This window comes from Mesoplodon bidens (genome assembly GCF_964165515.1).
Source record: "Mesoplodon bidens genome assembly, chromosome: 4".
Classification (NCBI taxonomy): Eukaryota; Metazoa; Chordata; class Mammalia; order Artiodactyla; family Ziphiidae; genus Mesoplodon; species Mesoplodon bidens.
The window spans coordinates 107,851,652-107,923,740 of NC_138160.1; the positions used below are offsets into that span (position 1 = coordinate 107,851,652).

The window sequence follows — 72,089 nt, forward strand, 5'->3', positions numbered from 1 at the left end:
TCTAGAGAAAAATTAGAATCCTTTGTAATATGTTCCTGCATATTATCAGTGTGTTTTTTGTTTTTTTTCTTGTTTTTGCCAGAGAACTCATTTCAGTTGCATGGTTTCTTGTTCAAAGTAAAATTTCAAATTTTCCAAAGGAAGCATATTTGCTCAGCCACCTACATGATTATTTTTAGCAAAATCATATTTAGGGGAGAAAAAAAACATGATTATAAGTACTTTTGGCAATGTGTGTTCTACACATGGGTCTTCATAGAAAGTTCAAATCAATTCAAAAAAGTTCATAGAATACTCACTCTATATAAACATTTGTTTTTTAAATTAATTTTTATTGGATTATAGTTGATTTACAATGTTGTGTTAGTTGCTGCTGTACAGCAAAGTGAATCAGTTATACATAAACATATATCCACTCTTTTTTAGATTCTATTCCCATATAGGTCATTAAAGAATACTGAGTAGAGTTCCCTATGCTATACAGTAGGTCCTTATTAGTTATCTATTTTATATATAGTAGTGTGTATATGTCAATTCTAATCTCCCAATTTATCCCTCCCCCTCTTACCATAAGTTTGTTTTCTACATCTGTAACTCTATTTGTTTTGTAAATAGGTTTGTTTGTACCATTTTTTTAGAGTCCACATATAAGCGATATCATATGATGTTTGTCTTTCTTTGTCTGACTTACTTCACTTAGTATGATAATCTCGAGGTCCATCCATGTTGTTGCAAATGGCATTATTTCATTCTTTATTTACAGCTGAGTAATATTCCATTGTATATATGTGCCACATCTTCTTTATCCATACATCTGTCGATGGACATTTAGGTTGCTTCCATGTCCTGGCTATTGTAAATACTGCTGCAATGAACATTGTGGTACATGTACCTTTTCAAATTATGGTTTTCTCTGGATATATGCCCAGGAGTGGGATTGCTGGATAATATGGTAGCTCTATTAGTTTTTTAAAGAACCTCCATACTGTTCTCCACAGTGGCTGTACCAATTTACATTCCCACCAACAGTGTAAGAGAGTTCCCTTTTCTCCACACCCTCTCCAGCACTTACTATTTGTAGGTTTTTAAAAAAAATTTTTTATTGGAGTATAGTTGATTTACAATGTTGTGTTAGTTTCTGCTGTACAGCAAAGTGAATCAGTTGTATGTATCCATATACATATATCCACTCTTTTTTAGATTCTTTTCCCATATAGGCCATTACAGAGTATTGGTATATACAGTATATCTTTATTAGTGCTATACAGTATGTCTTTATTAGTTATCTATTTTATATATAGTAGTGTGTATACATCCATCCCGATCTCCCAATTTATCCCTCCCCCCTCTTACTGCTTGGTAACCATAAGTGTGTTTTCTACATCTGTAACTCTATTTTTGTTTTGTAGATAAGTTCATTTGTACCATTTTCTTTTTTAGATTCCACATATAAGCGATATCATATGATATTTTTCTTTCTTGCTTGTAGATTTTTTGATGATGGCCATTCTGACTGGCATGAGGTGATACCTCATTGTAGTTTTGATTTGCATTTCTCTAATAATTAGTGATGTTGAGCATCTTTTCATGTGCTTTTTAGCCACCTGTATGTATTCTTTGGAGAAATATCTATTTAGATCTTCTACCCATTTTTTGATAGGGTTGTTTTTTTTTTTGATATTGAGCTGCATGAGCTGTTTGTATATTTTGGAGATTAATCCTTTGTCAGTTGATTTGTTTGCAAATATTTTCTCCCATTCTGAGGGTTGTCTTTTTGTTTTGTTTATGGTTTCCTCTGCTGTGCAAAAGCTTTTAGGTTTAATTAAGTCCCATTTGTTTATTTTTGTTTTTATTTTCATTACTCTAGGAGGTGGATTGAAAAAGATCTTGCTGCAATTTATGTTAAAGAGTGTTCTGCCTATGTTTTCCTCTAAAAGTTTTATAGTATCCAGCCTTACATTTAGGTCTTTAACCTATTTTGAGTTTATTTTTGTGTATGGTGTTATAGAATGTTCTGATTTCATTCTTTTACATGTAGCTGTCCAGTTTCCCCAGCACCACTTATTGAAGAGACTGTCTTTTCTCCATTGTATATTCTTGCCTCTTTTGTCATAGATTAGGTGACCATAAGTGCGTGGGTTTATCTCTGGACTTCCTATCCTATTCCATTGATCTATATTTCTGTTTTTGTGCCAGTGCCATACATACTACAAAGCTACAGTCATCAAAATAGTATAGTTTGAAGTCAGGGAGCCTGATTCCTCCAGCTCTGTTTTCCTTTCTCAAGATTGCTTTGGCTGTTGGGGGTTTAACACCTACCATTCTGAAACTCTTCCAAAAAATTGCAGAGGGAGGAACACTTCCAAGCTCACTCTACGAGGCCAACATCACCCTGAAACCAAAACCAGACAAAGATATCACACAAAAAAAGAAAATTACAGACCAGTATCACTGATGAACATAGATGCAAAAATCCTCAACAAAATACTAGCAAACCAAATCCAACAACACATTAAGAGGATCATACACCATGATTTATCCCAGGGATACAGGATTCTTCAACATATGTAAATCAATCAATGTGATACACCACATTAACAAGCAGAAGGATAAAAACCATATGATCATCTCAATAGATGCAGAAAAAGTTTTTGACAAACTTTAACAACGATTTATGATAAAAACTCTCCAGAAAGTGGACATAGAGGGAACATACCTCAACATAATAAAGGCCATATATGACAAACCCACAGCAAACATTATTTTCAATGGTGAAAAACTGAAAGCATTTCCTCTAAGGTCAGGAACAAGATAAGGATGTCCAGTCTCTCCACTTTTATTCAACATAGTTTTGGAAGTCCTAGCCATGGCAATCAGAGAAGAAAAAGAAATAAAAGGAATCCAGAAGAAGTAAAATGTCACTGTGTGCAGATAACATGTCACTCTATGTAAACATTTGAATATATTGGGATTTTTTTTTTTTTGAGGTACGCGGGCCTCTCACTGTTGTGGCCTCTCCCGTTGCGGAGCACAGGCTCCGGACGCGCAGGCTCAGCAGCCATGGCTCATGGGCCCAGCCGCTCCACGGCATGTGGGATCTTCCCGGACTGGGGCATGAACCTGTGTCCCCTGCATCGGCAGGCGGATCTCAACCACTGTGCCACCAGGGAAGCCCAATATATTGGGATTTTAAAGACAAAGTTGTTGCCATCAAGGAGCTTATAAATGAACAGTGAATATAGACAAAATCAACAAAAATGCAATGCACGAAGGTTTATAATGGAAGAAAACTTTGAGCTGGTCCTTGAAAAATGAGGATTCCTCATTTGGTGGAAAGGGAAAAGGCATTTCAGGCAGAGGGACTGATCAGAGCAAAGGCACATGGTTTCAGGAGGGGGCATATCCTTGAGGCTGGTGCCTGGAGAATATGGAGGAAGATGCAGGAAGAGGAGAAGAGTCTAGAAAATAAGGATAAGTTGAGTTTTTAAGATTTTACCATGCAGGCAATGAGGAGTCAGAGTGTTTTTATAAATGCATATTTTAGAAAGATAAGTTAGTTTTTTGAAGCAAACTGCAGTGGACTCTGGTAATGATGATTACGTGTGTTCAGGTAAGGAGCAGGTACTGACATTTCCACACTATAACTCACATGTGCAAAGAGAGTAACTTCTTAATATCTCTGTAACTAGGATTAGCACAGCGTTTATTGTCCAAATTGGAACACTTTTGAGAGTAAAAGGTGGGTGCTTTTAATAATTATGCTGAGAATATGGCAGTAAATTGGGAGTGTCCTGGGCAAATCAAGAGGTTGAGTCACTCTGTTTAAAACTAAACTAAATTTTCTGTCGTTGAAAACAAACAAAGAAGCATATAAAAACTTTATTTGGAAATTGCAACTCAGACTCACCTAAATAAAAATCTTTTTGGTTTAAAACAGTCATTGTCAGGTGAATATTTAGGCAATTTAAAAGTCAAAGAATATATAGAGACTATTACCTCTAACACTTATCTAGAGAATACTGTGATTTAGGCACTGTTCTAAGCACTTCACACATATTAAGTTATTCAATCCACAAGTAAAAAAACTATGAGGTAAGGGGCTTCCCTGGTGGTGCAGTGGTTAAGAATCCGCCTGCCAATACAGGAGACATGGGTTCGATCCCTGGTCTGGGAAGATCCCACATGCCGCAGAGCAACTAAGCCCGTGTGCCACAACTACTGAGCCTGCGCTCTACAGCCCGCAAGCCACAACTACAGAGACCGCATGCCACAACTACTGAAGCCCAGGCACCTAGAGCCCGTGCTCCACAACAAGAGAAGCCACCACAATAAGAAGCTCACACACCACAACGAAGAGTAGCCCTGCGCGCCACAACTAGAGAAAGCCCGTGTGCAGCAACGAAGACCTACACAGCCAACAATAAAATAAATTTAAAAAAACCAAAAACCAATAACAACAAAACTATGAGGTAAGTATTAGTATAATTCTCATTCTATAGGTGAAAAAATCAAGACACAGTGAGTTTAAGTGACATGCCCAAGGCTAGCTGTTGACCTAGCAGGTGTAGAGTCAGGATTCAAATCCAGGGCATCTGGTACCAATATCTGTGTCCTAATCTACACTACATTGCCTTTCAGACTCTCAGTCATGGCTTGCTTTCCTCCTAAAGTTGAATTCCAGATAAACAATGAATAATTTCTTAGTACAAGTATGTCCCATGCAGTGTTTGGGACAACCATCCTCCTCCTTCCTACGTGCCAAAGGAACTTACATCTCCTCTTTGCAGGAGTTGGATGTGGGTATGAGCCCCCGATCTCTATGCATGAGCCGGTACCCTTGACACATCTGCTGATGTGTCCTTCCTGGTTGTATAACTCACTGACTGTTCTCTCAGCAGAGCCAATGGTCTCTCAAACAGATTCAGCTCTGCCTCTAGTCCCGGTTATGCTGCAGATGCTCAGAGCCTCAGCCTGGTCTCCTCTCCACCTGGAGGTAAACACATCAATATTCTTATGAATAGTACAAACTTTATGGACTGTTTTAAGACTATTTAAGAATAGATCTATTAACTACAAATTGAGCTGAAAAAAGCCTCAAGTGGGAAATAATTTTGTTTGCCTCTGGTTTTGAGCAATAAAAGCAAAATTCCACTATAGCACTGTAGCTCAGAAATAAACTCTATTATGTGTTAGAAACTTCCTGTACAGAAAAATTTGATGAGTTCTGCTAGCTAAAACCAAAAAACCTAAGTAGGTCTGTCATTAAGCTATAATCTTCCATTGACTCCCCTCAATGCCCTCCATCTAAGAACATATCTTCTTACCCCACCACCCCAAAAGCAGGCAAGAATCTGGGGTATAGCTGAAGAATTCTGGGTTCTAATTCCAGGCCTACACACAATTCTCAGACCCTTAGTTTTCTTATTTCTTATATTGGAATAACAATAATACCTGCCACACAAAGTTGTTTTGAAGTTTAAATGAGACATGATGAGTAAAACAATTTATAAATGCAATTCAGGGTTAACTTCAAAACCTATTTTATAATCCTGCTTATTTGGATGACTCCTGTTTCTCATGACCCATGTAAGTGGGTAGAACAGCGTTCTTCACAAAAAAGATGTGTCCACCTGGAACTTGTGAATAGGACCTTATTTAGAAATAAGGTCTAGATCCTCAGGGATCTTGAGATGAGATTATTGTGGATTTAGGGTGGGCCCTAAATGCAGTGACAGGCATGTTTATAAAAGAAAGGCAGAGGGAGATTTGAGACACAGAGACACAGGAGAGGAGGCCATGTGGACATAAAGGCAGAAATTGGAGTTAGGCTGGCACAAGCCAAAGAACATCTGGCTCCCCTGAAGCTAGAAGAGGCAAGGAAGGATGCTGTCCTAGAGCCTTTAGAGAGGCCCTGCTGACCCTTGAGTTTGGACTTCTGGTCTCTAGAACTGTGTGAGAATAAATTTCTGTTGCTTTTAGCCAACCAGTTGTGGTAATTTTTTTTGGCAGTCTTAGGAAACTAATACAGCCACATCCAATAGATCAGTAAATCATGACAGCTTAACCTTCAAAATATGTCCACACCATGTACCCGCTCTGCCCTCATCCCATTAGTTCCTCTAAGGCACCATCACCTCATTATGATCACTCTGCTTTAGTCTTTGCACCTGCCTACAGTCCTCACAGCAATCAGAATATGATTTAAAACTGAAGTCAAGTCTTGTCTCTCCTTTGCTCAATACCTTCCACCTGCTTCTCATTTCTCTCAGAATATAACCCAAAGGCCTTAAGATGGCCTACAAGGCTGGCTATGATTTGGCCCGTCTATCTCTCTGACCTCATTTCTTACCACCCTCTCAGTCCCGATTTCCTTCTTATTCTGCAAATTTGCCAGTCACCCTCCCTCAGAGCCTTTGCATGCTCTTCCTTCTGTTCAGAGAACCACAGGGCTGCTTCCTTATGATCTGTACTCAAATCGCACCTCCTCAGAGAAGCCTTGCACGTCTGTCCTATCCAAAGTGGCCTACCCCAATTACGGTCAATAATAATTACCTTATTGACTTTCCTCAAAGTGCCCATCACAAACAGTACTTAGTTCTTTTATTTTCCTGCTCATAGCCTGCCTCTACCTTGGTGTAAGGATCTTGTCTGTCTTGTTCATTGCTACATTTCCAGTACTGATGCTCAGAACATTGCAGCCACTAATAAATATTTGTTGAATGAATGAAGAAAGGAACAGTTCTTATAGCTATTAAGGGTGTAGACCAAAGAGGATAGAGATGGTAACTATTTTCAAAACCAACCCAAACAGCACTTTCTGGAGAGTAACCTAGATAGCCATCTACACACATTCTCAGTGGGTGGGATAAGAGTCACTGCCAAAGGGAACAACCCACTGCAGCTGCAAATCATTTTGTCTGAAGTTAGGGCATAGTTAAATAGTATTAACAGTTCAGTGAGGTATTGGTATTTTTAAATGCTTTCAGCTGTCAAGTCCGGGATATTATATTAATGCTAAATCTACAAATGAGTTCCTGAAGGAATTTGGGAACAACAAAAACAAGTTTTTCATGTGTTTACCGCTCAGTTTAAAAAGTGCTTTCCTATGTCTTATTTTAACTCTGTTACCTGCTTGATTAGAGATGGCAAACAATATTATTCCTATCTTACAGATGGAATATGGAGACTTAGGGAGAATAAGTGACCTATACAAGGTCCCATGACTGCTCAAGTGGCATTAGGGCACTCCTGGACCTAAACAGGACTTCTGATTGCAAATTCTTTATATTCCTCCATTGCACTCTATTCATTGATATATTTAATGTACATTATTGAGCACCGACTTTCAGGAACTGTTTTAAGTGCAGCACGTAAGGTTAAGAAAGTGGATAATCTTTGGTTTTCCATTTAAAAAAAAAAGAATGTGTAATACATGAACTTTGGGGGGGAAATCAGTATGGTAGCTGCCACCCTGCTATCTCTCTTTCTTGATGCAACCGCTATTATCTGGAAATCTTTGAAAATACATAGGATAAGTCTCCTGTTTCCGGAGCGAGGTCCTTCCTGGAGGCGGGGACTGGACTGGAAGACCCGGGCTGGTTCATCGTCATCCCCGCGGGCGGCCACGGGACAGAGTGAGCGAGCTACACCCGGTAACAAGGGTTCCGTTCTCGCGTACGGAGGTTGCGGCGTGAAAAGTTGGGCAGTCCTGCTGGAGAATGCTCCTAGAGCTGGGCAGCACCCAGCCCTGCGGGCAGGAGGATCTTTGGCCCCACGTACTCCTGCAGGTTTAATTTGAGGCCACGGGTCGGGGCTCAGGGCAAGCGAGACGGGGCGGTGCGCAGGGCGGGGCGCGGGGCGGGGCGGGGCGGTGCGGTGCGCAGCATACGTGGCAGCGCAGGGACGTGCACCTACGGTGGCCATCTTGGAGGCGGGGGCGTGCGCGGTGAGTGCTTCTCTGCGTCTTGCTCGTTTTCTCGCAGTCGTAGTCCTACAGCTCAGCTTCCCTAGTCCCCACTTTTCACTGCCACGCAGACACTCTCTCCGGCCCGCAGGTGAGCGTCAGTCTGGCAGTAACGCGGGTGCGTGCGGGCGGCTGGGCTCCCAAACCGGCGCCCAGGGGCGCCGTAGTGCGAGGTGGGCGGGCCGGCAGGCGCCCCGAGAACGAGGGTAGTTTGGGAGTTCCGTCGTCGTGCAGTCCGGGCACGGGCCGTGGGTGCATGCAGGGTTCAGGGTGCGCTTCGAGAGGCAAGCCGTTCCCGCCGCGGTTTACACGGTGGGTGCGGCCCGGGGGTCTTATCCAGCACTTTGCTCCAGTTCCGGGACCGACGCCGGCGCCCCGGGCTGTTTGGCTCCACCTTCCGCCGCGCTGGCCGGAGGGGAGATAACGAGGCAGGAGCCCATTGACCTTAGCTCGGCCCAGCCCGGTCTGGAGACGTGGCAGAGCTTGGGGGGAGGCTGCTACCGCCTGGGAGACTCCTAGGTCAACAAATGGGGGCGGGCAGTGGGATGTAGCTTCCTTTCCCGTGGGTTCCCGCATCGGTGCCTAGCGCCGCTCCAGAGGGCTTTTGCACTCTGCTGTCTCTTTGTTCGTTCCTGGGAACTGCTTCGGGCAAGTTTACCGGATAGCCTGTTCTCTAGATTGGCAGAATTTGTCCAATCCAAGAGAGTTTTTGTCATTCCAAGTAGTTATTTTAAGAGACAACATGTACATTTCTGCGAACGTGACACATTTTGGCATTCCAGTCTTTTCCCTGTAGAGCTGCTATTTTGTCAGTGAACATTTATGGAAGTTATTTTGGGATAAGAAGTGGGAATGCAGAGACAAAACTCAGACCTTCCTGTAGCAGTGCTCACTAAAGGGTAGTAGAGGTTATCTTTTGAACCGGTAATCAACAATAATAACCGCTTTTAACGAGCTTTTACGTTTATCAAACCTTTCCTTGTATCTTTATAAGTAGCCACCTACTTTTTAACTGAAGAACCAAGACACAAGCAAATTGGAAGATCAGGGTCGGTCCAGAGACTGAGGACTCAATTTTCCAAGCCATTTCCATCACTTTTTCTTTAATGTTGATACATTAATATCCTTTTTGTGTCGAGAATGAGCACTAGAACCTTTACCAACTCTGACACTTTGCTGTTACTTTAATCACAGGAGCTTTTCTTTAGTAGAAGGTATTATGTTTATGCATCCGAAACTTACCCAATATTGTCATTAAGCCAATTCTCAAATAGTATGGCTTTTAAAGACAGAAAGAAATTGACCAATTATTCCATTTTACGGGTTGTATTCATTGTATAGGTTCTTTTGCAAATGCATTCATTAATATTTATCTTTAAATATGATTTCTACTAATTACTATGAGAATTGGTAGCATCTGTAGGAGGAAGATGAATAACCAGTGGAAAAATGAGATGAAGAAAAGAGGTAGCTTTGTCAGGGAGTGATAAAGTCCCCAGAAGGCCATTCTGTCCCTGATTATCTTCGTCTGTAGGTATTGAATGAAAGGATTTTGCTTCCCTGGATACCTGTTTTCTACTTACTGCCATAGATCTTTCCTCTACATTCACAACAGAACTTTTTGAAAGTGTTGTACATATTTGCTTCACCTCACACCTCAGTCCGGTTGAAATTGGCTTCTATCCCCACTCCTTTTTTTTTTTTTTTTTACATCTTTATTGGAGTATAATTGCTTAACTATGGTGTGTTAGTTTCTGCTTTATAACAAAGTAAATCAGTTATACATTGTTCCCATATCCCCTCCCTCTTGCATCTCCCTCCCACCCTCCCTATCCCACCCCTCCAGGCGGTCACAAAGCATCGAGCTGATCTCCCTGTGCTATGCAGCTGCTTCCCACTAGCTATCTACCTTACGTTTGGTAGTGTATGTCCATGCCTCTCTTGCGCTTTGTCACAGCTTACCCTTCCCCCTCCCATATCCTCAAGTCCATTCTCTAGTAGGTCTGTGTCTTTATTCCTGTCTTACCCCTAGGTTCTTTTTTTTTTTTTTTTACAGCAAGAAAAATGGGGGTTATATCCAGATGAAAACATTAATTCATTCATCCAAGGTTCTTATTATCACAGTTTCTCACCTTCCCAAACTCAAGACCTCTAAGCAAAGTTTCTAGAATTATACCAAATAATCAAATGCTCCTTCTAGATTCTGTAAGCATTTTTTTTAAAGAAAGAATTTGTATTTCACTTCTATGAAGTGGAAGGAACTCTATGTATTTTTTTTCTTTATTTTTTTTTTATTAGTTTCTGCTTTATAAGAAAGTGAATCAGTCATACATATACATCTGTTCCCCCATCCCTTCCCTCTTGCGTCTCCCTCCCTCCCACCCTCCCTATCCCACCCCTCCAGGCGGTCACAAAGCTCCGAGCTGATCTCCCTGTGCTATGGGGCTGCTTCCCACTATCTATCTACCTTACGTTTGGTACTGTATATATGTCCATGCCTCTCTTTCTCTATGTCACAGCTTACCCTTCTCCCTCCCCATATCCTCAAGTCCATTCTCAAGTAGGTCTGTGTCTTTATTCCTGTTTTACCCCTAGGTTCTTCATGACATTTTTTTCTTCTTAAATTCCATACATACATGTTAGCATACGGTATTTGTCTTTCTCTTTCTGACTTACTTCACTCTGTATGACAGACTCTAGGTGTATCCACCTCATTACAAATAGCTCAATTTCGTTTCTTTTTATGGCTGAGTAATATTCCATTGTATATATGTGCCACATCTTCTTTATCCATTCATCCGATGATGGACACTTCGGTTGTTTCCGTCTCTGGGCTATTGTAAATAGGGCTTCAATGAACATTTTGGTACATGACTTTTTTTTTAATGTATTTATTTATTTATTTTTGGGTGTGTTGGATCTTCGTTTCTGTGCGAGGGCTTTCTCTAGTTGCGGGGAGCGGGGGCTACTCTTCATCGCAGTGCGCGGGCCTCTCACTGTCGCGGCCTCTCGTTGCGGAGCACAGGCTCCAGATGCGCAGGCTCAGTAGTTGTGGCTCACAGGCCTAGTCGCTCCGCGGCATGTAGGATCTTCCCAGACCAGGGCTCGAACCCATGTCTCCTGCACTGGCAGGCAGACTCTCAACCACTGCGCCACCAGGGAAGCCCACATGACTCTTTTTGAATTATGGTTTTCTCAGGGTATATGCCCAGTAGTGGGATTGCTGGGTCATATGGTAGTTCTATTTGTAGTTTTTTAAGGAACCTCCATACTGTTCTCCATAGTGGCTGTACCAATTCACATTCCCACCAGCAGTGCAAGAGTGTTCCCTTTTTTCCACACCCTCTCCAGCATTTATTGTTTCTAGATTTTTTGATGATGGCCATTCTGACTGGTGTGAGATGATATCTCATTGTAGTTTTGATTTGCATTTCTCTAATGATTAGTGATGTTGAGCATTCTTTCATGTGTTTGTTGGCAATATGTATATCTTCTTTGGAGAAGTGTCTATTTAGGTCTTCTGCCCATTTTTGGATTGGGTTGTTTGTTTTTTTGTTATTGAGCTGCATGAGCTGCTTATATATTTTGGAGATTAATCCTTTGTCAGTTGCTTCATTTGCAAATATTTTCTCCCATTCTGAGGGTTGTCTTTTGTTCTTGTTTATGGTTTCCTTTGCTGTGCAAAAGCTTTGAAGTTTCATTAGGTCCCATTTGTTTATTTTTGTCTTTATTTCCATTTCTCTAGGAGGTGGGTCAACAAGGATCTTGCTGTGATTTATGTCATAGAGTGTTCTGCCTATGTTTTCCTCTAAGAGTTTGATAGTTTCTGGCCTTACATTTAGGTCTTTAATCCATTTTGAGCTTATTTTTGTGTATGGTGTTAGGGAATGATCTGAGCTCATAATTTTACATGTCCCTGTCCAGTTTTCCCAGCACCACTTATTGAAGAGGCTGTCCTTTCTCCACTGTACATTCCTGCCTCCTTTATCAAAGATAAGGTGACCATATGTGCGTGGGTTTATCTCTGGGCTTTCTATCCTGTTCCATTGATCTATCTTTCTGTTTTTGTGCCAGTACCATATTGTCTTGATTACTGTAGCTTTATAGTATAGTCTGAAGTCAGGGAGCCTGATTCCTCCAGCTCCATTTTTCGTTCTCAAGATTGCTTTGGCTATTTGGGGTCTTTTGTGTTTCCATACAAATTGTGAAATTTTTTGTTCTAGTTCTGTGAAAAATGCCAGTGGTAGTTTGATAGGGATTGCATTGAATCTGTAGATTGCTTTGGGTAGTATAGTCATTTTCACAATGTTGATTCTTCCAATCCAAGAACATGGTATATCTCTCCACCTATTTGTATCATCTCTAATTTCTTTCATCAGTGTCTTATTATCCCCACTCCTTCTGTGGAAACGGCTCTCACTAAGTTTTATCTCCAGTTTGGCAAATCTATTGACTTTTTCATATATCATCCTATTTGTCTTTTCTGTAGCATTTGATACTGTTGCCCATTCCTACCTTGAAACCCTCTTCTCTGGCTTTTGGACACCACAGCCTCCTGGTTTTCTTCCTGTCTTTCTGGTCTTTCATTCTTCTCTTCAGGCTTTTTTTTTTTTCCTCCTGGGCTCTTCTTCAAGGGTTCGTTGGGCCATCTTCTTTTTTCTCTTGGTCTTCTCAGGTAATCTCTTTCCAGCACATGACTTTAGAGACTATCAGTAAGCTGATGAAGCCCACATTTATGTGGTTGCTGAGCTGCATACCAAGTCACCGGTACTTGGACGTTTCGAGGAGCTTGAACTTAGCATGTCCAGTATTAAATACTGCATAATCCCTCCTTTCCCAAGATGTCAGACATACACCTTGACCTCCTCCAGTGTTCCCTGTCTTACTGAATGGCACCACCATCTCTCCAGTTGTGCAAGTCATGCCTCTCCCCCTCCTGGACCCCATATCCAGTCTATCACTGAGTGTTAACCACCTAAACATTTCTTGAGCCTGTCCACTCTCTCCATCTCCACTATCATCACCTTAATCTGGGGCCAGATAACTCTTTCTTGTGGGGGCCATCCTGTGCATTGTAGGATTTTTAGCAGTATCCCCAGCCTTTACCTACTAGATGCCAGTAATACCCCCTAGTTCTGACAACCAAATATGTCTCCAGACATTGCCAAATGACCCTTGCAGGGGAGAGGGGCAGAATCACCCTCCTCCACTCCCCATTTGAGAATCACTAACCTAGGATGTTATTTGAACTACTTCTATAGACTTCTTAATGGTCTCTGCATCTACTCTGACTGCCCTATGGCACAAACTGCATACTGTGGTCAGAGGAATTTTTCCAAAACACAAATATGAATTGCTAAAAGCTGGAACCAGCCTAAATGTCCTTCAACAAATAAATGGATAAGCAAACAGTGGTACAACTATAAAATGGAATACTCTTCAGCAATAAAGAACCAACCATTGATATATCCAACAATTTGGATGGATCTTAAGAGCATTCTGTTGAGTGAAAAAAACCAATCTCAAAAAGTTGTGTGCTATATGATTCTATTTACGTAACATTCATGAAATGAGAAAATGGTAGAGAACAGTTGGTTGCCAGAGCTTATGGTTGATGAGAGGGTGTGACCAAGGAGCAGCATGTGGGAGTTTCTTTGAGGGGGTGATGGAACAGTTCTGTGTCCTGATTGTGGTGGTAGCTACACGAGTCAGTGCATATGATGAAACTTCATAGAACTACACACACACACACACACACACACGTGAATGTAAAAACAGGTGAAATCCAAATAAGGTCTGTAGTTAAGTTACTCGCATTGTACCAATGTTAATTTCCTGGGTTTTATCACCGTAGTCTAGTTACGTAGGATGCCATCGTTGGCAGAAACTGGGTTTAAGGTACTCATGAAGTTGGCTCTATTTTGGCATCTTCTTGTGAATCTGAAATTTCTTCAAAAAAGTGAGAAGACCCAATATGTCATTCCCAGTTTGAATGCCCCACAGTGACTTTCTGTTCTCAAAAGAGCCATCTCTTTAATTTGGCTTATACGTGTCAGCATGGTCTGAGCTCCTCTCCATGTCTCCAGTCCTCATTATTCCTTTCTGCTGCATGCGTTTTCTTGAATGTGTCAATGTCCCTCAACCTTCCAGGGCCTTTATACCTTCTCTATATTCACTTTTTCTGGCATGTGCCCTCTTTAGCTCCTTTCCCTTGCCTAATTAAATTCTGATCGTCCCTCAGATCTCAGCTTATATGTGACTTCCTTGGGGAACCCTTTTCTGTTCACAAGTCAAAACCGTATTCCCAGCGAGCAGAATTGTTCTTGCTCTCAGAGCACATCATTCAGGCTGTGGTTCATTGTTATGTTGCTGTTATTGTTTGACTGTCTCCTGAACTGGACTTTAAGTATCCCATTTGTTTTGCTTACACTATATTTCTAGAGGCACCAGTACAGTGCTTGGCAAGTGGTTGACCGTCACTGAATGTTTGTTAAATGAGTAAAAACTTCAAAAACTTATTTGGTAGGTTTAGAAGTTTTGATTTTATACTTGAGGCAGGCTTGAAAATTTATAATTTTTAAGGAAGTTTTCCCACATTTTGTAACCCATTTTTGACTGTTAGGTCGAAATGCTATCTAGTGGCATTTTTGCTACAGCTAACTTTTCTAAAACCTGAGACATATTATTTAGCCATTATGGGGCACATTTTAGAATGTAAACTAAGAAAACCTGGGAATCGAGCACAGTAAAAAATTTTTTTTTACTGTTAACAGGAGTAGCCCTCGTACACTGCTTAATGAGAGAGGAAGTGTTTCAAGAATACTTTAAATAATTTATTTTTATTTTAAAAGTAATAGTGACTGGAATCTAGATATAAATCTACCATGCATTCATGTGGCAGAAATTAAATTAGTAATTTACTATTTGAAATATATTGGGTAATTAATTACTTAGTTAATGTAAAATTATTTCTCAGTAATGGAGTAGGTGTATGAAAATGTCTCAGATTGTTTGCACATTAAATATTCTCACAGACTATTTTCTTAGGAATTTTGACAAACCCTCCACCTGGAGATAAGTGGCATTATAAACAGTAAAGACAGACATCTGTCTGTTGATTATTTTAAAAAACTATTCTCTAACTATACAAGGTTTAAAAATATACTTTTTATTACTGTGTAATATTTATTACATTTTAATATTTTTACAGTTTTACCGTAATTGAAGAAAAATGATGGAAGAGAGTGGAATAGAGACAACACCACCTGGGACTCCTCCACCAAGTTCAGCGGAACTGGCTGTCGCTGCCACAGCGGCACAGCCGTCTTCCCCCCCAGCCCCTTTAGGTATGTGCAGTTGTCTAGCGTCAGTATGTTTTGAGGATAGTCAAGATACTGTTATCTTTTCTCAGAGTCATTTAAAAAAAGCATAGAGGCATACCTCAGAGATACTGAGAGTTCAGTTCTAGACCACTACAGTAAAGTGAATATTGCAATAAAGTGAGTCACATGAATTTTTTTGTTTCCCAGTGCATATAAAAATTATGGTTACACTATACTGTAGTCTGTTAAGTTTGCAGTGTATTACGTCTAAAAAAAGAATGTACGTACCTTAAGTAAAAACTTTGCTAAAGTATTGCTTAAAAATGCTGATCATCATCTGAGCTTTTAGCGAGTTGTCATCTTTTTGCATTAGTAACATCAAAGATCACGGATCACCATAACAAATATAATAATAATGAAAAAGTTTGAAATGTTGTGAGAGTTACCAAAATGTCACACAGAGACACGAAGAACAAATGCTGTTGGGAAAAATGGTGCTGATAGACTTGCTTGACACAAGGGTTGCCACAACCCTTCAATTTGTAAAGCGGAGCAAAATAAAATGAGGTGTTCCTGTATATTAAAAATTCTGTAATCTTTGCCAGGATGAAGGGAGATAGCCTTTTTTAATTTAAGCCTGAAGACAGAAAACATCTATGTTTTGCTTTATCTTAACTTTCGTTCTTTATGTTCATACTGACTAGAAATCATCTTTGTTATGACAGAGATATCCTAAAAAGTATGTGTTAGCTTTGTCTAATGTTCTGTGACTGTGGTGATTAACGTTCTGACCTTCTGACTTTGAGCCTTAAATTGTGAGGTTTTATGCTCATATCAGCAGGGATGAAAAACGGCTTTATTTTATTAAAAGCACATCAAAACAAAAACACAAAGGTCTGCAATACCATAACTTAATTTTACATAGCTGCTGCTTTTACTGACGGGAGTTGAAAGTCATTTGCACTCAGTCATAGTCGTATAGTTCAAATCACACATTTAAAAATAACTCCTGGGATAGGGTCTGTTAAATTTTAAAATTTTCCAAGAAGACAGTAATGAGACACTTTGAAAACTAAGTGAAAAACATTTGACTGATGCATTTTTTTCGTGCCCTCTTTTTTCTAGCTGCAGCCAGCGCTTTCTCTTCTCCAAGCGTGTCCTCTGTGCAGCCCCTGCCGCCACACACGTACTCCACCCCTCAGCAGTCCCTGCCTCCTGTGAGGCCTTCGCCACCCTTGCCCTTTGTGCCTCCTTCACCGGTTCCTTCTGGTCCTGCACTCATTACGTCTTTACCACCTCATGTTTCTCCACCAACTGCTGCTGCCTTCAGTAACCCTCCTTCATCCCACTTCCCACCTTCCACTTCTGCCCCAAACACTCTCTTATCTGCCCCTGCTTCGGGTCCTCCCACATCAGGATTCTCTGTCGGCTCAGCCTATGACATTACACGAGGACATGCAGGAAGAGCTCCCCAGACACCCCTGATGCCGTCTTTTTCTGCACCTCCGGTGACAGGTAATTCTGTCTCTCGCTGATACTTTGAAACAAGTGGTTATGGTGAATGTTTTATTTATTTTTAAAGCAGCTTTATTGAGGTATAATTCACATACAATTCAACCCTTTCATGTGTGCAGTTTAATAGTTATTACTGTATCAAGTTGTGCAGCCATCACCAAAATCAATTTTAGAACCTTTTAATCACCCCAAAAGAAACCCCATACCTATTAGCTGTCACTCCCTACTTCCTCCCAATCCTCATGGCCCTCAGAACCACTAATCTACTTTCTGTTTCTATGAATTTGCTTATTTTGAACAGTTCATATAAATGGACTCATAATATGTGTCTTCTGTGACTTAGTGTAATATTTTCAAGATTCATCCATGTTGTAGAATGCGTCAGAACTTCCTTTTTAAGACTGAATAATATTCCATTGTATGGATATACCACATTTTGTTTATTCATTTCATCAGTTGATAAACTGTTGGGTTGTTTGCACTTTTTGCCTATTGTGAATACTGATTTTATGAACCTTTGTGTGCAAGGTTTTATGTGAACATGTTTTCATTTCTCTTGGGTTTATACCTAGGTGCAGAATTGCTGACTTTTTTTTTTCCTGGAGGGTTTTTTTTTTTTTTAATTGAAGTATAGCTGCTTTATAATATTGTGTTAGTTTCAGGTGTACAGCGTAGTTATTCAGTTATACATATATCTATATCTATTCTTTTTCAGATTCTTTTCCATTATAGGTTATTACAAGATATTGAGTAGAGTTCATGTGCTATACAGTAGGTCCTTGTTGTTTATCTGTTTTATATATAGTAGTGTGTATCTGTTAATCCCAAACTCCTAATTTATCCCCTCCTTCTCCTTTGATAACCATAAGGTTTTTTTGTATGTCTGTGAGTCTATTTCTGTTTTGTAAATAAGTACATTTGCACCATTTTTTAGATTCCACATATAAGTGATATCATATGATACTTGTCTTTGATTTATTTCACTTAGTATGATCATCTCTAGGTACATCCGTGTTGCTGCAAATGGCATTATTTCATTCTTTTTTATGGCTGAGTAACGTTCCATTGTATATGTGTGTATATATATATATATCCATTCATTTGTTGATGGACATTTAGGTTGCTTCCATGTCTTGGCTGTTGTAAATAGTGCTGTGCTGTGAACACTGGGGTGCATGTCAGAATTGCTGACTTTTGAACAACTACCAGACTATTTTCCAAAGCAGCTGCACCATTTTACTTTCTCACCAGCAGTGTATGAGGGGTCCGGTTACTGTGCATGAATGTTTCATTCCCTTTTCCTTGATCTCCAGAGCTTCCTATTTTCATTTAAATTATTAAAATAAAGCTGATGTTACTTAATATATGATTTTTATATGATATAAAACTTAGTACATGATTAGTATGTGGAATGTCAGCCAGAATTAGAAAATTTTGTCCTAACATTTTGTGCAGTTATAGAGAAACATCAAGGTGAAGTCTGAGAGTTTTTTTTAAAGCTTTACTTAAAAAATTATCAGGACTGAATGGTCCAAGGAGTAGTTTTATTTAGCCAGGTAAAAGTTCAAAAACAAATAAGTGTATGTGCCATAAGATGGTGGAATTGGACTATTTTATTTTCTAGGTCAGTTACACCTACTTTTTCGACTTCCCTGGAATGGTTATTGGATATCAATATCAAAACTTCATCCTGTCATATTCTGCCTATTGTTTCTCATTTTAGGAAAAGAAACAATTTTGTTGTGATTTTATAATCCAACTTGGCTTGTCTACCTTAACAAATAAAATTTTTTCAAGAGTACAAGTATGACACCCATGTGTATGTATATGTGAATTTTTTTTTGAGTTAAAATAGGGTATATGGATATGTTTACTAATTTTTACATGTTTTTTGTATGATGGGCTTGAGTGCTCGTATCAGTTATTTTTATGCTTTAAAGAGATTCAAACTATAGCTGTCTGCATCCAAGTGCTCATAGGGCAAACATGAAGTACTTTTGGATGTATATTTTCTGTCCATTTTCAGGGCACTTGGTTGGTGTAAGCTTATGAAGAGGGAAAGAAATTTCTTCTTTGGAATTTTGTATATTTTATAAAGGTTTAGGTGATTCTTTGAGCTCATATCTCAGTGTTGAAATGCCTGAGTATATAGTTACATTATTAAAGCTGTTTTGAACTACTCATCTCATATGTTGTATCTTCTTTTTATAGGAAATAGTTTATGGAATAAATTACATATATTAACATTTTTGCCATTAACTAGGTATTTTGCCAACTCCCATTACTCAGCAAGCTGGTTTGACATCTCTGGCACAGGGAACTGGAACCACATCAGCCATAACTTTTCCAGAGGAGCAAGAAGATCCTAGAATTGTTAGAGGGCAGGATGAAGCATCTGCTGGTGGACTCTGGGGTTTTATTAAGGTAAGGGGTGTTTACTTTAAAAATCACGTTTAATTTTTTTAGTTATAAAACTAACAGATACTCACTAGAAAGAATTATGAAAATAGAAAGAGGTGTAAGGAAAAATTAAAATACCTTTTATTCTTATTACACTTTTTCTATAGTTCCTCTGTCTTTTGGATGCACATATCTGTGTAAATGTATCTCTTTTTTAGTGAAAAGCAAACTGGAGTAGTGACACATGGACACAATTTTGTGTCTTCTGTTTGTCTTTACCTAGCGTGTATCATGAACATCTTCCCAGCTATAATTCTTCAGGCTACTTTGCCCAACCTGTCATTGTATTTATTTCCCATGTTTTATTTCACTTACCTGTTACTGGCATTTTCTAATTGTAATTCTTATTAATTAAATTATTATGAGCACTCTTGTATGCCAATCTTTATGTGCATCTCTGTTTTATCAGAGTTAATTCTTGGTAAATGTCAGTGTGGACATTTTAAAAATTACTGATACATATTGCTCTCCAAGAAGGTTATATACCAAGATCACTGTCATAACATCATTCATTTGCCAGCAGTGATTTTATTAATTGAAATATAGTATTTTCTAATTTGATAGGCAAAAAAATAATACCTTGTTTAAATTTGCATTTCTTTGTTACTCAATTTGAACTTTTTTTAATGTGATTTTTGGCCATTTGTATTTTTATTTTGTTAAGTCTGTATTCATGTTCTTTGCTCAGTTTTGAATTGGGATGATTTTCTTTTTTAATGAATTGATAAAAACTCTTAATGTAAGAAGAATATTATATGCTATCATATGCTGCAGTAGCCTCCATTTTTATCTTACATTTCAATTTTATTATGCTTTATTGACACAAAGCCTTCTAAATTTTGGGGAGTCATTTCTATCAATTTTTTTTTTCAATTTTTTTAAATGTTAAAAATGACATTTACCTACTGTATTATATGATAATTGTTTTTTTATGATTTCTTCTGATTTTCTTGTGGTTTCATTTTTTTTACTTCCCAAGTTGATATAGCTGATACTTACTTTACTATATTATATGAGGTAGAAGTCAAATTTAATTTTTTTCCAACCACTTAATCAACTGTTCCAAAATCATATCCCAGTGATTTGATATGTTACCTTTACCTTAGTTACTAAATTGTGTGTTAACCTCAGTTTCTGCGCTCTGTATTTTATTTCACTGCTTTGCCTGTCCTTGCAACAGTACCACACTATTTTAATTATTATAACTTTATTACACTAATATTTATTGAAAGCCTACTCTGTGCTGAGGTGCGGATGAAGAGTATTCATAGATGAGTCAGATAGAAAAGTCAGTTCTGAGTCTCTGCATTCATAAAGGCAGATCAGCATTTGGTTGTGTAAGTTTGCTGTTTTCTCTTCAAAATTTTTCTTTGCTGGTCTTTTCTATTTATTTTTCTTAATGAATTTTAGAATCGCTTTGTCAAGTTCCCCTCAATATTCTGAGGGTTTGGCTGCAATTTAATTACATATTAAATGCATTTTTAAATTGGTAGCTGGTTAAACTGATTTACAGCGTTTGAGTTTTATGTATCAGAAAGATGGCATTTTTCTAAGCCTGCTTCTTTATATCACTTTGTGCTGTTTAAAGGTCTTCTTTATGTAGAGACTCACTTCTTTTCCTCCTTAAGAGCATGTGTCAGCATGTCAGTTACCAGTTGTAATACTCAGTTCAATCCTACAGATCTTATAAATAACTCTTCTAATATTCAGCATAAGATGGGTGGACAGTCTTAAATATCAGTGTTATGAACTCATCTGTTTTTCTGAATCACCTTAGTTTAATGGTAGGTTGGGACAGGTGGAATCATGGCCTGTTAGCCAGATGCCATCTCTAAGTTTCTTCGACTGTGGGAAAAGCATAGATGGAAGGAAATACTCAAATCTGGTTCCTTCTGTCTAATAGTGTGGTTTTAGGAATTCAGAGGACTAGGTCTGGCTTTATTAAAAGGGAGAATTTGGGAACAAAACAAATAGGAAGTAGGAAAAAAGAAACTTTCATAGAACAGAGTATTATATATTAAGGTAATAAGTAACTGTTCTGGGAAATAAAGATAAAAATTTTTTAACTTTTTATTTTTATATTAGGGAACAAAATATGAGTCTTCAGAGTCATCCAATTACAGTCTTTATTTGGGACCTTGATGGACAAGTTTTGCCTAGTCTTTTTTATAGATAAATAGTAATGAAATGAAATAAAAATATAGGTATACATAGAAATGAAATAAACATATATACATACACACATACATATATATACAATAAACATACTTCCCAGGCCAGTGTTGCTCGAAGTGGGGTCAGTAGATTGCTGTCAATCTATGATGAGATGAGAAATTGAGAGGAAGCATTTTGAAATTTCATAGCAATTTGACATTGCCATAACCTTAGTTTTCTTATATTTTACAAGAGTATAGGTCTGCAATGCATTGGAAACTTAAAAACAATTTTTTTTTTCCTCACCATCCGGTAATCATGGTGTTCTTTGCTTAGAATGAGTATTTACATGTGAATTTGTTCTGTGCAGGGTGTGGCTGGGAACCCTATGGTGAAATCTGTGCTTGATAAAACAAAACATTCAGTAGAAAGCATGATTACAACGCTGGACCCTGGCATGGCTCCATATATCAGTATGTACTTAAAATAGAGCAGCATCTGCCATATAAAGTATGTGCTCGTGTCAGCCACTGAGTGTAATCCCACAGGTCTTGTAATTAGTGAAAATCCTCCTATATTCTTACATTGATTGTCAGTCTTGGTTTTGATACTTTTAATTCATCTTTTTCTTAGTCACCATTAAATAAATTTTGAAAACTTCCCAGATTGAACTTTGGAGGAGTAAAAATGATTTGAATTATTAGTATACTTACTGATTTTAATTATGAATATGGTTAGTGTTGCTTTATATGAATTTTACCATTCATTGTTGACATTTGAAGTGTTGCTTTGTTCATATTTGATTTTGACATTTCTCCAGTTATCTATTTTAATTAAATGTGTTTATGTGTAACTCAGGAATAAAATTTTTTTTGGGGGGGGGAGGTGCGTACGCGGGCCTCTCACTGTTTTAGCCTCTCCTGCTGCGGAGCACAGGCTCCGGACGTGCAGGCTCAGCGGCCATGGCTCACGGGCCCAGCCGCTCCGCGGCATGTGGGATCTTCCTGGACCGGGGCACGAACCCATGTCCCCTCCATCGGCAGGCGGACTCTCAACCACTGCGCCACCAGGGAAGCCCAGAAATAAAATTTTTATAGGCTGTTAATCTGTTTACTAATAATACATCATTACTAGATTTGTTGGGAAAGCTATTTTAATCACCTTTGAACCCTCATTACCAAGAATCCTCCAGACAGTTAACTGGAGGATTAATTTTTTATGTACATAGCCAGTAAGTGAAATAACATAATCTCTTAGCAGGATTTGTGACCAATTATTAGTAATTCTGTTAAAGATAACAATTTAGCGGCCATAGCTATGCACCAGGTACTTGAACAGATTTTCAGTAGCAATAAAAAGTCAGTAGCTTTCATAAGTCTTGAGTCTGTTGGTAATTGTCTAGTAAATGTCAAAGGGCAAGACCTAATAATGATAATAAGTACCATTTATTAAATGCTTGATCTGCCAGATACTAATTCCCATAAGAGCTCTGCAAGCTAGGTGTTATTTTCCTCAGGTTTTAGATGAGGAACTTGTGTTCAGAGAGCTTTATTATTATCCTAGGTTACACAACTTGATGGAGCTAACACTTAGCTACTTTGCTTCCCTTTAAGTGCAAAATTGAATCAAAGAATTAACTCAGCTGAATTGTTCTCTGTGTTTGTAATTGCCATATATACTGATTTCATATATTCATAATAATCAAGTTTGACATAATGAATGCAGTATATATGTTCTTCTCTTCACAAGCTCTTATTTTTAGTGAGAAAAAGAAAGGAATTAGTATTTTTGGAGCTGTTGTTGTTTTAATGGATACTGTGTTAGATGGTGAAATCAATTACCTTATTTAATCCTTAGAGCCAGCCCTGTGAGGTGGCAGGAATTTTTCTGTGAGGAAACAAGCTCAGTGACTTCCCCAAGGTAATGAAGCTAGTAAATGATAAAATCAGGATTCAAACCAAAGACTTGTCTCAGGCCAGTACTCTGCATGACATCCAGATAAAGGAAAATAAAACGGGGAGAGAAAGATACAAAATGAAATTTCTATTATTAGAAGATATAATAACATATAATCTTAATCACCTTTAAAAAGCAATAATAGTGTGAAAAAGCTATTGACAGGCAGCAAAAATGAGACCATTTGGATCTAACAAAACTCTAGTAAAACTTACCATGTTTTTATATAAATATTTTAGAAATCACCATAACAATTTCAAATGTATCAAGAAAGCACAAGAACTATTAGAAATGGACTTTAACACAGTTTCAACATTTTTTTGATTAGCTCTCCCTTTATAATCATTAAAAGTGGCCTGAGTCATCACAAAAAACTGAAAAGCTTTTTGAGCTGAAGCCTAATGGAACAGTACTTAGCTAGATAGGGTTAAGAGATATGTCCCACATGGAGGAAAAAAAAGAAGAAAAACATATAGTCTTCCTCCGCTTTCCTATGGTAACCCTTGCTTTTAGGTTTTAATAATTTAAGAAATTCCAGTAAAGATGGGATCTGTGGAACATTGTTTCAATCAGGAAAAAAGAAATCCATAATAAAAAGCCTAAATATTTGGAAAATATTTTCAGCTGTTCCAAAAGATACTTAGGAAAAGCATTGTTTCTAGGGCAGAATATTTCACAGTACAAACAGCTCTCTTGAGAAATCTCAGAGTAAGATGCCATTAGATGACAGGGTGAAATGTGTCTGCTTGCATCAGGCAGTGTAGTGAAAAGATGCAGACCTAGATTTGAGTCCTGACATCATCGCTAAGTAGCTGTGTTACCTTGGGTGAGACCTTATCAGCCTCAGTTTCCTCAGCCAGTAAAAAGGTAATCTGTAGCTTGCATTGTTTTGCCAGGTTAAGAGTAATTATGTAATAAAATGTTAGTGCATGGTAGTAATTATGATAATTTCATTATTTTAATTTGGAATTGAAATTTTCTTCTGGTCTTTGTAGAATCTGGAGGTGAACTGGACATTGTAGTGACGTCAAATAAAGAAGTAAAAGTTGCCGCTGTCCGAGATGCCTTCCAGGAGGTTTTTGGCTTAGCTGTGGTGATAGGGGAAGCTGGGCAGTCCAGCATTGCCCCACAACCAGTGGGCTATGCAGCTGGATTAAAAGTGAGTAATAGAGCATCTTTTTCAGGATATAGTAGCTGGCAGTTCATTTTTTTAAATTTCTGATGATAATCCTATGGTCTATATGGAGCTTTTGGGTTTTTACATACTGAAATATTGATTTGGTTTTTAATTAGACAATTCTGTAGTGTTAGGAAGATACAGTGGAGTTTTAATTTAAAGAAACCTAAAGTAGGTTTTGATTTTCGGGGGAGGGGAGGAACCACATGCCAAGAGCACAGAAAGAAAGCAGTTTTAGTCCTGAAAGAGATCTCCTTAACCCAGTATTAACGTTTAAATCCATTACTGAAATTATAATATCCCTTGAATCCTGTAAGCTTTTTATTACTATCACTATTAATAATACTTTACACTTTATGTATTTCTTCGTGGTTTATGGGATTCTCATATATTTGGAAGTTTCCAGAGTAGTAATGGGGTTCTAGTAAGCAGGTTGTAAACACACCTGGCAAAGTTCCCCTCTTCCCTTGTATTTTCCGTTACGGAAAAACCCAAACAAACTTTGGCTAACCCAGTACTTGGTGAGGGGACTTGGCACTCATCCAGAAAGTTTTTTTAACTTACTTTCTTTGAGTATTCCCTTTCCCTGTCCTTTTAACTACCTTGCCTTAGAGACCCGACTAGCTGGCATGTTATAGGCACAAAGCCTGTATTGTATATAACCAGAGTGTGCCAAGGTCTCATCAGCATATAGAGACCTATTAAATTACATTACCAGTAGTAATGCACTTACCAAAGGAAGACACTGCCATAGTTTTTGGTGGTGAGGGAAGAAGAATTTGTGATTAAGTCTATAGATACCTATATAATCCCTACGTAATAGTGGCAGATAATAGAATGGCTTATTTTGAAAACAAATTTCACACACTTGCATACTCACACCACCACTTGAATATCGTATACTTTGTCTTCTGGACTGTTACCATTAAAAAATTTGTCACATACTCAAGCCAATCCCATTACCATAGTAGACCTGGCCCCCTCTTACGTGCTAAGTGGTAAAGTTCCAAGAGTTCTGCCCTTCCTGTCATACACTTTTTACCATCAGTATACAAACACGCAAAAACAAATGAACAGTTCATCGGCGTGTAAACACTGCTCCCACCTTAAAAAACAAAAATAAACCAAAGAAAACCTTAACAAGTTTTTTTACCTTACTTTCCCCATCACCTCCAACCCTAGGTTTTCACTTCGTTTTGCAGCAAAACTTGCAAAGAGTTGCCAACACTTTTATCTCTAGTTCTTCTCTTCAGTCTCTTAAACCCACCCCAGCCAGGCTCTCACCCTCACCCCTCCACCGAGAATGCTTTCAAGGTCGCCAGTGTTGTGCATCTTGTTTGACCTACCACTGGCTTTGAGACTCCTCTGTAATGTCTTTTACGCTTGCCTTTGGGGATGCCACACTTGGTTTCTTCCCTGCCTCACTAATTCCTCTGTGCTTCCTTTGCTGGCTCCTCCTTTTCCCCCAACCTCCTGATGGTCTCCTTCCCTTCATCTAACCTTCACTCTCTCGGTGATCTCAACCAGTCCCACGGCTTTGAGTACCAGCTGTGTGCTGACAGTTCTAGTTTGTATCTCCAGCAGAGACCTCTCACGTAAACTAGGTTAATATAAAAGTTGCCTTTTTTTTTTTTTTTTTTGTGGTACGCGGGCCTCTCACTGTTGTGGCCTCTCCCGTCGCGGAGCATAGGCTCCGGACGTGCAGGCTCTGCGGCATGTGGGATCTTCCCGGACCGGGGCACGAACCCGCATCCCCTGCATCGGCCGGTGGACTCTCAACCACTGCACCACCAGGGAAGCCCTAAAAGTTGCCTTTTTAATACCTTTACTTGAATGTCTCAAACTTATCATGTCTAGTATTCAAGTGCTTTTCTTTCCTTCCAACCTGTCCCCCGCCGCAGCTTTCTCCATCTCAATTGATGACGGCTCTGTCCTTCCATTTTCTCAGATGAGAAACCTTGGAGTCATCCTTGACTTCTCTCGTTATCCATGTCCAGTTCATCAAGAAATCTTGCTCACTGTACCTTCAGAATACATCCAGCATCTGACTGCTTGTCACTGTCTCCATTGCTCCCACCCTGGGTGAAGCCACCACAAAGCCTTGCTGGAATCTTGGGTTCACCTCCTAATAGGTCATCTCATTTCTACCCTTGTGGCCCTATATGTTATCCTCAACAGAGTAGCCAGGGTAATTCTTTCAACACACAAGATCAAACCATTTCACTGTTCTTCTCAGAACTTTATATTTCACTGAGTGTAAAATCCAAATTCCTTACCAAGGCTTCCACAGCCCCACATGGCCTGGCTGAACTGGCCTTCTATTTTTTTTTTTTTTAATTGGAGTATAGTTGATTTTCATTGTTCCAGGTATACAGCAGAGTGATTCAGTTATACCATATATATATACATATATGTGTATATATATATATCCTTTCTCAGATTCTTTTGCTTTATAGGTTATTACAGGATACTGAGTGTAGTTCCTTGTGCTATACAGTAGGTCCTTGTTGTTTATCTTTTATATGTAGTAGTGTGTATCTGTTAATCTCAGATTCCTAATTTATCCCCCCACCCTTTTTCCTTTGGTAACTATAAGTTTTCTATGTCTGTGAGTCTGTTTCTGTTTTGTAAATAAGTTCATTTGTACTATCTTTTTAGATCCCACATATAAGTAATATCATATAATATTTGTCTTTCTCTGATTTACTTCACTTAGTGTGATAATCTTTAGGTCCATCCATGTTGCTGCAAATGGCATGATTTCATTCTTTTTTATGGCTGAGTAATATTCCATCGTATATACACACCACATCTTCTTTATCCATTCATCTGTTGATGGACACTTAGGTTGCTTCCATGAGCTGACTATTGTAAATAGTGCTGCTGTGAACAGTGGGGTGCATGTATCTTTTCGGACTAGGGTTTTCATCTTTTCCAGGTATGTGCCCAGGAGTGGGACTGCTGGATCATATGGCAGCTCTATTTTTGGTTTTTAGGAAACCTCCATGCTGTTCTCAACAGTGGCTGCACCAGCGGCCTTCTGCTTTTCTCTGGTCTTCCCCCTTGCTCACTCCACGCCAGCCACATTGGCCTCCTTGCAGGTCTTTGTACTTGTCTGACAGGCTGCTCTCTTCTCACAGCCTTTTCACAGCTCTCTCTGAGCCACTCTTTCCTCAGATATCTACTTGGTTGACTCTCTGACCTCCTTCAAGTCTTCACTGAAATCTTCCCTCCATAGTGGGGCCTGTCCTGACCGCCCTGTTCAATACTGCAGTCTGCACCTACCTGCCCTGCACTCCTGATCCCTCTAGCCCTCCTCTGATCTTTCTCCTATAGCAGCCAGCATCTTTTGATTTACCATATAATTTACATTTATGTTATTTTTATTTTTTAATGCTTTTTTCCCACTAGAATTAAGTTCTACAAGAGCAGAGATCTTTGTTTCATTTACAGATATAAACCTTTAGAATAGTGCTTCATGTTCTTTAAAATGAATATCTAGCAGTCCTATTGAGATATCATGGTATAAAACCCCAAACAATAGAATTTAAAGTGCTAGGGTAAACTTTTTAAATTAATAATTTATTTCCTCAAGTAAGCAGTCTAATTCAGAAGATGTTTTCACTCTGGGATCTGTTTTGAATTTTGGTTTAACAACATGTCAGCCATATGAGAATAGAGATTTTTCCCTTACCAGAGCTCTAGCTGCCCACCTGATGCTATACTTTGACAGTACCTTTACCATCAAACAGTGGTCTTCAGACTTGTGTATAAGTACCTCTGGTGACATGCAGAGATTTTACAAGGTCCAGGTAGACCCAGATAGTTTTCAGGAACTCAGCTTCTTCTTCCTCAACTTCCATATGTATTCTTTCCTAAAATTTTCTGCCTGAATACATACTTGTAATGGAGGCAACGTGCCATCTCCTTTCTCATCTCCTCTTCATAAGCTCTGACCTCTCCCATTACAAAATAAAGAAACACTGCTCACCCACTGATTGCCTCGGAACCTAAAATCCTCCTGAGTGTCATATGAAGGGACAATTCAAAATAATGTTTTAGATGTTAAGAATGCAAATTATGTAATGACTCAGTAAAATCTTCTTGCAAGTCCTGTGGTTTCTAATTGTTCTCAAAAAAACTGATAAAAAAACTGATAGAGTTGTCATTCATAATTTCTGATGATCACCACATTTTTGGAACATAACTCAGAATTTCATGGTTTTTAAAACATGAGTCTTAAATACTTTATGTTAAATATCATTGCATAAAAGATACTTCAGATCGGTATAAACTGAACTTGAAAGGCTGATGGAGATATTTTTCTGTAAGAAAAATCTTATTTTCTGAATATTAATAGTTCAGCTTATATTGTGATTTTATTAGTATTTGACAGATTTGTTTTAGTATTGGTTTTTGCCCTTCAAATTTAGAATAGTGTTCCTTTTCCACAATCTTTAATACAAGCTTAAAATTAAAATTCATTGAAATTGATATATATAGGAAAGTGATTTGTAATTTTCCCAGCTGTTTGTTTTTTTTCAGAAACAGTAGAGGGAACTAACAAAAAGAAAATAATGTAGAATATTAAATTTTCAACCCAGATTTTTTTCTCCCCATCAGATTTTATTTGAAGTGAATGTCTTTTTTGACTAAACTTAAGTTTTCCTTTAAACATATAAAATTGTTTAAGGAAATAAATCAGCTGTAGTTAAAGTTAGGAAGCTTCTGAAACTTCTCCAATGCCAAGTATTAATTTTACTGAAAAGCCGATTATATTTATGACCATCGTTTTATAGCTTATAATCAAGAAAAATGTAGTTAATAGCTGTAAGAATTTATGAAGAAGCATGGAATTTTGATTATCTGAACCAAGTTGCTTAGTATAAGCTCTCAGAGTACAGTATAAGCTCTAGAGGCATTTCTGCATCTTACTTCAGTTCTGAGACAGTTACTTCAATGTGGCCTCTAAACTACCTAATTTTTGATCCCCTACACTGCTGAAAAATAAAGTTAAAATTCCCTTCTCAAAACATTGGTAGTGACTAATGTCAAAGTGTCTCTGTGACGCCAAAAGATGCCACATTTAAGTAATGTTGTGGTCAGAGGAGCAAAGAGGCTGATTTACCCCCTCTTCATTTTCTCTTGTGGATTCCATAAAAACAAGCATTACACTTGTCTACCTAACTCATTATCCTATCTTTTATAGGTGCTAATTAATTTCAGTTCAATATTTTGTGAACCCTATGAAGTATCAAGCCCTGTGCTGTAGGATAGTAAAAAATGAACCAACTTAGTTTCTGTTTCCTGGGAGCATAAAATCTAGGAATATTTTGTTGTAGTGTGTAGCTGAGATAGCACCTTTGAAGAGTTGCGGATGAATCTCTAAACATCCCACTAATCCCCTAATAGTTTTTTACTGAATTAACATTTATTTAAACTTCTTTATAGTAAAAATTAGACATAACTACCTTTTGGGAGGAGGGAATTTTACTCCTCCCAAATTTCAGAGCAGATTTACATTATCCAGTACAAAGAATTAATAAGTTCATCTTAGCTATTGTATTTTCTTTCAGATTCAACAGTGACCTCCTCATTCACTATTAGATTTGATGATGCCATATTTACACTCTTTAGATTCCTAATATTAGCCATATAGGCCTTCAGAAGCCCTTAGTTTTTCCCTTGTTCACTTTTTCGTGTAGTAAGTTCTCACTGGCTGCCTATTAGGTTAGACACTACTCTAGGTACCAGAGATACAAGAGTAAGCAAAAATACAGCTTGATTTTATTGTAGTTTAACTCATATCTTCTTTCATCTTTCATGTTTCTAAGCTAATGACAAATTGGCCTACATGTTCTCATACAGTTGTCACTTCTTTATTTTACTTGTCTCTGAAATAAATTCAGTTGTCTCTAGAAGTATCCTAGCTTTCTTAATTTTCATTTGAAGAAGAATTGACCCCTTAATCTCATTCACTGCTTAGCTCTGCTGTTCATAATAAAAATAGGGGTATTATCCATGACTAGTTTTATTTAGAAATAGTTTTATCTTGCTTTTTGAACACATTCTTATCATATCATTCATGATCACTTTTATGAAGTGATTCAAATAAAAGTAGTAAACAACAACCTTGTCCTCATTAATCCAGCTTTTAGTTTTCTGCCATAAGTATATATTTAATTCATGATTTTGAGTTATCTATCTAGTGTTCTCAGCCCCTCAATTTTGTTTCATAAATGGTAAGCTTTGATGTAATGCATACATTTGAAGTTAAAATAATGTCATTTTGGTGCAAACTTTAAAGGCTATATATAAAAGGAATCAGAAGAAAGAGAAAAAACATATTTGCTATTGATATGATTGCCTGCCTAGAAAAATTCGAGAGAATCAACTAAAAAACTACTAGAATTGATAAATGATTTTTATTTAGTAAGATGGCCTCTTGCCAGATCAACATTAAAAAGCACATAGTTTCCTTATATTAGTAATAACCAGTTAGAACATGTAATATAAAAATTATCCATTTCATGATAGCAACCAAAATAATAATGCATATAGGAATAATTTGGAAGATGCACTGCAGACTCTTAATACTGAGGGGAATACAGTGGGGCTTTTTCACTTTTTACTCTATGCTTCTATATTGTTTTCATGTTTACAATGAGTATATATGTGTGCTTCTGTATTGTTTTCATGTTTACAGTAAGTATATATGTGTTTGTGTATAAATGTATATGCATATTACTTATACAGTCATAAGTTAGTATGTTTAAAACCGAATAATTTAAAATAGTTTCTAATGTACACTCTTTCAGGGTGCCCAGGAACGGATAGATAGCTTACGTCGAACTGGAGTGATCCATGAAAAACAGACTGCTGTATCAGTAGAAAACTTCATTGCAGAATTGCTTCCTGACAAGTAAGAGGATTTTTTTTAACATAGTTATAATTTTTTTAGAGAACTTACAAGACAAGATCTATTCTCTTAGCAACTTTCAAATGTACAAAAAGTATTATTAACTATAGTCACCATGCTGTACATTATATTCTCATGACTTACTTATTTTATAACTGGAAGTTTGTACCTTTTAATCCCCTTTATCCATTTTACTCCCCCTCCCACCCCTGCCTCTGCATCCACCAATCTGTCTTTTGTATCTGTGAGTTTGCTTTTCCCCCCACATGTGAGATCATACAGTATTTGTCTTTCTCTATTTGATGTACTTAGCTTAGCTTAATGACTTCAGTGTCCACACACGTTGCTGCAAATGGCAAGGTTTTCCTTCCTTTTCAATGGAATAATATTTCATTGTATATATACATACATATATATGTGTGACTGTGTGTATAAATCACATTTTCTTTATCATCAGCAGACATTTAAGTTGCTTCCATGCCTCGGTTGTTGGAAATAATGCTGTAGTGAACAGGGGGATGCATATGTCTTGTTGAGTTAGTATTTTCGTTTCCTTTGGATAAATACCCAGAAGTGAAATTTATGGATTATTTGGTAGTTCAGTTTGTGAGGAACCTCCATACTGTTTTCCATAGTGGTTGTACCAATTTACAGTCCCACCAACAGTGCACAAGGGTTCCCTTTTCTCCACCTCTTCGTCAACACTTGTTATTTCTTGTTTTTTGATAATAGCCGTTCTAACAGTGTGAGGTGCTATCTTATTGTGGTTTTGATTAGCATTTCCCTGGAGGATTAGTGATGTTGAGCACCTTTTCACATATGGCCATCTATATGTCATCTTTGGAAAAGGAGGCTAATCAGATCTTCTCCCCATTTTTTAATTGAATTGTTTGGTTTTTGCTGTTGATTAGTATGAGTTCTTTATATATTTTGGATATTAGCCCCATATCAGATATATGATTTGCAGGTATTGTCTGACATTTGGTAGGTTTCCTTTTCATTTTGTTGATAGTTTCCTTTGCTGTGCAGAAACTTTTTAGTTTGATGTAGTCCCACTTGTTTTTGATTTTGTTGCGTTTGCTTTCGGTGTCAAATCCAAAAAACATGATTGCCACAACAGATATCAAGGAGCTTACTGCTTATGTTTTCTTCTAGGAGTTTTTTTATGGTTTCAGATGCTATGCTCAAGTATTTAATCCATTTTGATTAATTTTTATGTCTGGTGTAAAATTGTGGTCCAGTTTTCCCAACACCTTTTATTGAAGAGACTGTCCTTTCCCCATTGCATATTCCTGGCTGTTTTGTCATAAATTAATTGGCCATAAATGCATGGGTTTATTTCTGGGCTCTATTGCATTGATCTATATTTTTGTTTTTTATGCAAGTACCATACTGTTTTGATTACTGTTGCTGTGTATTATAATTTGACATCAGAGAGCATGTTGCCTCCAGGTTTGCTCTGCTTTCTCAAGATTGCTTTGGCTATTCAGGGTCTTGTGGTTGCATACAAATTTTAGGATTGTTTGTTCTATTTCTGTGGAAAATATCATTGGAATTTTGATAGGGATTGCATTGAGTCTGTAGCTTCCTTTGGGTAATAGGAACATTTTAACAATGTTCATTCTGCTAGTCCATGGGTATGGAATATATTTCCATTTATTTGTGTCTTTAGTTTCTTTCATCAATGTCTTACAGTTTTCAGAGTAGACATCTTTCACCTGCTTGGTTAAATATATTCCTAACTATTTTATTCTTTTTGATGTAATTGTAAATGGTATTTAAAATTTTTTTCTTCTGATAGTTTGCTGTTAGTGTATAGAAATACAACAAATTTTGGGGTATTGAATTTGTATCTTGCAACTTCACTGAATTTACTAGTTTTAACAGTTTTTTGGTGGTAGCTTTAGGTTTTTCTATATATAATATGTCATGTGCAAATAGTGACAGTTTTACTTCTTCCTTTCTGATTTGGATGCATTTTTTTTCTTGCCTAATTACTCTGACTAGGACTTCCAATACCATGCTGAATAAAAGTGGGAAGAGTGGACATTCTTGTCTTGATCTTAGAGGTAAAGCTTTTTAGCTTTTCACTGTTGAGTATATTAGCTATGGGCTTGCCATATATGACTTTGATTATGTTGAGGTGTGTTCCTTCTGTATCCACTCTGTTGAGAGTTTTTGTCATTAATGGGTGTTGAATTTTGTCCAATACTTTTTATAGCTCTGTTGACATGATCATATGATTTTATCTTTCATTTTGTTAATGTGGTGTATCACATTGATTGATTGGCACATTTTGAACCATCCTTGCATCCCTGGAGTAAATCCCACTTGATTATGGTATAGATCCTTTTAATGCATTGTAGAATTCGGTTTCCTAGTATTTCATTGAGGATTTTTACATCTCTGTTTTTCAGGGATATTGGGCCTTTAATTTTCTTCTGTGTAAGTGTCCTTTTCTGGGCTTGGTATCAGGGTAATGCTGGCCTTGTAAAATGAGTTTGGAAGTGTGTCTCATCTTCTATTTTTTGGAAGCGTTTGAGAAAGATTGGTATTAATTCTTCTCTAAATCTTTGGTAGAATTCACCAGTGACACCATCTGGTTCTGGACTTTTGTGTGTTGGGAGGTTTTTGATTACTGAGTTGGTCTCCTTACAAGTAATCCATTTGTTTAGATTTTCTGTTTCTTTTGATTCAGTCTTAGTAGGTTGTGTGTTTTTAGGAATTTATGCATTTCTTCTAGGTTGTCCAGTTTGTTGGCATATAATGGTTCAGTAAGAGGCTTATTATGTTTCTCTTAGGAGCAAAATATGATTGCTTACACTGAATATCTAGTAAAAAAATGTATCCTATTTTAGAACCAGAGAGAAAATTACGTTCTGGTCTAGCTCTGTCATCTAGCTATGTGACCTGTGTAGCTCAGCTCACATTTCTACTCTTATTTCTCCTTTTTAATTATAAAACGGACATTGTATTCCCTGCATGCTAAGATTGTATTAATAATCAATTACATATGATACAGTGGTTTAGTTATTGGCTTGGATATTGACCTCCAGTAACAATCATTTACACAGTCATTCAGAGTAATGGAAGGTATGGCAAGAGGGCCTGGAGGCAGTCACTAGGTTTGAGTTCTGTTGAACACTACCTCTCATCTATTTAGTTTGGAAAAAACCTCCAGCAACATAATTCATCATTTTTTTAAAAATATCTTTTCACACTGATAGGTATCACCAAACACCTGTCAATAGAGGAACATATTTTTTTTATTTTTTAAATTCTTGGCTGCATTGGGTCTTCGTTGCTGCACGTGGGCTGTACCTAAAATGCTATGTGCATTTTCAGTGGAATTAACTTTATGTGGAGATAGATAGTGTCAGATAAGAGTCGTGAATGATTGGGACTTGAGCTGAATTTTGAAGAGTAGGTAAAATTTGGTTAAGTAGAAAAGAATAGGTAGGACATTCTGCATGGAGGAAAAGTGTGAAGATGATTAAGATGTATTCTGGGGTCAGTGATTTTTATCAGCTTGGCTGAACACTGTTGGATAGGAAATCAAAAAGTAGTTTGGGGACAGACTGAAGAGCTTTGATTGCTAGGTTGGGAAGTTTGAACTTTCTGTGTAAGTACCAAGCAACCATCCAGTGATGATGAATATTAAAAGGTTAACAGGGGAAAAATGAAATATTCATTTAAGGGCTACCTTAGAGATTCCATTGTGCCTTTTTCCATGTATTATGTTTTAATAAAAACTATGACTTTTGATAATACTGAACTACTTTCAATACCATTTACCCCCTTCATCTTTTGCAGTATTGTTAAGTATCCTAATTGTGTATATATTTTAAACTCCTAAGATATTAGTATAGTTCTGTACACTCCATTCACTTATATTTATTCTCTGAATTCTTTCCTGCATTTTTGGTTTTTCTGTCTGGGATCATTTTCATTCTGCCTAAAGAGCATCCTTTGGTACTATATACATTGTGATGGAAGACTTTAGCCAGGAGTTCTCTAAGCTTTTGTCTGAAAGTGCCTTTAAGCACCTTTATTTTCACAGGGTGCTTTTTTCTGGATGTAGAAGTCTGGATCGGCAGATCTTTTCTTTCAGTACTTTAAAGACGCTGTTGTACTGTTTTCTGGCTTCCATCATTTCTGTTACATCAGCTATCCAGCTTGTTTCTGTGAAGAGAATGTATTGTTTAGCTGCGTTTAGGATTTTTTCTGTCATTTTATTTTTGCAGTTTTATGGTATGTACAGGGGTATGTGCTTGCTTAGGTATTGAATTTTTGTGGATTCCCTGAGCTTGATTCTTTCTTTCATTGGATTTATGTCTTTCATCAGTTTTGGAAAGTTCTTGGCCATTCTATCTTCAGAATTGGCTTCTGGCCCATTTTTTCTCTTTCTAGGACTATAATTACATGCTTGTTCACCTTCTGACTGTGCCTCAGAGTTCTCATTTGGTCAGTCCCCTCTTTCCCCTACCTTCCTCACTCTGATTTTTCTCTCTGTTCTTTAGTTCGAGTATCTTCTGTTTACCTGTCTTCTGCTGTGTAGCCCATACATTGATTTTTTTTTAAAAAGTAGATTTAATTTACTATTGAATACCTATATTTTCTATTTCAAATATCTTTACCTCTCTCTTTCCTTGAATATGAGTCATATTTAAGATCTTTGTCTACTGAATCCAGTGTGTGGGCCTCTTTTAGCCTCCTTTTGGTGTGATGATAAGGTGCTGTCTTTGTGGATGCCTCATAATCTTTGAAAGCCAGGCATTGTTTATAAGAAACTCGAGAGTCTTGAGGTAATTTTGAGAAGGTTCACTCTTCCCTCTAATAAACAGAGTAGTGAGGTGTGTGGAAGGGGTAGTTTGGTGCACTTAGATAGAGTGACCTGAGTCCAGGTTGGGTTGTGCTCAGGGTCAGCTGAAAGTCTTCAGCATACCTTTGAAAGGTTGTCCCTGTCCAGAATGTTACTCCATTTTGTCTTCCTTGCTTCTACAGCTCTTGGATACCATTAGATATGACTTGTATACTCATCCAGCTTTTCATTGGGAGCATTGGTCTGCCATCAACTGCTCCATCATACCTAGATGTGGTATTTTTCCTACCTTTTTTTGAGCAGAAGACTAGCAAATAAGGAAGATTAGGAATAGTAAATGGTATTAGGAAAGTCTGTGGATGGTTTCCAGTACGGTTTAAGGAGGAGAGAGGATGAAAAGGCTGTAATATTAAGATACAGAAGGGGCTTAGAGGAAGGACATGAGAACAAATAGCAAACCCATGACCCAAAACACTTGATAGTTTGCTTTGGCTACTTCTCTCTGTGGTGTTCCCTTGAGAAATAAATGCACAGAAGATAAAGTCAGGGAAATACATGCTTATAACTGAGTCAAGAAAAGACCATTGGTGTTTGGCTCCTAATAGTAAAGCCAGACCTAGCTATTTGTGATAAACTTTGCATCAGTTCATGCTACATGAGGAAAATTATTAGCATGTTTTATACCAAAATGGAAAAATAACCTGTGTAAGCATGAACTGTCCTTATTCTGAGATTAACCTATCAAGTTCTAAAACCAAGGGTTATGTGTGAAATGGGTTAAAATGTCCTTCTGTGAAGGGACCTGGTGGTAGTGGATGGTCTTTCTTTGATAAAATACAAATTGGCATACCTGTGTCAGCTCCTCAGGTGCTATTTTGATTTTTTTCTGCTACATGAAATCTAAATGTCTTGGAACCACCATTCTTAAGCCTTTTTTAAGGCCAAGTAGCTTCCATATAGGATTGGTCGAGTCTATCTTATTTCACCAACTGCATGGAGAGGGTGAGGAGGAGAGCATTCCTTAGCAATTGTCCTTGAGTGTGAACAGTGGAGACCAACACTCTTCCTCCTGATGGGTGGGGAGTGAGAGTGGGGTGGAAGGACAGGAGGAAGGAGGGAGAAGAGAACGTTTCCTCAGCCAATAGCACTAGTTAGGGAAATGGAAGAGGTCTCGGTGGGCATGACAGTGACAGCAGTTGAGATGTGAGTTGAGAAGAATGGGATATCCAGGTTGACACGCTCGGGAGCGTGACAGTAGTTTGGAGAGGAAGGGGAGTTTTTCTCGTGTGTTCACCGGCAGTGTAGGGGAGACTGCTCGTACCTTCAGGGTTGCTGCTTTTCAGGACGTCCGTGCTGTGCCTGGAAGCTTAGTCACTACAAGTATTCTCTGCCGTCTGCATAATACACAAATCATGTAAAATAAAATACTGATTCATCATATACCAAATAAATTATTTAAAATAATGATTCATATAATAAAATAACTAAGGTTCTTAATTTAAAGCAAAGTTTTAGGATGTGCATACTACAGACATTATAAACTGCCATTTTAACAAAGTTATTCTACATATTGTTTTGTTGTTTCTTTGAATATGTAAATAAGTTTCCTAATCATATAGTATTTCATTGCACTTTAATCTCTATATTTTAAAATTTTATTGCTCTGTATCTTGTCATTTAAACTCGTGATTTCCTGATTCTGGCTAGTTAAAATGCTAGTGATGTTACAGATGGCCTCACCTAAGTCAGTTTTTAACTATCACTTTTTACGTGTATCTTTAAATTGAAGAAAGTTTTCTTGATTTCATGAGGCTGTTTTCAAAGACTGATTCGTTGTGAACAATTCAGAAATATTTTTATATAGTAACTTTGCAACTTGGCTATATATTAATTATAGAGTTGGTAATATAAAATTTCCCATATTTTAGCAAGTGACATTTTAAATTATGATGTTATTTGCATTTTCAAATGAGTAGATTTATCTGTTGCATATTCGAACACCCTTAATTGCCATTCTTTTCTCCAAATCTTAGCAAGAAAAGGAACTTTCCATGATGAGAAATTTTCAATTATTTTTTCTTTGTTGTTGTTTTTCCTTCTCTGAATTAAGCCAACAGGGTAATTTTATATGCTGTTTTATAGATTGTCCTGTTGAAAATTTCAAGGAAATATTTTTGTAATCAATCTGGTAATGTTTTATCTGAATGTTAGTACTTTATCTATTCACCATAACTCATTTAGCACATACACAACGTGAAACTCGTACATTCTGTTGCAGATGGTTTGATATTGGCTGTCTGATAGTCGAAGACCCTGTGCATGGTATTCATCTAGAAGCATTTACACAAGCCACACCAGTACCCTTGGAATTTGTACAACAGGTTAGTTTTATCCTTTTCTTTTTCATTATGCTTCAGAGAAACCTGAAATACTGTTTTCAAAATAAGATTTTTCATTGGAAATATGGTATATTCTTGATTTTGCTTCACTCTTTTTCCTTTTAGCCTTTTCTCTTTGCCTTTCAATTTTCTATTCCTTCCATGTTGTTTCAGTACCTCCCTACTTTTGTTTTCCAGCTGTCTTTGTCAAGGTAAGCCATTACATGGTTAATGCTCTTTTTCTCATTGTTTTCTCTTTTTATGATTGTGTTCACTACCTTGTGATCAGAAAAAAATTTACCTATTCTGGTTTTATGTTCACCTTTCATTAACTGTCTCCTTTATCTCACATTTTATTTTCCGCTGTTACTCTAGTTCTTTTTTCTTTGTCCTCATCTTCCTCTTTAGTTGTTTGTTCATCTGTAAAAACATGTAGAAACACATTTAGAAGTTTACAAACCTTGGATGAAAGTCACATGTCTTTTCGGTTTGTTGAAAAATGTTTACCTATCCACATAGTTACCAGAAGAATGTTAGCATTAATATAAAATGGTTTTCATTCCTTCTATATTTTTATGTACTTTTAATTCTTTCTTAAATGAAATAGAATGTAAGTTTGTTTACCTTGGAATCTTTGTACTCTGAAATGGTATTTTTCTTGTCTTCCATTTAATAGAATTTCCATCACATTTTTATGTATGTACCTTGTTAAATGTCATTTCAAAACTCTCTAAAGTTATTTGGGACTTTAGGTATTTGAGAATTTGCTAAAGCTACTGGGTTCTCCCCCAAGAGCATGCATGTATGCTGTATGCACTCGCATATAAATTTGGCTCACATGTTTACAGAGCCCCTGAAAGCAACCTGTGGCCTTCTTAGGGGTTTACAGGTTAGATGGGGAATAAGAATTTATGCTTGGAATTTTTAAGTTTATTGAACCTTTACTTACTTATACCATAATTTTACCAAAATTTCTCTTCAGAAGTTGAAGAAAACAATTTTATACATGGTACTGTTAAACTCACTCCAATGTGAAGGTGATTAGAAGATTGTACGCTGTTATACAATAATTTAGAAAAGTTACAGAAAACAGTTGATTTTCTAGGAAAATATTCTTGAATCAACAATGGCAGTTTATAACCATTAGGTTGAACCATACAAAATTGCTCATTGAAGTCAAAACCAGTCAAATTTTGGCAGTTTCATAAGATTTAACCTAATTATCTTAGTGAAGCCTTTTGATGCAAGAGTTTCATCTAGCTCCAAAAAAATCACTGGTTTAATGGTGGTATGAGGTCTACAAGGTATTCAAAGAATACATAATTCTCATGCATAGAGGTAGAAAGTTTTCCATTTTATTCTGTGAGACTAGCTTGTAACCTAACCAAAAAATAAATTATAATACAGTCAGTATCACTTAAGAAGTAAATGGTAAAACTAATAAAAGTTTGAAATGTATTTATTAGAACATTAAAAAGGGTTCTGAAATGAATTCCAGTGTGGGTGTGGATAGTTTTCCCCATGCCACCTAGCAGTTCTCCTATCAACTCAATTCTGACACCTTTCTGCCTAGAAATAGTGTCAGATCCCACAGGTTAAGGGCTCAGTCCTACAAGACTGCCTGCACCCCTCCTTTCCAGACACCTATCAATCACAAGTCCAGGTTGTTACCTGAACTTCTGACTGACTGGCTGTATATATCAGAGGAAATCAGAGATTCTCATAACCTGCTCTTTGGGTTTGATTAATTTGCTAGAGTAGCTCACAGAATGCAGGAAACCCACTTCACCCTAGATCACAGGTTTATTATAAAAGAATATAAGTCCGCAGCAGCCAGATGGAAGAGATGCATAGGGCAAGCTATGGAGAAAGGAGGTGGAGCTTCCATACCCTCTCCTAGTGCTCCACTCTCTCCAAATCTCCACACCTTCACCAACCAAGAAACTGTCTAAACCCTATCCTTTTTAGGTTTTTATGGAGGCCTCATTAGATGGGCATGATGATTAAATCATTGGCTATTGGTGATTGATTCAAACCTCCAGTCCCCTCTTCAGAGGTGCAGGGGGCCTGCGGGGGAGGAATAAATAGGACTGAAATTTCCAACCCTCTTCCCATGGCAACCAGCCAAGTTCCTAGGAGCTCTGTGCCAGAAACCAATGTTGAAGACCAGATAAATATTTTATAAATCAAAATATCACAATCCACTCCCTGGTCTTTGAACATGGATCCCTTATAGTAAAACATTCATAAATGATACTGGCACATTACTGGCATCCCAGTTTCTCATTAACTATTTAGTACATTGTCATATGAGAATGTCTCCGAGCATGAGGGCACATGGGTTTGCAGATTTCAAAAGCAGGAGTGGAAATTGTTTTCTTAAGTCCTCAGAGAAATTAAGGAAGAAATTAATGAAACAATCCCATTTACCATTCACATCAAAATGAATAAGATACCTAGGGATCAACCTATGTAAGGAGGCAAAAGACGTGTACTCCAAAAACTGTTTTAAGACTGATGAAAGAAATTGAAGATGACACAAACAAATGGAAAGATACCATGTAGAAGAATCAATATTGTTAAAATGACCATACTACCTAAGGCAATCTACAGATTCAGTGCAATCCCTATCAAATTAGCAATTGTATTTTTCACAGAACTACAACAAATAGTTTTAAAATTTGGCTGGAAACACAAAAGACCCCTAATAGCCAAAACAATCTTAATAAGAATGAAGCTGGAGGAATCACACTCCCTGACTTCAGACTATGCCACAAAACTAGTCATCAAAACATAGATTTAATGTAACAGGATAGAAAGTCTGGAAATTAATTGACCACAGGTATGTCAGTTTATCTACAGCAAAGGAGGTAAGGATATACAATGGAGAAAAGATAGTGTCTTCAATAAGTGGTGCTGGAAAAAGTAGACAGCTACATGTAAAAGAACGAAATTCGAACATTCTCTAACACCATGTACAAAACTAAACTCAAAAGTGGATTAAAGATCTAAATGTAACACTGGATACTACAAAACTCTTAGAGGAACACATAGGCAGAATACTCTTTGACATAAATCACAGCAATATTTTTTTGGATCCATCTCCCAGAGCAATGGAAATAAAACCAAAAATAAACAAATGGGACCTAATTAAACTTAAAAGCTTTTGCACAGCAAAGGAAACCATGAACAAAGTGAAAAGACAACCTGCAGAGTGGGAGAAAATATTTGCAAAGGAAGCAACCAACAGGGATTAATCTCCAAAATATACAAACAGCTCATAAAACTCTACCACAAAAAAACAACCCAATCAAAAAATGGGCAGAAGACCCAAAGAGACATTTCTTCAAAGATGACATACAGATGACCAACAGGCACATGAAAAGATGCTCAACATCACTAATTATTAGAGAAATGCAAATCAAAACCACAATGAGGTTATCACCTCCCACCAGTCAGAATGCCCATCATCAAGAAGTATACAAATAATAAATGCTGGAGAGAGTGTAGAGAAAAGGGAACTCTCCTGCATTGTTGGTGGGAATGTAAATTGGTACAGCCATTATGGAGAACAGTATAGAGGGTCCATAAAAAACTAAAAATAGAGCTACCATATGATCCTGCAATCCAACTCCTGGGCATATACCTAGAAAAGACAAAAACTCTAATTTGAAAAGATACATGCACCCCTATGTTCACAGCAGCACTATTTACAATTGCCAAGACATGGAATCAACCTAAATGTTCATCAACAGATGACTGGATAAAGAAGATGTGGTGTACATATATACAATGGAATATTACTCAGCCATTAAAAAGAATGAAATAATGTCATTTTGAAGCAACATGGATGGATCTAGAGATTATCATACTAAGTGAAGTAAGTCAGACAGAGAAAGACAAATACATATCACTTCTATGTAAAAAACAAATGGTACAAATGAACTTACTTAGAAAACAGAAATAGACTCAGAGACATAGAAAGCAAACTTTTGGTTACCAAAGGGGATAGTGGGGCGGTGGGGCAAGGAGATAAATCAGGAGTTTAGGGTTAACAGATACACACTACTATATAAAAAGTAGATAACAAGGACTTACAGTTTCCTGTGCCATATAGTATTCAATATCTTGTAGTAGTCTATAATGAAAAAGAATCCGAAAAATAGATCTGTACATACATATGTATAAATGAATCATTTTGCTGTATACCTGAAACTAACCCAACATTGTAAACCAACTATACTTCAATTTAAAAAAACAGCAGGAGGGGTGTCAGAGATACAGTATATGGCTTCACCCTTTCAGGCATGTGGTATAATAGAGCTAAGAGACAGTATCATCTCTTGCTCTGAGCCTTTTTTTTTTTTTTTTTTTTCCTTTTTTCCTTTTCTCCATTCATACCCAAACTTTTCCACCTTTGGAAGGGACATTAGGTTCAGCGACTGTGCTGGTCTAGATTACAGACAGCAGTATTAGTCTAGCAGGTGCCTCCCCCTCATCCACTTCTATTCAGATAAGTTAAGGTTACATAGGTGCAGAACAGGTGGGCTGTCTTTAACACCAGCCCATATAGCAGCAATCACTGTTAGCCCCATTTTTCCAGATGGAGTGAAGGCACATCTTGCCCTATAGGCCCTTAGGAATTGTAACAAAGATTTAAAACATGGTTAAAATAAAGGTGTTTAAAAAAAAAACAACAAAAAAACATAGTGTGCTGAACCAGAAACTGTAACTGAGCATTTGCCTCTACCACTGGGTAAGAAAAGCCCCGCCTAGAGTCACTGTCTCTACCTGTGAAGAACCGTTTGTAGTCCCCCGAGGCTACCAACTAACTTGCTAGCTATGTTCAGGGCCTTCCTAACAGGAAATCTGCCACATAGCCATCTGCAGTCTGTCTTTTTTGCTGGTCGACAGAACAGTTTTTATTGGCATTTTGTGCCTCAGAGTGTACAGGAAGAATGTGTCTAGATTCAGCCCATCTCTGCATTGCTGCACTAACCCCATATTTACTCACTTCATGGACCCAGGTGGCCGTCTTGAGAGCGAGCAGGGGGATATCTGCTTGTTGATTGCATTCACCTTCCAAGCCTAGAAAGGAGTTCTGATGGGCATCAACATGTTCTACTTTAATGCATCCCTCCAGTTCCCACAGTGATTTCCACAGGGTTGTGTGTCCCATATGGGCATCCTTTTAATAGGCCAGGTTTCCATTGCCCTCCTCCCTGACCATATGGCCAGGCCATTGACCACTGCCCATGACTCAGTAAAAAACAGAAGATAGGAGATTATATCACTGTTCAATTCTTTCATCACTGCTGGGAAAACAGTATGCAGTTCAGCCTTGCCCGTCTGATTTGTTATTACCTTCCTCAGTCAGAGCAGTGGACTTCCAAATAGTATGTTATCCATCCACCTTGGAACTGCTACCCATAAACCAAGCAGCTCTTGGTTGTTCAGTTAAGAGCTGTTCATAGGGCACTGTCTACATGGCAGTCGGTTCCGGCAGCTTCTCAGGTGACTCCAAAATCTGTCCTAGAGGAAAAGAGACACCGAGCTTGTTAGTCTCCTCCCTGTATTCCCCAGACAGCATGATCCTGTATAAACCGTTTCCATTATGGTGGAACTTGTCCGGACACTGCCATCCCTATTAGGGTGTTTCTCCATCATCCTAGACATTTCGGGTATTTCACATTTCAATATCATTTTATGTCCTTTAGTCATATGAGTAGCTTCAATTAATAATGTCCAGTGGCTAGGTAGTAAACACCCCTCAAATGGAAATTCTCTAGTTCGAAGTTCAGGTAGTTATTGCTGGGAGGCACTCACAGATTTTTGCCATAAGCCTCAGTCTGCGTTCCACATAGGGCTGTGGCGCAGAGCATTTTGTCCCTACCAGCACTCCAACTTCTATTCCACACTGCAGGACATTAACTGCATGTCCAGTTAATAATGCCTGAAGGGTGGCTTTTCATCTCTTCTGTTTTACAATACTAGATAAGGGAAATATTCTCCAGTGAGATACAGTGTCCATCCCCAAAATATAATCAGGTGAAAAAAAAAAGTCACTTCACATGAAACCAGTTCAAACACACCAAGTCTCCTACAAACTTATCATCACTTATGTTCCTCACTGTAGCCCCCATTGAGGCTTCATCAGTGGGTTTTGGTTTTGTAATACTAGGTAGGGGAAGTGTCCCCCAGCCAAATATCCATCCAGGTAAAGGAGACACACTTCTTTATGTTATACCTGCTTAAACATTCAACTTTCATAATCCTATCAACCGTTACATTTTTACTTTCTTTCAGTCTAATTGTAGCACACATCAGGCCTTCACTAGTGGACTTTGGTAACACAGCTCAAGGGACTCCTGTTTCTACTCCTGGAAACTTCTCTTCTCTACTCCTGACCATTTTACTCACTTGTACAAAAGTCTCTGGGTGCCCAACTAGGGATTGAGCCAAGGGGTTTTGGCCCATTTGTCAGTCTTTATCTTGGTTAATCTGCCTAGTCACTGCCCCAATTGATTGCTGCTTAAATTTCTCATTGTCATTTCTACCTTCAGACTTTTAAAATTTCTCCTAACTAGGATAAATACAGCAGACTTATTTGGGGCCCTTCAGTGTTGGGGAACCAGCAGGGAGTCCCACTCAACCTTTGGTAGTGCTGTGTTAAAACCTCTGTTTTAATCCCACCTATGTCTGTTTTATTCATCCTGTTTCTTAATGGTCATCTGAAGATTTCCACCCTGCTGGGATAAGTTCTGTGAATCTCCTGTTTCCTCTGTTTCATCCCAATCAAAATTTACTTTATTCACCTATGTCTTCATAACTTTTTAAAATTTCCACCTTGTTGGGCAACTAGAGAAAGAACAACAGCAGCAAAAAAAAAAAAAAAAAAACCCTAAATTAGCAAAAGGAAATAAATCTTAAAGATCAGAACAAAAATAAATATTGGGTTGGCCAAAAAGTTCATTCAGTTAGTAAATACATTGTTCAATAAAATTCTTGGTGAAAATGAAAAAATGCGTCTTTTATTTTTACTCAAAACTGAATGAACTTTTTGGCCAATCCAATAAAATAGAGATGAAGAAAAAATAGAAAAGATCAATGAAACTAAAAGCTGGTTCTTTGAAAAGATAAACAAAATTGATAAATCTTTAGCCAGACTCATCAAGAAAAAAAGGGAGAAGACTCAAATCAATAGATTTAGAAATGAAAAAGGAGAAGTAACAACTGACACTGCAGAAATACAAAAGATCATGAGAGATTACTACAAGCAACTCTAGGCCAATAAAATGGACAACCTAGAAAAAATGGACAGATAAGAAAGGTATAACCTTCCAAGACTGAACCAGGAAGAAACAGAAAATATGACTCACAAGTACTGAAATTGAAACTGTGATTAAAAATCTAACAGCAAACAAAAGGCCAGGACCAGATGGCTTCACAGGTGAATTCTATCAAACATTCAGAGAAGAGTTGACATCTACCCTTCTGACCAGACAAAGTTATCACAAAAAAAGAAAATTACAGGCCAATATCAGTGATGAACATAGATGCAAATATCCTAAACAAAATACTAGGAAACAGAATTTGAACAACACATTAAAAGGATCATACACTATGATCAAGTGGGATTTATTCAGGGATGCAAGGTTTTTTCAATTTCCACAAATCAGTGTGATACACCACATTAACAAGCTGAAGAATAAAAAACATATGATCATCTCAATAGATGCAGAAAAAGCTTTTGACAAAATTTAACACCTGCTTATGATAAAAACTCCAGAAAGTGGGCATAGAGGGAACCTACCTCAACATAATAAAGGCCATATGCAACAAACCCACAGCAAACATCGTTCTCAACGGTGAAAAACTGAAAGCATTTCCTCTACGATCAGGAACAAGACAAGGATGTCCATTCTCACGACTGTTATTCAACATAGTTTTGGAAGTCCTAGCCACAGCAATCAGAGAAGTAAAAGAAATAAAAGGAATCCAAATTGGAAAAGAAGAATTAAAACTGTCACTGTTTGCAGATGACATGATACTATACATACAAAATCCTAAAGATGCTACCAGAAAACTACTAGAGCTAATTAATGAATTTGGTAAAGATGCAGGATACAAAATTAATACACAGAAATCTCTTGTATTCCTATACACTAACAATGAAAGGTCAGAAAGAGAAATTAAGGAAACAACCCCATTTACCATCACATCAAAAAGAATAAAATACCTAGGAATAAACCTACCTAATGACATAAAAGACCTGTACTCAGAAAACTAGAAGATACTGATGGAAAGATATCAAAGATTACACAAACAGGTGGAGAGATATACCATGTTCTTGGATTGGAAGAATCAATATTGTGAAAATGACTATACTACCCAAAGCAATCTACAGATTTAATATAATCCCTATCAAATTACCAATGGCATTTTTCACAGAATTAGAACAAAAAATTTTACAATTTGTGTGGAAACACAAAAGACCCCAAATAGCCAAAGCAATCTCGAGAAAGAAAAATGGAGCTGGAGGAATCAGGCTTTCTGACTTCAGACTATACTACAAAGGTACAGTAATCAAGACAGTATGGTACTGGCACAAAAACAGAAATATAGATCAATGGAACAGGATAGAAAGCCCAGAGATAAACCCATGCACCTGTGGTCAACTAATCTATGACAAAGGAGGCAAGGATATACAGTGGAGAAAAGACAGTCTCTTCAATAAGTGGTGCTGGGAAAACTGGACAGCTACATGTCAAAGAATAAAGTTAGAACATTCTCTAACACCATACACAAAAATAAACTCAAAATGGATTAAAGACCTAAATACAAGACCGTATACTATAAAACTCTTAGAGGAAAACAGGCAGAACACTCTGTGACATAAATCACAACAAGATCTTTTTAAGTCCACCTCCTAGAGTAATGGAAATAAAATCAAAAATAAACAAATGGGACCTAATTAAACTTAAAAGCTTTTGCACAGCAAAGGAAACCATAAACAAAATGAAAAGACAGCCCTCAGAATGGGAGAAGGTATTTGCAAATGAAGCAGCTGACAAGGGATTAATCTCCAGAATATACAGACAGCTCATGCAGCTCAATATAAAAAAAACAACCCAATCAAAAAAATGGGCAGAAGACCCAAATAGACATTTCTACAAAGAAGACATACAGATGGCTAAAAAGCACATGAAAAGATGCTCAACATCATTAATCATTAGAGAGATGCAAATCAAAACTACAGTGAGGTTCCAACTCACACCAGTCAGAATGGCCATCATCAAAAAGTTTGCAAATAATAAATGCTGGAGCGGGTGTGGAGAAAAGGGAACCCCTCCTACACTTTTGGTGGGAATGTAAATTATTACAGCCACATAGAGAATGTGTGGAGGTTCCTTAAAAAACTAAAAATAGAGCTACTATATGATCCAGCAATCCACTCTTGGGCATACATCCGGAAGCAAACCATAATTTGAAAAGATACATGCACCTCAATGTTCATTGCAGCACTATTTATAATAGCCAGGACATGGAAGCAACCTAAGTGTCCATCGATAGATGAATGGATAAAGAAGATGTGGTGCATGTATACAATGGAATATTATGCAGCCATAAAAAACAACAAAATAATGCCATTTGCAGCAACATGGCTGGACCTAGAGATTGTCATACTAAGTAAGACAGAGAAAGAAAAATATCATATGATATAGCTTATATGTGGAATATACAAAAAGGGTACAAATGAACTTATTTACAACAGAAACAGAGTCACAGATGTAGAAAACAAACTTATGGTTACCAAGGTGGGGGTAGGGGGGAAGGGATAAATTGGGAGATTGGGATTGACATAAACACTACAACATATGAAATAGATAACTAATAAGAACCTACTGTATACCACAGGGAACTCTATTCAGTACTCTCTAATGGCCTATAATGGAAAGGAATCTAAAAAAGAGTGGATACATGTATAACTGATTCACTTTGCTGTACACCTGAAACTAACAACATTGTAAATCAATTACACTCCAATAAAAATTTAAAAGAAAAAAAAATTATAATTGTGAATAACTCTTAGCTAATTAGGATTAGAAGGGTATGTGTATACTGGAAAGTCAAAGCAAAAATCAGATCTAATGGTAAAACATTAGGAACCTTGTAAAATTGTAAGGCTGCTTCTATCACTGTCATTCTTACATTGCTTGAAATCAGGGACTAGCACAAAAAAAAAAAAAAAGAAAAAAGTCTTACAGCCAAATCTGGCCTGACCCCTGTTTTTGTAAAGAAGTTGTTTTTTGTAAAGAACATACCTGGGCCTGTTTGTTTACATACTGTTTACAGCTGCTTTTATTGAGTAGTTGCTATAGAGACTCTCTGGCCCACAAAGCCTAAGATATTTACTATGTGGCCCTTTTCAGAAAATGTTGGTGACTCTTTTGCTAGATGTCTGATCACTGCAAGGACAATTTTTATTCTGTTTTTAAAAATACATATTGGAAAGCAACAGACATTATGCTCAAGGAACAAAGCATCAGAAGTATATATACTGTATATACTAATATTCAAATTTGTCTATGACATTGCTAAGTGAAAATAAACTACATGTAGTATCCATATATATACACACACATATACCCATATATACTTTAAAATGTATATAAATGAATAGGAAAAAAAGACCTGGAAAAGTACGCACAGGCTCTTAATGTGGTTAACTGTGAACAGTGGTATTCAAAGAGTTTCGTTTGCTTTTTGTTTTGCCATTTTTGCTGTCATTTCATTTCTTTCACAAGGTACAAAGTTGAGATACAAAAGTATAGGTATTGAGATTCCTTCCTCTTATCCTTGCTCTTCAGTTCTACACTGTTTCTTGTTTTATCCACTGCAAGATGTTCAATTCTGTGTTCCCTTGTAGTTGAAATTTTTTAAGAGAATTTAAGAGACTAGAAATCAGCCCTTAAGGGGATTATAATCAGCATGTATCAATATATTAGTGAAAATCAGGAAAAATTTTTATACAGTTTATGCTGGTTAAACAAATATAAATGATCCCTCCTCCCCCAATTAAAAACCCAGTTTCTGGATGTTTGCTGATAACGTCAAGTATTTTGATCCTCAAAAGTATGATCCTAGGTCCAGCATCATAATCATCACCTGGGAACTTGTTAAAAATGCACGCTTGAGGAAGGGTGGTAGGAGAAAGGTGGTCATAAGGTACAAACTTCCAGTTACGGGAGAAATAAGTACTGAGGATACAACGTATAGGATGGTGACTGTAGTTAACACTGTTGTATGATATATATGAAAGCTGTTAAGAGAGTAGATCCTAAGAGGTCTTGTCATAAAGAAAAAAGGTTTTCTTTTTTTGCTTCTTTTTATTGTATCTAAATATGGGGTGATTATCATGGTAATCATTTCACAATAAATGTAAGTGAAACCATTGTGGTGTACATCTTAAACTTAAATAGTGATATATGTCAATTTTATCTCAAAACTGGAAAAAAAGGATTTGTGCATTGCCCATTTAGTCTTAAAAAAAAAAAAAAAGTACTCCTGGGCCCTAACCTAAGGCTATGGAATTAGGATCTGCAACTTTAGAAGCTCCCCAGATGCTTCATGTGCACAGTGCATTTGAGAAACACAGTTCTGAGGACCATAGTGGTTCATCTACTGTCTCTCTTTGAAGCATAGTAGAATACTGATAGTGCAGTGTGCCCTGCGGAAGGGAAGACAGAGCAGGCTCCCCAGCTGCTGGGCTGTCCACAGCAAATTTTGTCGGAAACTATTTTATAAGTATTGTGCTCTTTCTCTTGGAACCATCTGTGAGTTTCCAATTCATTGGTCTTAGGTGGAGCATGAAAACTGGTTTTGTTAAAAAAAAAATGCATCTCAGGTGATTGTAATATATAGCACATTTGGGAATCACTGCATGGATCCTTTCTACATATGGATATACTCCTCTGGACTATACTTACCACCCTAAAGCCAAAAAACTATATCATTCTTGGATATCAGGCAGTGAGTTTATTTTTTCATTCCTATGTAGGTGAATAAATGATTTCCATGGAGCAGATATAGGCTGGATCAAGTACAAGTGATGGAACAGTGGTTGATGCTCTCTCCTGGACTGGATGTTATTTGATATATATTGGTACTAACTTATTCACACATAAATGAAGTTTCCAGGAATACTCTTCTGCAAATTAATTTAACAATTTTTTTCTGATACGGTTGAAGCCTTAATATACAGTATTATCTCTCTTTCTGATAGGAATTTTATTACTGTAAAAAGATAAAAGTAACATTTCTATTTTAGCACTAATCTTATTATTAACCTAAAGTGACACTGAATATAGAACTGACACTTAGGCCCTCTGACACTGAGCTCCGTTAGATAGAGTCATTAGCTTTAAGACTTAGATTGTAGGGCTTCCCTGGTGGGGCAGTGGTTGAGAGTCTGCCTGCCGGTGCAGGGGACACGGGTTCGTGCCCCGGTCCAGGAAGATCCCACATGCCGTGGAGCGGCTGGGCCTGTGAGCCATGGCCGCTGAGCCTGCGCATCCGGAGCCTGTGCTCCACAACGGGAGAGGCCACAACAGTGAGAGGCCCACGTACCGCAAAAAAAAAAAAAAAAAAGACTTAGATTGTATTTAAACAACAAAATGAGCTTAGTGTGGACATTGTAAATCAAGTCCATGTGTGCAATACTGTTTTTTTTTTTTTTTGTAGCCTTGTAACTTCATACATTCGGCAGCATAGCTGTGTTTCTCAGGGTGTCATAATCTCTATGAGAAGTAACCTGAGAGACTTTGAAATGTCACTTATGACATAACTACTTCCAATGATGTTTTTTAATGTATTAAAATATCGATTTCTTTTTTCCTTAGGCTCAAAGTCTAACTCCCCAGGACTACAGTCTGAGGTGGTCGGGCCTTTTGGTGACAGTGGGCGAAGTACTGGAGAAGAGCTTACTCAATGTCAGCCGGACTGATTGGCATGTGACTTTCACTGGCATGTCTCGTCGGCAGATGATCTACAGTGCAGCCAAAGCAGTAGCAGGCATGTATAAACAGCGCCTGTCCCCCAGGACCATGTGAGAAGGCTGGTCTGGGATACTGACACTTGCTAACTTTGAGCTGCTGGTGGAGAAGAGACAGTCCCTTCTTAAACTGGACAACTTCAGTCAGTCCAGCTGTTTTGATCATTTTCCTGTTGGCTGCAGTTTTTTTCTTAGAAAGGCATGGTGTCATTCCAGTAGATGAAGAAAAGAAACAGATCCTTTTTTCTGATTATATAATTGCACGTACCATAGTTCTCAAAAAATATATAAATATTTTTATAGGACAGTTTGATACACCAAATTTATAAGGTGCAAATTCATGTGCTAAGATATTTAACTTAATGATATGTACTTGATTATTTTGTTTTTTAAGAAATAGTTGACTAAAGAACATGTTTACCGAACACTGTTTAAAAGCATTGTTTCTTTTAATTCATGATTAATCTCTTCCCTGTCCGTCTTGGAAGCTTTTCGTGTGTCCATGTGATCACAGGTCTGATGCTAAGCCATGTGCTCAACAAGAGACTCTAAGACACTTATTTGTAGGGAGATGGTGCACTTGTCTATGCATATTTTTAACATAGGCCGGAGTAACAGAATCGATCATTTTCTTTTTGGTTATGTTATGCGCATAGCCTGAAAAAAAATTTTTTTTTTAATGTTTCAGCATTTCACATTCATACTGTACGATGAACACTGGGATAATGCATTTTATTTTTTTCATTGCTCTATGACAACTAAGTGGCAAATGAGTCAAGCATATTTAAATTAGAAGCATTTGGGTTTTTTTGCATAATGGTATTCAGTGCTTCCAAGTAAACTCTGACAACAGCCATTATTTTTGCTTTAATTCATTTCTCCAACTGTAATAGAGAAATTTTTGAGAGGAAGTTACATTGTTGTTTATGGGATCATATGACTTACTTTAAGGTTACTTATTTAGTTTGCCTTAAACACTGCTTTTCTAACTTCGTGCCATTCTGCCTTTACTTTTTATGGAAGTTTTCCAAGAAACTATTTTATAGTGAACCTGGTTTATTTAGTCCATTATGTTTGTATTTAATGAAAGCTTTTTTTTCCCCCAGATAATATATTTTACCATTTTGGGATTTATACAAATCAAAAATAAATAGTTCATCATATACTTTTGAACTCTGTATATGAAAGTTCAAATAACTTTTTGAAGATAGTTTCTTATATAAACGTAATTTAATTTTTATTTACTCTTCTATATAATTCTTTAGGTATAAAAGAATCAGCACAATCTTATAAAATCTTTTAAGGTATTGAAGCAGTTATCCTGTGCTGTCATTACATGTAATGTTTGCTTTGTATTAATATCATTTCAAGTACTTGTTTGATTTCTGCTATTTTTTTTACCTGAGGATGAGAAGATTAAGTACTAATTTTCCATCTGTGTTATGTGTTAATTTCTATGCACTGTATAGTTGTCATTCAGTGCAATTCAGACTTCTGTGTCATTAAAAGTAATGAGAGAAAGAAGAGAGATGTAGCCAGTTGCTATAGCATAATAGGGACACAGGAATACTTATTTTCCCTTTTTATTGGTATTTATGGAACACTTCGTCTATGTTTTCTCCGTCTTTCGTGAATAAGAGAAGCCTTTCTCTACCATTTGTTTTTATCCTTTATTTTAAAAAGCTACCCTTTATCATGGCATTGGCCTGATGACACATCACTGTTAGGAATGAAGGAACATATGTCTGTAGTTCATATTTCTGCTTTTTTCCCTATTATAGGGAAATTTTACAGATCTTAAAGATAAAATTTTATTTTATGAAGTCTCAAATATCTTAGTTGATGTTTTTGAGGGTGGTTTTCATAGAATCATTAACATTGACATCCCATTAGAGGACAGTTTTCTTCGAAACCCCAAACAGCAATGGCAGAGTTATTCTGTGGTTTGGGTGCAGATGATTTCCCTGCACCTGGTAATTTGCACCCTCTGCTCTTTGCAAGTGGGTGAGGACTAGGGAAGGGCAGATGGAAAAGATAAATACATGAGCTCGTTCTGGCCCCTTATTCCTTTTTTGGCCTAGAGTTATCTTTGAAAGCCATCAGTGCATGACTGACTCCACAGTCAACTTTCCCAGCCTCTTGTTTACTTTTTTATTCTTGGATTTCCCTCTTGTACAAGGGGCGAGAAAAGTAACTCATTACCTCTCACACACCAGGGCAGTGTGAGCCAGGAGGTCTTTTACTGTTGGTATTTTGGCATGAGATATGCTGGTCATCAACCTAAGGCCACAGCTCCCTTCACCAGTCATCCAGCTGCCCTGTTCTTTTCTTGCTTGTTTCCTTATAATTCTTGCACTAGCATTTTTTAGGGAGAGTTGAGGTGGGGACTTTTACCCTCAAGCATCTTGGGAAAACCTGTCTTCAACACAGTTCTTTGCCACTACTATTTTGGTCATATTTGTGTTATTTGTTTTTTCTTTTGAAGTGCTCCCAGAACTACTTACTGAATTTGATAAGTTTGTATACTTGTTTTTTTTTTTTTTTGCGGTACGCGGGCCCCTCACCGCTGTGACCTCTCCCGTTGTGGAGCACAGGCTCCAGACGCGCAGGCTCAGTGGCTATGGCCCACGGACCCAGCTGCTCTGTGGCACGTGGGATCCTCCCAGACCGGGGCACGAACCCGTGTCCCCTGCATCGGCAGGCAGACTCTCAACCACTGCGCCACCAGGGAAGCCCAGTTTGTATACTTTTTAATTAAGTGTTGTGAAAGAGAATAGGAAGAAATGCAGGAAGAGTAATTTTACATCAGCCTCAATTGACAGAAGGCACTCAGATTACTCAGATGAATATCGTCTTGTTATTAAGTTTATCAGGTAACCCTGGACTTAGAGCTGGGCCCCAGACTTCTGGGTGGAAAAGTTTGAGCCAATACTTGTAGTTTTCTCCTCTGAATCTCTTATTATTACTTCCCCATTCTTTGTTCTTTCTCTCAAGGATTAATGAGGTAGAAAATTGAGGTGAATGGATATAGACAAAATGGTAGTATGATAAATATAAGTAGATAACAGTACAGATGAAAGTGTATTATATACATTAATTCAAATTATGCAAATTAGTAATATACTCAGGGTCAGCTAAATTAGTTTAAGATGTTGTTGAATTTGCTTTGTTCCTTGGCTAGAAAAAATTCTAAACAGGAATTTGTGTTCTGTGAAGCCAAATTGGTAATATTCTATGTTCTAAAAGATGTTAGGTTATACATAAATTAAGAAACTCGGATTTTTACTCCCAGAATATGGTATTGTTTTTTAAGATACTATGCAGGATGATGTATTGGATAAAGCCAATTTTGTATGTATGTAAATATGTCATAAATAAAAAATACCTCGACTTATATCCCAAGTGATTTTTTTTTAATGCTAATCATATTCATATTATATTAGAAGGACCCATATTTCTTTTTGTCTGAACTGGCTACTGGCTGCCAAGAATTATGTAATAGCAGCTTCAAACACCATCTTTCAAGTGGAACTGTAACATTCAAATACAGTTGACCCTTGAACAATGAGGGTTTAGGGGAGCTGACCCTCTGTACAGTCTCAAGTCCACGTACAACTTTACAGTTAGCCCTCCATATCCATAATTCCACATCAGAGATCAACCAATCACTGATTATGTAATACTGTTCTGCTTATTTATTGAAAAAAAAATATGTGTATAAGTGGACCTGCACAGTGCAAACCCATGTTGTTCAAGGGTCAACTGTATACCAGAGTTTAACTTCAGGGTTAAAGAACTCAGAATATTTGGGGGAGAGGATACATTGGCAGTAATAGGCAGGAAGTTAAGGCCTGTGTTCATAAGGAAACCTCTCCAGTGGGGAGTTTAATTTACCCTTGACCTGCAGGAGTATCTTATTGTAAAAAAAAAAAAAATTTACTCATTACTCTTTGCTATTCTGAGCCTATGATCCCCGGATGAGGGATTTTTCTTTTGTTTTGGTGGGGGAAGGGATACATGCCAAAAGACAGTAGGGTATTGATTTGGGGGTTTATTTGCCAAAAGACAAGCTATTTTTTCAAGAGACAAGAAAAACGCAGTTTAGGGCCCAGGAAAAGCCCTGTTAAATTTATACTTTGTTTCAGAATTAACTGGAAGAGGGAAAAAAATGGCAACAGAAACAAAATTGGCAAAGGTCATTATCAAGGAAATTAAAAAATTTAAGGATGAAGGAAATATTCGGAACTATCCATAAAGTGAACTCATTTTAAGGATTTAAAGCAGTAAGAAAGGGAAGAGAAGCTAACATTTATGTGATAAGTACCTATTGTTAGTTAGGCAATGGAGTAGGCACTTATTTTTATAGATGACATAACCGAATCAGATTAAGCTGCTTATCCAGGATCATCCTGGCAAACAAGTTACAGAGATAGAAGTCAAATGGAATATATAACTTGGTAAACCATTCTCTTCCAAAACGTCCTGAACATTTGCTTCAGGAAATTATGGGTAAATCACTTATAATTATTTTTTGAATTTAACTGAATTCAAATAGTGGCATGAGGACTTTGCCCTAGTATACTTCTAATTTTACAATATTATGTTTAAGGGAAACTACTTTATGCCTTGCTTTTCATTTTAGTTTGAGAGGGCTGCTTTGGCTTTGCTGCTGGTATGAAAATATATTTGTGATAACTGGTTATTCTAACTCCCAAAATTGAGAAAGCATAAACTAGGTTTACCTTCTAGTATTTTTAGGATAAAAGCCAGAGATGTCATTAGTGTTAAGCTAGTCTTCAAGCAAGGTACTGACCACATACATTTTTAAATATTATAAAAGTACTTATGGCTGCTTCAGGGACCACACTTTGAAAACCACTGCTGTAATACAAATCCTGACTCATTCTGCATATACTAAGGTATTTTAGAGAGAGTGATGTCACCAAGATAGCAACATAGGTTGTTCCTGACTTTGCTCCGTCTCACAAGAAGACCAGCTAAAAACTATTCATGGACAAGCCACCACTGAGGGAATTCCAGGCCATGGGGATGAGGCTTAAGCATCTCCCAGTGCCACAGAGACCAAGACAGACCACATTAGATGGTTAAGAGGAGCGGATACACACTGCACTGGCCCTCCCCCAGGTTGGAGTAGCACCTTGCTGTGAGCCTATCATGGAAAAAAAGAGGCGGGTGACACCCAGCACTGTAGGTTGCTTTGTGGGAGCTGCTATTCTGGTCTCCAATGGAGGGTGCAGGAGAATCTTCAGGGCTTGACCACTGGGAATCTGACTGTGATGGAGAAGGGGGAGAGGCTTACAATCACCAACATTCAGATCTTGAGAGATTGAGTTCATACCTGCAGTGCCCAAGTGCCAAGAGCAGCTTTGCTTATCTGCAGAAACAAGTCAGTGGAGCAATCTGACCAGGAACTTGGCAGGTACATGTCTATCTGATTCAGGCCCTCAGATGAAGAGCCTCAATAGTTGTGGAACCTGTTCTGCCCCAATCCAGGCAGGGGGGCTTAGCCACAGGCCAGCTGGCAGGTTGGGTGTAGCTCTTGGCCCTGCCTAACCAGAAAGGCTGGCATGAATGCCTGGAAGCTGCACAGCCCAGCAACACAAGTAGAGGATCAGTAGGCAGAGTTGACAGTCTGTAGAGCAATCCAGTGGCCCTGTTCAGCCAGAGAACTTGGGGCACAGGATGACTTGAGTCAAGACTGCAAAGAGCCTTACTGGCCTTGCAGTTGGGTCTCCTGCTCTGCCCCAACAGGGAAACATTTGCAGCCCCACCAATTCCTGAATACAGCCTTCAGCCTACCCAAAGGGAACCTAACTAGAGCACACGGAAGCTGTAGAGCCCATCCAACAGCCATGCTTGCCATGGAGCTTGACACAGAGAGCACAACCCATGGCTCTTGCAGAATAAAACCACTGGCCCCTCCTGACCAGGGAATTCAGTACATAGTCACCTGATTCGGGTCTCCAGAAAACAAGCTGTGCAGGCCCTTAGATCAGTCCTGCTATCCTGCCGGAGCAGGGAAGCTAATTCATAGGTCCACCTTTGCTGTGTATAGTACCCAATCCTGACTGCCTAGTAAGCCTGACCAGAGAACCCAGGTAACTGCAGAGCCCATTCTCTAGCCTCACTTGAGCAGAGAATCAAGCCAGCAGTTTTATGCAACTGTTTGCAGCCAGTGGCACCCGCCCCCCGAACCTCAGAGCTTGGCAGCGGCCACACCCAAAAATTATACCAAGATAGCAAGCACCACCTGCCCAAGAATATCACCAGCAGACATGTCCAGCAGCCCAGACTGAACTGACCAGAGATTAACTTTTCTCTGACAGTGGGAACCTGTAAAGTCTGGAAGAGAGGACCACTTACTCAAATGCACAGATTCCAATGTAAGGAATCAAGGATCACATAAAAGGAGGTAAACATGACACCACCAAAGGAAACTAATACAGATCCAAAAGTTAACCCTAAAGAAATGAAGACCTAGGAACAATCAGACAAATAATTCAAATTAACTCTCAAAGAAGTTCAGTGAACTACAAAAACAGACAGCTAAACCAAGTTAGGAAAACAATGCATGAACAAATGAGAAGTTCAACAAAGACATGCAAACCATTAAAAACAATCCAGGGCTTCCCTGGTGGCGCAGTGGTTAAGAATCCGCCTGCCAATGCAGGGGACATGGGTTTGAGCCCTGGTCTGGGAAGATCCCACATGCCGCGGAGCAACTAAGCCCACATGCCACAACTACTGAGCCTGCGCTCTAGAGCCCGCGAGCCACAATTACTGAAGCCTGTGCACGTAGAGGCCGTGCTCCACAACAAGAGAAGCCACTGTAATGAGAAGCCTGCACACCTCAACAAAGAGTAGCCCCCACTCAATGCAACTAAAGAAAGCCCACGTGCAGCAACAAAGACCCAAGGCAGCCAAACATAAATAAATAAATTTTTTTTAAAAATCCAGAAATCTTAGAGCAGGAAAATACTATAACTGAACTGAGCAATTAAATTGAGAGGTTCATAAGCAGACTTGACCAAGCAGAATAATCAGTGATCTAGAAGGCAAGACATTGAAATTATTGAGTTGGGAGGGGGGAAGTAATGAAAAAAACCTTCAGGAATTATGGGACACCATCAAAAGAAACAATATCTGCATGATGGCAGAAGGAAATTTCAGAAGGAAAAGAGAAAGGGACAGGAATTATATTTAAGCAGTAATGGTCAAAAACTTCCCAAACCTGGGGAAAGAAATGGACATCCAGATCTGTGAGTCACAAAGGACCCCAAAGTGGTTGAACCTGAATAAGGCTACACTACAACACATTATCATTAAATTGGCAGAAGTTAAAGAAAATTTTGAGAATGGCAAGAGAAAGAGAGAAGTTACATACAAGGGAATCCCCATAAGGTAACAGGCAGATTTCTCAACAGAAAAATTTCAGGCCTTGAGACAATGGGATGGTATGTTCAAAATACTGAACTCAAAAACCTGATCAACTTAGAATCCTACACCTGATAAAACTGTCATTCAGAAATGAAGAAGATAAAGACTTTCCCAAACAAACATAAGTGGAGGGAGTTTGTCACCACTAGACCTGCTTACAAGAAATGCTAAAGGGAGTTCCCTGAACAGAAGTAAAAGGTGGCCAATTAATGTCATAAAAAAATAAGAAGGTAGTGTAAAACTAACTGAAATGGTAAGTATATAGTCAAAGTTAGATTCTGTAACAATGAAAAAGAGCTGCTTAACGCACTTAAACTCTAGTTTAAAAGTTAAAATAGTGAAAATAACCATAACTCAATAATCACAACTCAAATAACAATTACTACAATAATTTGTTGTTATTAACAGAAAAGAAAAAATATGTAAACTGTAACATCAATGACCTAAAGTGTGGAGGGGAGGAGAAAGTGTAAAGTTTAGGAATGCTATTAAAGTTAAGTTGTTACCAGTTTAAAATAAGCTGTTATAATTTTAAGATATTTTATGTAAGACTCACTGTAACCAAAAGGGAGAAACCTATAGTAACTGCACAAAAGAACATGATAAAGAGGTCAAGCATACGGATTCCAAAAGACATCAGAAAAAAACAGTCAACAGGATAAGAAACCAGGAACGAGTCTACACAACAGCAATAAAAAATTAAGGAAATGGCAATAGTAAGTCCTTTCCAATCAATAATGACTTTAAATGTACATGGATTAAATTCTCCAATCAAAAGACATTAAATAGCTGAATGGATAAAAAACTAGGTAAAATGATATGCTGTCAATAAGAGATTTATATTTTCTTTAAAGACATATGGAGACTGTGAGGGAAGAGATGGAAAAAGATATTTCAAGCAAATGGTAACCAAAAAAAACAAAAACAAAAAGAATACAACAGCAGGAATAGCTATACATCAGCAGCTATAACTAACATTTAAAGAAGACTCAATGCAAATTCTAACTGAACTCTTCCAAAAAATCTTACAATGAACACTACCAAACTCATATTGTGAAACCAGCATTACACTGATACCAAAGCCAGACAGGGATGCTACCAGAAATGTACAGGCCAACATCCCCGATGAATATAGCTGCAAATTGCTTACTTAAATATGAGCAAACTGAATTCAGCAGCACGTTAAAAGGGTCGTTCACCATGATCCATTGGGATTTATCCCTGGGATACAAGGACAGTTCTGCATATACAAAAATAAGCCAATATGCTATATTACATTAATAGAATGGAAGGGGAAAAAAAGCACATGATCTAAAAAAACTGACAAGATCCAACAACTGTTCATGATTTTTAAAAAACTCCAGAAAATTAAAAAAAAAAAAAACTCTGGAAAATTCAGTATAGAAGGAACACACCTCAACATAAAGGCCCTATATGACAACTCCATATGTAATATCATACACAGTGGTGAAAGGATGAAAGCTTTTCTTCTAAAATCAAGCACAAGAAAAGGATGTTTCCTCACCACTTGTATTTAACACAGTATTAGAAGTCCTAGTCAGAGAAATAAGGCTATAGACAGAAATAAAAGGCCTTGGAATTGGAAAGAAGGACAACTGTCTCTATTTGTAGATGACAGTATTTTACATATAGAAAATCCAAAAAATTCTTAGATCTAATCATCCACCTGAGTTAAATGGCAGGACACAAAATTAACAAACAAAATTCAGTAATGCGTCCATGCACTAACAATGATTATCTGAAGAAGAAATGAAGAAAATGATTCCGTTCACAACAGCACCCCCATGTTCACAGCAGCATTATTCGTAATAGCCAAGACAGGGAACAACTGAAGCATCCACGGATGGATGAATGCATAAAGAAGATGTAGTGTATCTACCAATGGAATTTTACTCCATTTAAAAGGAAGAAAAATCTTGCCATTTCCAACAACATGGATGGACCTTGTGGGCATGATGCTAAATTATACAAGTCAGAGAAAGAGAAATACTGTATGATCTCACTTATACATGGAACCACAAAACAACAACAGCAACTGCCAAACTCCTCATAGAAAAGGAGATGAGATTTGTGGTAACCACAGACGGGGGTTAGGGGAAGGGGAAGCTTGATCAAAGTGGTCAAAAGGGACAAACTTCTGGTTATAAGATAAATATGTACTAAGGATACAATGTAAAGGAGGGAAACTATAGTTAACACATTTGGGTGATATATATAAAAGTTGTTAAGAAAAGTATATCCTAAAGAGTTATCATAAGAAAAAAAACAGTATATGTTTTTCTTTTTTGCTTCCTCTTCTTAATTGTTTCTTTCTTTTTTTTTTTTTTTTCGCGTTACGCAGGCCTCTCACTGTTGTGGTCTCTCCCGTTGCAGAGCACAGGCTCCGGACACGCAGGCTCAGCGGCCATGGCTCACGGGCCCAGCCGCTCTGCGGCATGTGGGATCTTCCTGGATAGGGGCATGAATCCGTGTCCCCTGCATCGGCAGGCAGACTCTCAACCACTGCGACACCAGGGAAGCCCCTTAACTGTTTCTTAATGAGATGAGGGATGCTAACTAAATTTACTGTTGTGTTCATTTCACAATATAGGTAAGTCCAAATATTGTAATGGTGTATACCTTAAATGTACATAGTGGTGTATGTTAATTTTACCTCAATAAAACTGGAAAAAAATTAACAAGTGTTGGCCAGGAGGTGGAGAGAAGGAACACCTGTGCACTGTTGATGGGAATGCAAATTGCTGTAAGGCACTGTGGCAAACACTATCGAGGTTCCCCCCAAGTTTAAAAATAGAACTACCTCCTGATCATAAATGGGAGTTTAATACCCCATTCTCAACAATGCTTAGGTCATCCAGACAGTGAGTCAATAAGCAAAGAGAGCATCTGAACAACACTAGAGACCAAAGTTACCTAGGAGACATGTATAGAACATTATATCCAACAGCATCAGAATACACATCCTTCTCAAGCGCTCATGAAACATTGTTTTGGGATAGATCATGTGTGAGACCACATTAGCAAATTTATGAAGAAATAAATCACACCAGCTATCTTCTCTGACTTCCATGGTATGAAACTAGAGATCAATAACTGGAAGAAAATGGGAAAATTCACAAATGCATGGATATGAACACTCTTCTGAGCAACCAATGGATCAAAGAAGAAATTAAAGGAGAAATAAATGTCTAGAGACAAATGGAAATAGAAACAGAACATACCGGCCCAGAAGGGAGCCCACGTTTCCGCAGAGCTGGAACTCCTGGCTCGGGGTCTCTTCCCTCCGCTGCCAGGAAACTGCCCCGGAGCCCAAGGGGAGGGCAGTCTCACTGAGGCTGCCAGCTCTGGAGGGGCCCCAGAAGCCGAAGCCGCAACAGTTGTGCTGATGGCGGGCCAGATATACCAGAAATACATCTACAAGTGGAACAACTCCTACAGAACACCTAATGAATGCTGGCAGAGGACCTCAGACCTCCCAAAAGGCTAGAAACTCCCCCACGTACCTGGGTAGGGCAAAAGAAAAAGAATAAACAGAGACAAAAGAATAGGGACGGGACCTGCACCAGTGGCAGGGAGCTGTGAAGGAGGAAAGGTTTCCATACATTAGAAGCCCCTTCGCGGGTGGAGACTGCACGGGGTGGAGGGGGGGAGCTTCGGAGCCACGGAGGAGAGCGCAGCCACAGGGGTGCAGAGGGCAAAGCGGAGAGATTCCCACACAGAGGATCGGTGCCGACTGGCACTCACCAGCCCGAGAGGCTTGTCTGCTCACCCGCCGGGGCGGGCTGGGGCTGGGAGCTGAGGCTCGGGCTTCGGTTGGAGCGCAGGGAGAGGACTGGGGTTGGCGGCGTGAACACAGCCTGAAGGGGGTTAGTGTGCCACGGCTAGCTGGGAGGGAGTCCGGGGAAAAGTCTGGACCTGCTGAAGAGGCAAGAGACTTTTTCTTCCCTCTTTGTTTCCTGGTGCGCGAGGAGAGGGGATTAACAGCACTGCTTAAAGGAGCTCCAGAGACGGGCGTGAGCCGTGGCTGAAAGCGCGGACCCCAGAGACGGGCGTGGGACGCTGGGGCTGCTGCTGCCGCCGCCAAGAGGCCTGTGTGCGAGCGCAGGTCACTGTCCACATCCCCCTTCCGGGGAGCCTGTGCAGCCCGCCACTGCCAGAGTCCCATGATGCAGGGACAACTTCCCCGGGAGAACGCATGGCGCGCCTCAGGCTGGTGCAACGTCATGCCGGCCTCTGCTGCCACAGGCTCGGCCCGCACTCCGTACCCCTCCCTCCCCGACGGCCTGAGTGAGCCAGAGTCCCCTAAGCGGCTGCTCCTTTAACCCCGTCCTGTCTGAGCGAAGAACAGACGTCCTCCGGTGACCTACACACAGAGGCGGGGCCAAATCCAAAGCTGAGCCCCAGGAGCTGTGAGAACAAAGAAGAGAAAGGGAAATCTCTCCCAGCAGCCTCAGAAGCAGCAGATTAAAGCTCCACAATCAACTTCATGTACTCTGCATCTGTGGAATACCTGAATAGACAACGAATCATCCCAAATTGAGGAGGTGGACTTTGAGAGCAAGATTTATAATTTTTTCTCCTTTTCCTATTTTTGTGAGTGTGTATGTGTATGCTTCTGTGTGAGATTTTGTCTGTAGAGCTTTGCTGTCACCATTTGTCCTAGGGTTCTATCCGTCCGTTTTTTTTTGTTCGTTTGTTTTTTTCTTTCTTTTTTTTTTTTTTTTTTTTGCGATACGTGGGCTTCTCACTGCTGTGGCCTCTCCCGTTGCGGAGCACAGGCTCCGGACGCGCAGGCTCAGCGGCCATGGCTCACGGGCCCAGCCGCTCCACGGCATGTGGGATCTTCCCGGACCGGGGCACGAACCTGTGTCCCCTGCATCGGCAGGCGGACTCTCAACCACTGCGCCACCAGGGAAGCCCTGTTTTTTTCTTTGAAAAAATATTTTTCTTAATAATTATTTTTTATTTTAATAACTTTATTTTATTTTACCTTATTTATTTTATTTTTTCCACTTTCTTTCTTTTCTTCCTTCCTTCCTTCCTACTTTTTCTGGCTTTTATACTGAGCCATGTGGATGAAAAGCTCTTGGTGCTCCAGCCAGGAGTCAGTGCTGTGCTTCTGAGGTGGGAGAGCCACGTTCAGGACACTGGTCCACAAGAGACCTCCCAGCTCCACATAATATCAAATGGCAAAAATCTCCCAGAGATCTCCATCTCAACACCAACACCCAGCTTCACGCAACAACCAGCAAGCTACAGTGCTGGACACCCTATGCCAAACAACTAGCAAGACAGGAACACAACCCCACCCATTAGCAGAGAGGCTGCCTAAAATCAGAATAAGGCCACAGAAACCCCAAAACACACCACCAGACGTGGACCTGCCCACCAGAAAGACAAGATCCAGCCTCATCCACCAGAACACAGGCACTAGTCCCCTCCACCAGGAAGCCTACACAACCCACTGAAAGAACTTTAGCCACTGGGGACAGACACCAAGAAAAACGGGAACTACGAACCTGCAGCCTGCAAAAAGGAGAACTGAAACACAGTAGGATAAGCAAAATGAGAAGACAGAAAAACACACAGCAATTGAAGGGGCAAGACAGAAACCCACCAGACCTAATAAATGAAGAGGAAATAGGCAGACTACCTGAGAAAGAATTCAGAATAACGATAGTAAAGATGATCCAAAATCTTGGAAATAGAATAGAGAAAATGCAAGAAACATTTAACAAGGACATAGAAATACTAAAGATGAAACAAGCAATGATGAACAACACAATAAATGAAATTAAAAACACTCTAGATGGGATCAGTAACAGAATAACTGAGGCAGAGGAACGGATAAGCGACCGGGAGGATAAAATAGTAGAAATAACTACTACAGAGCACAGTCTCAGAGGACAGTCTCAGAGACCTCTGGGACAACATTAAACGCACCAACATTCGAATTATAGGGGTTCCAGAAGAAGAAGAGAAAAAGAAAGGGACTGAGAAAATATTTGAAGAGATTATAGTTGAAAACTTCCCTAATATGGGAAAGGAAATAGTTAATCAAGTCCAGGAAGCAGAGAGAGTCCCATACAGGATAAATCCAAGAGAAACACACAAACACACGTTAATCAAACTGTCAAAAATTAAATGCAAAGAAAACATATTAAAAGCAGCAAGGGAAAAACAACAAATAACACACAAGGGAATCCCCATAAGGTTAACAGCTGACCTTTCAGTAGAAACTCTGCAAGCCAGAACGGACTGGCAGGACATAATTAAACTGATGAAGGAAAAAAACATACAAGCAAGATTACTCTACCCAGCAAGGATCTCATTCAGATTTGATGGAGAAATTAAAACGTTTACAGACAAGCAAAAACTGAGAGTTCAGCACCACCAAACCAGCTTTACAACAAATGCTAAAGGACCTTCTCTAGGCAAGAAAAACAAGAGAAGAAAAAGACCTACAATAACAAACCCAAAATAATTAGAGAAAATGGGAATAGGAACATACATATCGATAATTACCTTAAATGTAAATGGATTAAAGGCTCCAAGCAAATGACACAGACTGGCTCAATGGATATGAAAACAAGACCCATAAATATGCTGTCTACAAGAGACCCACCTCAGACCTAGAGACACATACAGACTGAAAGTGAGGGGATGGAAAAAGATATTCCATGCAAATGGAAATCAAAAGAAAGCTGGAGTAACAATACTCATATCAGACAAAATAGACTTTAAAATAAAGACTATTATAAGAGACAAGGAAGGACAGTACATAATGATCAAGGGATCAATCCAAGAAGAAGATATAACAACTGTAAATATTTATGCATCCAACTTAGGAGCACCTCAATACATAAGGCAAAGGCTAACAGCCATAAAAGGGGAAATCGATAGTAACACAATAATAGTAGGGGACTTCTACACCTCACTTAACCAATGGACAGATCATCCAAACAGACAATAAATAAGGAAACACAAGCTTTAAATGATACATTAAACAAGATGGACTTAATGATATTTACAGGACATTCCACCCAAAAACAACAGAATACACATTTTTCTCAAGTGCTCATGGAACATTCTCCAGGATAGATCGTATCTTGGGTCACAAATCAAGCCCTGGTAAATTTAAGAAAATTGAAATTGTATCAAGTGTCTTTTCTGACCACAACGCTATGAGACTAGATATCAATTACAGGAAAAGATCTGTAAAAAATAAAAACACATGGAGGCTAAACAATGCACTACTTAATAACAAAGTAATCGCTGAAGAAATCAAAGAGAAAATCAGAAAATACCTAGAAACAAATGACAATGGAGACACGATGACCCAAAACCTATGGGATGCAGCAAAAGCAGTTCTAAGAGGGAAGTTTACAGCAATACAATCCCACCTTAAGAAACAGGAAACATCTCGAGTAAACAACCTGACCTTGCACCTAAAGCAATTAGAGAAAAAAGAACAAAACCCCCCAAAGTTAGCAAAAGGAAAGAAATTATAAAAAGCAGATCAGAAATAAATGAAAAAGAAATGAAGGAAATGATAGCAAAGATCAATAAAACTAAAAGCTGGTTCTTTGAGAAGATAAACAAACTTGATAAACCATTAGCCAGACTCATCAAGAAAAAAAGGGAGAAGACTCAAATCAATAGAATTAGAAATGAAAAAGGAGAAGCAACAACTGACACTGCAGAAATACAAAAGATCATGAGAGATTACTACAAACAACTCTATGCCAATAAAATGGACAACCTGGAAGAAATGGACCAATTCTTAGAAAAGCACAACCTGCCAAGACTGAATCAGGAAGAAATAGAAAATATGAATAGACCAATCACAAGCACTGAAATTGAAACTGTGATTAAAAATCTTCCAACAAACAAAAGCCCAGGACCAAACGGCTTCATAGGCAAATTCTATCAAACATTTAGAGAAGAGCTAACAGCTATCCTTCTCAAATTCTTCCAAAATACAGCAGAGGGAGGAACACTCCCAAACTTATTCTATGAGGCCACCATCACCTTGATACCAAAACCAGACAAGGATGTCACAAAGAAAGAAAACTACAGGCCAATATCACTGATGAACATAGATGCAAAAATCCTCAACAAAATACTAGCAAACAGAACCTAAAAGCACATTAAAAGGAGCATACACCATGATCAACTGGGGTTTATTCCAGGAATGCAAGGATCCTTCAATATATGCAAATCAATCAACGTGATACACCATATTAACAAATTGAAGGAGAAAAACCATACGATCTTCTCAATAGATGCAGAGAAAGCTTTCAACAAAATTCAACACCCATTTTTGATAAAAACACTATAGAAAGCAGGCATAGAGGGAACTTTTCTCAACATAATAAAGACCATATATGACAAATCCACAGCCAACATCGTCCTCAGTGATGAAAAATTGAAACCATTTCCACTAAGATCAGGAACAAGACAAGGTTGCCCACTCTCACCACTCTTATTCAACATAGTTTTGGAAGTTTTAGCCACAGCAATCAGAGAAGAAAAGGAAATAAAAGGAATCTAAATCGGAAAAGAAGTAAAGCTGTCACTGTTTGCAGATGACATGATACTATACACAGAGAATCCTAAAGATGCTACCAGAAATCTACTAGAGCTAATCAATAAATTTGGTAAAGGAGCTGGATAAAAAAAGTAATGCACAGAATCTCTGGCATTCCTATATACTAATAATGAAAAATCTGAAAGTGAAATCAAGAAAACACTCCCATTTACCACTGCAACAAAAAGAATAAAATATCTAGGAATAAACCTACTTAAGGAGAGAAAAGCCCTGTATGCAGAAAATTATAAGACACTGATAAAAGAAATTAAAGATGATACAAATAGATGGAGAGACATACCGTTTTCTTGGATTGGAAGAATCAACATTGTGAAAATGACTCAACTACCCAAAGCAATCTACAGATTCAATGCAATCCCTATCAAACTACCACTGGCATTTTTCACAGAACTAGAACAAAAAATTTCACAATTTGTATGGAAACACAAAAGACCTCGAATAGACAAGCAATCTTGAGAATGAAAAATGGAGCTGGAGGAATCAGGCTCCCTGACTTCAGACTATACTACAAAGCTACAGTAATCAAGACAGTATGGTACTGGCACAAAAACAGAAATATAGATCCATGGAACAGGATAGAAGGCCCAGAGATAAACCCACACACATACGGTCACCTCATGTTTGATAAATGAGGCAGGAATGTACAGTGGAGAAAGGATAGCCTCTTCAATAAGTGGTGCTGGGAAAACTAGACAGCTACATGTAAAAGTATGAGATTAGATCACTCCCTAACACCATACACAAAAATAAGCTCAAAATGGATTAAAGACCTAAATGTAAGGCCAGAAACTATCAAACTCTTAGAGGAAAACATAGGCAGAACACTCTATGACATAAATCACAGCAAGATCCTTTTTGACCCACCTCCTAGAGAAATGGAAATAAAGACAAAAATAAACACATGGGACCTAATGAAACTTCAAAGCTTTTGCACAGCAAAGGAAACCATAAACAAGAACAAAAGACAACCCTCAGAATGGGAGAAAATATTTGCAAATGAAGCAACTGACAAAGGATTCATCTCCAAAATTTATAAGCGCTCATGCAGCTCAATAACAAAAAAACAAACAACCCAATCCAAAAATGGGCAGAAAACCTAAATAGACATTTCTCCACAGAAGATATACAGACTGCCAACAAACACATGAAAGAATGCTCAACATCTTTAATCATTAGAGAAATACAAATCAAAACTACAATGAGATATCATCTCACACCAGTCAGAATGGCCATCATCAAAAAATCTACAAAAAATAAATGCTGGAGAGGGTGTGGAAAAAAGGGAACACTCTTGCACTGCTGGTGGGAATGTGAATTGGTACAGCCACTATGGAGAACAGTATGGAGGTTCCTTAAAAAACTACAAATAGAGCTACCATATGACCCAGCAATCCCACTACTGGGCATATACCCTGAGAAATCCATAATTCAGAAAGAGTCATGTACCAAAATGTTCATAGCAGCCCTATTTACAATAGCCAGGAGATGGAAACAACCTAAATGTCCATCATCGGATGAATGGATAAAGAAGATGTGGCACATATATACAATGGAATATTACTCAGCCATAAAAAGAAATGAAATTGAGCTATTTGTAATGAGGTAAATAGACCTAGAGTCTGCCATACAGAGTGAAGTAAGTCAGAAAGAGAAAGACAAATACTGTATGCTAACACATATATATGGAATTTAAGAAGAAAAAAAAATGTCATGAAGAACCTAGAGGTAAGAGAGAAATAAAGACACAGACCTACTAGAGAATGGACTTGAGGATATGGGGAGGGGGAAGGGTAAGCTGTGACAAAGCGAAAGAGAGGCATGTACATATATACACTACCAAATGTAAGGTAGACAGCTAGTGGGAAGCAGCCGCATAACACAGGGAGATCAGCTCAGTGCTTTGTGCCTGCCTGGAGGGGTGGGATAGGGAGGGTGGGAGGGAGGGAGACGCAAGAGGGAGGGGATATGGGAACATATGTATATGTATAACTGATTAATTTTGTTATAACACAGAAACTAACACACCACTGTTAAGCAATTATACTCCAATAAAGATATATAAAAAAAACAGTATGGTACTGGCACAAAAACAGAAAGATAGATCAATGGAACAGGATAGGAAGCTCAGAGATAAACCCACGCACATATGGTCACCTTATCTTTGATAAATGAGGCAGGAATGTACAGTGGAGAAAGGATAGCCTCTTCAATAAGTGGTGCTGGGAAAACTAGACAGCTACATGTAAAAGTATGAGATTAGATCACTCCCTAACACCATACACAAAAATAAGCTCAAAATGGATTAAAGACCTAAATGTAAGGCCAGAAACTATCAAACTCTTAGAGGAAAACATAGGCAGAACACTCTATGACATAAATCACAGCAAGATCCTTTTTGACCCACCTCCTAGAGAAATGGAAATAAAAACAAAGATTAACAAATGGGACCTAATGAAACTTCAAAGCTTTTGCACAGCAAAGGAAACCATAAACAAGACCAAAAGACTACCCTCAGAATGGGAGAAAATATTTGTAAATGAAGCAACTGACAAAGGATTAATCTCCAAAATTTATAAGCACTGATGCAGCTCAATAACAAAAAAACAAACAACCCAATCCAAAAATGGGCAGAAAACCTAAATAGACATTTCTCCACAGAAGATATACAGACTGCCAACAAACACATGAAAGAATGCTCAACATCTTTAATCATTAGAGAAATGAAAATCAAAACTACAATAAGATATCATCTCACACCAGTCAGAATGGCCATCATCAAAAAATCTAGAAACAATAAATGCTGGAGAGGGTGTGGAAAAAAGGGAACACTCTTGCACTGCTGGTGGGAATGTGAATTGGTACAGCCACTATGGAGAACAGTATGGAGGTTCCTTAAGAAACTACAAATAGAACTACCATATGACCAAGCAATCCCCCTACTGGGCATATACCCTGAGAAAACCATAATTCAGAAAGAGTCATGTTCCAAAATGTTCATTGCAGCTCTATTTACAATAGCCAGGAGATGGAAACAACCTTAGTGTCCATCATCGGATGAATGGATAAAGAAGATGTGGCACATATATACAATGGAATATTACTTAGCCATAAAAAGAAATGAAATTGAGCTATTTGTAATGAGGTGGATAGACCTAGAGTCTGTCATACAGAGTGAAGTAAGTCAGAAAGAGAAAGACAAATACCGTATGCTAACACATATATATATATGGAATTTAAGAAAAAACAATGTCATGAAGAACCTAGGTGTAAGACAGGAATAAAGACACAGACCCACTAGAGAATGGAGTTGAGGATATGGGGAGGGAGAAGGGTAAGCTGTGACAAAGTGAGAGAGTGGCATGGACATATATACATTACCAAACGTAAAATAGATAGCTAGTGGGAAGCAGCTGCATAGCACAGGGAGATCAGCTCGGTGCTTTGTGACTGCCTAGAGGTGTGGGATAGGGAGGGTGAGAGGGAGGGAGACACAAGAGGGAAGAGATATGGGAACATATGTATATGTATAACTGATTCACTTTGATATAAAGCAGAAACTAGCACACCATTGTAAAGCAATTATCCTCCAATAAAGATGGAAAAAAACAAAAAACAAAAGAAACAGAACATACCAAAATTTACGAAATAATGCAGAAGCAGATCGAAAAAAGAATTTTAGAGAAATAAATGCCTACTTTAAGAACAAAAGATCTCAAAAAAACACCCTAACTCCTGCCTTAAGGAAGTAGAAAAAGTAGTATAAACTGAGCCCAAAATTAGCACAAGGAAGGACATAATAAATATTACAGCAGAAATAAGTGAAATAGAGAACGAGAAAACAATAGAAAGAATAAAGAAAACTAAGAGTTCGCTCTTCGAGAAGATAAGCAAAATTGACAAACTATTAGCTAGACTAACCAAGGAAAAAAGAGGATCCAAATCAACAAAATTAGAAATGAAAAATGAGACATTACAACTGATACCACAAAAATATAAAGAAACCTAACAGGCTACTATGAGCCACTGTATACCAACAAACTGGCCATCTGGAAGAAAAGAAGATATTCATAGAAGGATAGAACCTACCAAGACAGAATCATGAAGAAACAGAACATCTAAACAGACCAGGAAGCAGATCGAATCAGCAATGAAGAACCTCTGAATGAAGAAAAGCCCAGGACCAGATGTCTTTACTGGCGAATGTTACCTAACATTGAAAGACGATGCAATGCCAGTTCTTCTCAAACTGTTCCAAAAGATCTTAGAAGGAACACTACCA

The 72,089-nt window shown here is 38.2% G+C and overlaps 1 protein-coding gene and 1 long non-coding RNA gene across 3 annotated transcripts; one reads left to right on the forward strand and one right to left on the reverse strand.

The window, feature by feature from the left end:
- Nucleotides 1-7,879: 7,879 nt before the first annotated feature.
- On the forward strand, nucleotides 7,880-55,106 carry PRRC1 (proline rich coiled-coil 1). Of its 2 annotated transcripts, XM_081233292.1 has the most exons (9): nucleotides 8,144-8,275; nucleotides 15,174-15,309; nucleotides 16,411-16,800; nucleotides 19,064-19,224; nucleotides 21,785-21,887; nucleotides 24,366-24,529; nucleotides 31,366-31,469; nucleotides 38,567-38,669; nucleotides 51,569-55,106. In XM_081233292.1, exons 2-9 carry the CDS (start codon nucleotides 15,195-15,197, stop codon nucleotides 51,776-51,778), a joined length of 1,350 nt encoding a protein of 449 aa, XP_081089418.1. In that variant the 5' UTR covers nucleotides 8,144-8,275; nucleotides 15,174-15,194; the 3' UTR covers nucleotides 51,779-55,106. The 2 variants fall into 2 exon arrangements, with proteins under 2 accessions (XP_081089419.1, XP_081089418.1); XM_081233293.1 differs by lacking the exons at nucleotides 8,144-8,275; nucleotides 38,567-38,669; nucleotides 51,569-55,106 and adding exons at nucleotides 7,880-7,945; nucleotides 33,474-33,564.
- Nucleotides 38,790-44,774, reverse strand: LOC308616841. Its single transcript, XR_014015760.1, has 3 exons — nucleotides 44,031-44,774; nucleotides 42,765-42,804; nucleotides 38,790-39,086 (listed from the first exon to the last, which is right to left on the reverse strand). It is a non-coding gene; the product is annotated as an uncharacterized lncRNA (long non-coding RNA).
- Nucleotides 55,107-72,089: the final 16,983 nt, after the last annotated feature.

What these genes read in the sequence shown, in the direction of transcription:
- PRRC1 (XM_081233292.1), top strand. Translation starts at nt 15,195, where the DNA reads ATGATGGAAGAGAGTGGAATAGAGACAACACCACCTGGGACTCCTCCA. An exon ending in TGGCATGGCTCCATATATCA is followed by an intron (nt 21,888 to 24,365) that starts GTATGTACTTAA and finishes TGGTCTTTGTAG; the next exon opens with AATCTGGAGGTGAACTGGAC. An exon ending in CCTTGGAATTTGTACAACAG is followed by an intron (nt 38,670 to 51,568) that starts GTTAGTTTTATC and finishes TTTTTTCCTTAG; the next exon opens with GCTCAAAGTCTAACTCCCCA.